Source organism: Pleurodeles waltl, chromosome 3_2, assembly GCF_031143425.1.
Source record: "Pleurodeles waltl isolate 20211129_DDA chromosome 3_2, aPleWal1.hap1.20221129, whole genome shotgun sequence".
Taxonomy (NCBI): domain Eukaryota; kingdom Metazoa; phylum Chordata; class Amphibia; order Caudata; family Salamandridae; genus Pleurodeles; species Pleurodeles waltl.
Genome location: NC_090441.1, coordinates 12,814,600 through 12,886,688, shown reverse-complemented (window position 1 = coordinate 12,886,688; position 72,089 = coordinate 12,814,600).

Genomic DNA, 72,089 nt, shown 5'->3' with positions numbered 1-72,089 from the left:
GCCTATTTATAGGCTGCAGCACCACTGGCAGCCTGCCATTTTCGCTTGGCAGTCCTGCCTGTGCAACACGTAATAGGGCAGTTTGAAAGGTCGCCAAAGTGGTGGTCGTTTCAGGATTGCCAGCATGGGGGTCTGAGGGTCCGACCACCAAACTCGTAATGAGGCCCAAGGTACTTAAATCCAAAGGTACATATACAGCAAAGAGAGTTATCCTTCCACCTCAAAATCCAAGTGATAAGTAACCAGGAGATGGACTAAGCACTGGGAGGAGCCTGCTGGACAGGAACAGGAAGTTAGAGGGGCACGTCCTTCCTGTTGGGAAAAAAAAGTGAAAAAAAAAAGATTTCTCGCATTAAAAAAACAACTTGTCCGTTGGAGAAGAAAATCCACTCGAAAATGTATTTTTGAGTAGATTTAGCTGCTTCTCAAGTAGAAAATCTACTCGAGGTGTGCTCGCAAGCAGCAATATAATGGTGCAATTGCGGTCGGAAGCCATGTGAGGGGGTTTGAAATCCCATGCTCTCTCGCTAGCGGTCTGAGAATACTGTGGCACGAGCAAATGGCAAAAACAAATCTCACACATGCAAATTGAAAGAATGAATTACATATCACTTTTTGAGAAGGACAGTTCTTACTACTGGCCAAATGTGCAGTCAACAAACCTGCATTTTAATCCTGAAATCCTTCTTGACTTATTTATTACTTTTACTGGGAATGACCAAATTTGCTGAAGGTTTTTTGCCATGTTCCTGTTTTCACTGAGACATCTCATTGTGTGCTAAACTTTCTATTTTATTATCAACACCTCATTAAGCAATAATTCATCCTTCATTAATAACTCTTCATCGATATTATCCTGCTAACAATTGGTTGTGTGATACAACCTCCCGACCCCCTCGTCCCACCCCTAAACCCTAACATGCCCAAAAATCTACCCCACTCTAGCCTAAAAACGACCCAAACCCCTGCCCTAAACCCTACCTTACCCTGTCCTAAAAACTATCCCAACCCCCACCCCAACCCTAAACCGTAAAAGCTTCCCATGCCCTGTCTTTAAACCTACCCCACTTGTCCTAAAAACTACCCCAACCCCTCGCCCTAAACCCTAAAACACACCCTTTCCTAAAAACTACCCCACCCTGTCCTAAAAACTATCCGTCCCTACACCCCCACCCTAAACTGTAAATCCTACTCTGCTCTGTCCCAAAAACGACCCTGCCCTAAACCCTAAAAGCTACCCTGCCCTGTCCTAAAAACTACCCTGACCCCCACCCTAAACCCTAAAACCTACCTTGTCCTAAATACTACTCCACCCTGTCCTAAAAACGACCTGACCCCCCTTCTCTGAACCCTAAAATCGACCTCACGCTGTCCTAAAAACTAACCGGACCACCACCCCGCCCTAAACGCTAAAACCTACCCTGTCCTAAAAACTCCCCCACTCTGTCCTAAAAACTACCCCCCGCCCCACCCCCGCCGTGAACCCTAAAACCACCCTGGCCTCCACTCCACCCTAAACCCTAAAACCTACTCCACCCTGTCTTAAAAACTACCCCACCATGTCCTAAAAACTACCCCACTTCCCCACCCTGAACCCTAAAAGCTACCATGCTCTGTCCTAAAACCTACCCCACCCTCTCCTTAAAACTACCCCGACTCCCCACCCCTGCAATAAAACCTACATCGCCCTGTCCTTAAAAATACCCCCACCCACCCCAGCCCACTTACCCGGCCGAATTCCTCTTCAGGTTGTTACTACTAGGTGTGCCTGAACCACGCAAATGCATGGACCCATATATATACTTTTTTAGCGCCGCTTTTGCGTCAAAAAATTACGCAAATGCAGCGCTAAAAAAGTATAAATATGGGCAATGGGTGGTCATTACAACATTGGCGGTAAAAGCCGCTTACCGCCGTGCAGAAGACCAGCCAACACACCGCCGCAGCCACGGAATTCTGCCACAGCTATTATGACCCACATCTTGGAATCCGCCAAAATTCAGACACCCACACAAGTCCGCCACACCAAAGGTCAGTGATAAACTGGCGAAAACAAAACCTCCACCGTCACGCCAACAGAAATACGCCCACACTATCACGACACACTAATCCACGCGGGGGTCTTTCAACCACGGTATTCCATTGGCGGTACACACCGCCGCGCTCAAAATACACACAGATCTACAAAACTCAGCCACATTGGACAATTCGAAATACACACACCTGATACACATACACACACCACTCCCACACACCCATGACAATATAAAACACACACCCACAAACCCCTACGACAACAATTACAGAGAGAGGGCCAGAGAGAGACACCACCATCAACAAACTAGCATCCACAGGCACACAACACCATTACCCACATAACTTCCACGCACCTCACACTACACACCACTACATATCACCACACTTATCACCACACACACCACCCCACACATCACCTACACCACCCGGTGGCACGGCAAAGACACCCCAGGTTCTCGGAGGAGGAGCTCAGTGTCATGGTGGAGGAAATCGTCCGGGTAGAGCCACAGCTATTTGGATCACAGGTGCAGCACACCTCCATTGCAAGGAAGATGGAGCTATGGCGAAGAATAGTCGACAGGGTCAATGCAGTGGGAGAACACCCAAGAAATCGGGAGGACATCAGGAAGAGGTGGAACGACTTATGGGGGAAGGTGCGTTCTGTGGTCTCAAGACACCACCTGGTGGTTCAGCGGACTGGCGGCGGACCACCACCTCCTCCCCCACAACTAACAACATGGGAGGAGCAGGTCGTCGCGATTCTGCCTCCTGAGGGCCTCACAGGAGTCGGTGGAGGAATGGACTCTGGTAAGTCAAATCTTAACTATTACATCCCCCACCCTACCTGCATGCTATCACATACCCCCACCCTCGCCCCCACCCCTATCACTCCAACTCCTCACAAATGTACCAATATCACAAACCACACATCCCAACACCAAGCCCTGCATGCAACAACAACACATGGACACCCATCACTAAAGCATGCCCACTGCACATACCCATACACCCCCCTAAACCATCATCACACAAGCTCCCACACAGGAATGCCAGCACTGGGGTACACGGTCACCCACCCATTGCACACCATGACACACACAGATGCAATAATCATGCCTTTCCACCCCTGCAGGACCACTACCCAACGTCACCAGACAGGAGGGTCCAGACATGTCCACTCCACCCACAGAAGAGGCCCACAGTGATGACAGCACCTCTGTCCAACTGGATCTAGATGACCAGCCCGGACCATTGTGGGCCTCAGGACAGTCGGTTCCCCTCACACAGGCACAGGCCACCACAGACCTTCCCTCCTCTGGAAACACCAGCACAGCACCCACCCAGCGGGCCCAAACCTCCGTCCCCAGGACACGTCAATCAGCTGTGTGTCCACCACTACAGGGAACCCAGGATAACCCACCACCCCAACAACAACAGGGACCTGGGGGCAGTGGCAGTGGACACATGGTCCAGGGGACAGAGGCCCAGGAACACAGGGGAACTGGGAGGGCTGTTGTGCGACAGGGGGCGGACAGGCCAAGGGAACCCACTCTCCACGAGGCCCTCTCCTCCAACATGGGAGCATACCACCACTCCCAGGAGACGATGGCAACGGTACTGGCCAAGTTTCAGGAGACCCAGCGCATGCAGAAGGAACAGTATTTGGGCTTCAGGGAGGAACTCTGAACCATCAGCTCCGCCCTGGGCACCATCGTAGGAGTGCTGAAGGAAGTACTCAACACCAGGAGGGACACTGTGGCACTCCAAGGGGCCCCTGACACTAGCATGGATGATGAACTGCCCACCACCTCTGCCGGCGCTAGAGGACAGGACGCCCCGCCACAGGACCACCACACCAGCACCCCACCCCCTGCAGACGGAGAACCACCCCGCAAACGGTCCCTGAGATCCAGGAACAAGACAGAGCACGATGCCAAGAAATGAGACCACCCTGATTGTCATCCTACTGTCCCACTTTGTCACCCTGTCCATATTGAAACTGCCCCAGCTCCACTTCCTATGCCCATACGGGCAATGCACCTGTGAGACTAATAGACTGGACTCTGCCATGGACACTCCTCCGCCATCACCCTTCACCATTTAACTTCCCCCTCCAATATTTTATATATAAATAAACACACCTAAAGCACCAAAAGATCTGGAGTCTGTCTGTGATTTCGAAATAGTGTATTTGCAATTACAGTGACAAAATGTTCATGAAATAGTAATGTCAATATACCTATGTCACACAGCTCTAGTCCATGAGGAATCTAAGCAGATGACACACGTTGGGACCCACACCTGTGAAACCGTAAGGGAAAGTGACAACTCAGTGACCATACACTGGGTGAAATCGACTGACAGGAGAGAGGTAGAAGTGCAAAAGTACATGTAGTAGGCAGGAATGTATTCTCACCTGTGTTTCACTGGAAATATTGCTGGATGACTGAGTCCCTGTTCTGCATGTATTCTTCCTCTGCTTCCACCTCATCACTGTCCACAGGCTCCACAGCTGCACAACACCGCCATCTGGACCATCCTCCTGCAGAAAAGGCACCTGTCGTCGCAAAGCCACGTTGTGAAGCATATAGCAGGCCACGATGATCTGGCACACCTTCTTTGGTGAGTAGAATAGGGATCCACCGGTCATATGCAGACACCTGAACCTGGCCTTCAGGAGGCCGAAGGTCCGCTCGATCACCCTCCTAGTTCGCCCATGGGCCTCATTGTAGCATTCCTCTGCCCTTGTCCTGGGATTCCTCACTGGGGTCAGTAGCCATGACAGGTTGGGGTAACCAGAGTCACCTAATAGCCACACACAGTGCCTCTGGAGTTGACCCATCACATAAGGGATGCTGCTATACCGCAGGATGTAGGCGTCATGCACCGAGCCAGGGAACATGGCATTCACATGGGAGATGTACTGGTATGCCAAACATACCATCTGTACATTCATCGAATGATAACTCTTCCGGTTCCTGTACACCTGTTCACTCCTGTGGGGGGGGGACCAAAGCCACATGGGTCCCATCAATGGCACCTATGATGTTGGGGATATGTCCAAGGGCACAGAAGTCACCTTTCACTGTAGGCAAATCCTCCACCTGAGGGAAAACGATGTAGCTCCGCATGTGTTTCAGCAGGGCAGACAACACTCTGGACAACACGTTGGAAAACATAGGCTGGGACATCTGGGACATCCCTGATGCCATGGCCACAGTTGTTTGAAAAGACCCACTAGCAAGGAAATGGAGCACTGATAGCACCTGCACTTGAGGGGGGATTCCTGTGGGATGGCAGATTGCTGATATCAGGTCTGGCTCCAACTGGGTACACAGTTCCTGGATTGTGGCACGGTCAAACCTGTAGGTGATAATCACATTTCTTTCCTCCATTGTCGACAGGTCCACCAGCGGTCGGTACACCTGAGGATTCCACCATCTCCTCACATGTTCCAGCGGACGGTGCCTATGAAGGACAACAGCGAGCACAGAGTCAAACAACTCAGAGGTATGTACCCACAATCTACACAGAACACCATTCATGCACAAAATGTGGCCTGTATGTGTGTTGAGACTAGGCCTAGGTAGGTGTGACGCAGTTGGTAATTAGGCCATGTGGGCTCCTGAAATGGCAGCTGCCTGACCTGTAGAGTGGGACAATGGGATGTGAGGTAACTGCGCTGGCGCTGTACACCGTCGCGGTAGGCGGTCGAAGACCGCGGCGCAATGCTGCATTGGTTAACATTGGATGGGTCCCAGGAGCCAATGACGATGTATGCAGGCCATGATGGTACGCACCGCCGCGGACGTGACCGCCATTTTCTATCACTTCAATCACTCGATACCTGATCTTCGACAAGAGAGGACCTACACTGCAAGTGCTGCTGTGACCTCGGTCTGGAAGAGACAATAGCTCGTGCGTCAGGGGAAAGGGCCCCTGCCTTCACATCGGAGGAGTTGGAGAAGCTCGTTGATGGGGTCCTCCCCCAGTACACGCTACTCTACGGTCCTCCAGACCAACAGGTAAGTTCACAGGGAGCATGTTGTATGGGCTATGCCTGTGTGGAGAGGGCTGGTTGTAAGAAGGAAGGGGGCAGAGTTATGCGTGCATGAAAGACGGTGGGTGCATGTGCCACATGGCAAGGGTAGGGATGGGGGCCACTCACTTTGACGGCGCAGTTGGTAATGACTTCTCTTCGTACCCTCTACATTTCATGTAGGTCAGCACCCACCAGAAGAAGGATATTTGGCGTGCCATCGCCAAGGACGTCCGGACCCTGGGGGTCCACCACAGACAGAGCACCCACTGCCGGAAGAGATGGGAGGACATTCGCCGCTGGAGCAAGAAGCCGGCTCAGCTAGGGATGGCCTCCCAACGTGGGAGGGGTGCCCGTCGAACCATGACCCCCCTGATGTTCAGGATCCTGGCGGTGGCCTACCCGGAGTTGGATGGGCGCTTGAGGGCATCACAGCAGACACAAGGGGGTGAGTACACTCTCATTCAGCTGACTTTGCGTGCAGTGGAGGTGTCTGGGTGGGGGAGGGAGGGCTGTGGGTTTCCCTAGGCCAGGGCGAGTTCCGTAGGCTAGGCCCCTCCGTAAGGCATAGCCCTGTGGCCCCCCACCCCACCTCTGTAGAGTGCCAAGTACAGCTATTCATGCACCTGTGTCATCTATGTGTGCAGATGTCGTCCATATCCTTGTAGGCCATTTCCCAGAAATTGCACTGTAGAGCCCAATAGCGCGACGTAGTGCAGGGGGCTTCTGTGTCTGTCTTGTCCACCAACGATAGCGGTAATCCATGCACTCAACATGTCTTTCTTCTGTCCCCCCCCACTTTTTTGTGGTCTCCCTGTTCTTGTGTGCATTAGCATCATCAGGCGGAGGAGCAGTGGCACCGGAGCACGAGGGAGCTGCATCCCACATGGCCATGGAGGGCCACACTACGGACTCAGAATACACCAGTGGGACGGAGGGCGAGGGGAGCACCACGGCGGGGAAAGGAGCTGAAACCAGAGACACGGACTCGTCCTCCGATGGGAGCTCCCTTGTGGTGGCGGCAACATCTGTGCTCCCCACTTCTACAGGTACAGCCGCCACCCCCCCCTACCAGCACCGCCCTCCCAGCAGCCCCTCAGCCTTCGCCCCGTGCCCACTCACCCAGGAGGGTGGGCATCACCTTCGCCCCAGGCACCTCAGGCCCTGCCCCAGTCACCCCTGCTGCCCTCAGTGAGGAGGCCATTGACCTCCTCAGGTCACTCACTGTTGGGCAGTCTACCATTCTGAATGCCGTCCAGGGTGTAGAAAGGCAGTTGCAACAAACTAATGCATTCCTGAAGGGCATTCATTCTGGTCAGGCGGCCCTTCACCGATCCTTTCAAACTCTTGCCTGAGCACTGATGGCAGCCATTGTCCCTGTGTCTAGCCCCCCCCTCCAAATTCCTCCACCCAGACCCAATCCCCTGTACCTCTGCCTATCCCAAGCACACCATCAGACCAGCCTGCACACACCTCACCACACAAGAGAAGCTCAGGCAAACATAAGCACCACACATCCCACAGGCACTCATGCAAGCATCACACATATACAGACACACCAACATCCACTGCCTTCACTGTGTCCCCCTCCTCGTCGTCTCTCTCCTCCCTCCCAGTCTCGTCTACACTCACACCTGCATGCACTACCTCTACAGCCACTACGTCCCTTTCCAGCCCACCCACCATCACACCCCGCTCACGTGCAGCCACCACCCCCACTACCATTCACACGTCCCCTGTGTCCTCTCCCAGTGTGTCTGTGACGCCCCCTCCGAAGATACACAAACGCAGGCACACACCCACCCAACATACATCCACCTCACCACAGCCTCCAGCACATGCACCTGCACCCAAAGCCACAAAACCTACACCTCCTACAACCACCACCTCTTCCTCCACTCCCAAACCCCCTCCAGCTACCCGTCCCAGTGTGTCCAAACAACTTTTCCTGTCCACCCTTAACCTATTCCTCCGCCCCCCGTCCAACTCATAGGTCCCGAACCAGCACCTCAGCCACAAGATCTCCGGGACCAGTGGTGCCTGTTGTCACAGGTATGTGGAGTGCACCGGCCACCAGGACAGCCAGTGTGTCACGGAGCCACAGCACAGCCAGTCCCCCCCCTGTGAAGCACCAGAAGTTGGCCAGTGCCCGGCGGGGGAGGGGGACTCCAGCCACCCAAGGCGCTCCCAGGGGTTCCGGAGGGAGTGTGGACTCCTCCCAAGGTGGGGAAGGGCCACAAGAAACCCGGCAAGTCTGAGAGGAGCAGCACGGCAGAGAAGCCCGCCATCATCCCCGCTGCCCAGGAGGGCCCCGCCAGCCCCATCGTCGCTGCCCAGGAGGCCACTGCCAGCCCCATCGTCGCTGCCCAGGAGGGCCCCGCCAGCCACAGCCCAGCTGCCCAGGAGGGCCCCGCCAGCAGCCCAGATGCCCAGGAGGGCCCTGCCAGCCACAGCACACCTGCCCAGGAGAGCCCCGCCAGCCACAGCCCAGCTGACCAATGAAGGACCGCCAGCCCCAACCAAGCTGGGCAATGAAGGACCGCCAACTCAAGCACCACTGCACAGGGCAAGCACCGCTGAACAGGGCAAGGACCGCCAACTCAAGCACCGCTGCACAGGGCAAGCACCGCTGAACAGGGCAAGGACCGCTGAATAGGGCAAGGACCGCCAACTCAAGCACCGCTGCACAGGGCAAGCACTGCTGAACAAGGGAAGGACCGCTGAACAGGGCAAGGACCGCAACTCAAGCACCGCTGAACAGGGCAAGCACCGCTGAACAGGGCAAGGACTGCCAACTCAAGCACAGCTGAACAGGGCAAGGACGGCCAACTCAAGCACCGCTAGCCCATGAGCGGCAGGGGCACTGACGCAACAGGGACCGTCACGGGGTGAGTGATGCACTCTGGGCACCAGTCTTCCTCCAGAACCAGTGGAGAAAGACATCCACTGCCTCAGTCCTTGGCAGGATGAAGCACTCTGGGCACCAGTCCCCCTCCAGAACCAGTGGAGAGATACATCCACTACCTCAGTCCTTGGCAGGATGAAGCACTCTGGGCACCAGTCCCCCTCCAGAACCACTGGAGAAAGACATCCACTACCTCAGTCCTTGGCAGGATGAAGCACTCTGGGCACCAGTCTCCCTCCAGAACCAGTGGAAAAAGACATCCTCTACCTCAGTCCTTGGCAGGATGAAGCACTCTGGGCACCAGTCCCCCTCCAGAACCAGTGGAGAAAGACATCCACTACCTCAGTCCTTGGCAGGATGAAGCACTCTGGGCACAAAGCCCCCTCCAGAACCAGTGGAGAGATACATCCACTACCTCAGTCCTTGGCAGGATGAAGCACTCTGGGCACAAAGCCCCCTCCAGAACCAGTGGAGAGATACATCCACTACCTCAGTCCTTGGCAGGATGAGGCACTCTGGGCACCAGTCCCCCTCCAGAACCAGTGGAGAAAGACATCCACTACCTCAGTCCTTGTCAGGATGAAGCACTCTGGGCAAAAAGCCCCCTCCAGAAACCAGTGGAGAATGTTATCCACTTGAGAGACTGTATCTTTGCACTCCCCAGGATTGATCAGTGGGCAAACCACCCACTCTAGAGACTTGAGAGACTGTGGCTTTGCACTCCCCAGGATTGATCAGTTGGCAAACCACCCACTGTAGAGACTTGAGAGACTGTGGCTTTGCACTCTCCAGGATTGATCAGTGGGCAAACCACCCACTGTAGAGACTTGAGAGACTGTGGCTTTGCACTCCCCAGGATTGATCAGTGGGCAAACCACCCACTGTAGAGACTTGAGAGACTGTGGCTTTGCACTCCCCAGGATGGAACAGTGGGCAAACCACCCACTGGAGAGACTTGAGAGACTGTGGCTTTACACTCCCCAGGATTGATCAGTGGGCAAACCACCCACTGTAGAGACTTGAGAGACTGTGGCTTTGCACTCCCCAGGATACATCAGTAGGCATGGAGGCCCCTCGTGGATCTGGCGTCGTGCACTCATCCGGCTGAGGTGCCCTCCCTTCCTTTCCCCCTGAGGTGCCTGTTGTATTTCTATCTGATGTCCCTGCAGTGTTCTCTCTGTTTTGATCTGGTATCGTGTGTGGGCCTCGCTCATGCATTTTGGGCCCAGTGGTCCACGGACTATGAATGGTGCAATACCTGGACTAATAATCTTGGTGTATATTTTGTTAATAGTGTACATATGTATATTTTTGCTTACTGAATTTTGATATATTACAATGGTTACACTCATTTCCTTTTGTCTTTGCATTCTTCCGGGGGGGTTGGGGGTGTAACTATAATGTATAAATATGTATTAGTGTGTGTGTTGTAGTGGGTGAGGGTGGGGGTGGGGGTGTTGCGTGTGTGTGTCACTGTTTTTTGCTTCCCCCCTCCCCTGTGTTGTAGGTGCAGTACTCACCGTGGTCTTCGCCGCCGGCGTTGGTGCTCCTGGTACAGGAGCAGGAAGACTATCGCAGGGATAATTTGGAGTTCCGGGTCCATGGTGTCCTCCTTCCTCGTGGAGTGTGTAGAGGCGAGCGTTTTCCCTTCGAAATTCCTGTTTCCGCCATGTTTTTATCCGCGGTGTATCCGCCCCGGAAAAGGTGGCGGATTGGCCTGTCATAATAGTGTGGACGGTACATTGTCCTCCGCCTGCCTGTTGGCGGTGACCTCCGAGCTGTTTGTTTGTACCGCTGTGGCGGTCGGAGTGTTAAAGTGGCTGTCTTAGTTGGCGGTTTCCGCCACGGTTGTAATTCCCAAAAAAATTCCGCCGGCCTTTTGGCGGTGTTACCGCCGCTTTAACACCGTCCACCAGGGTTGTAATGACCCCCATGGTGCCTTAACGACGCATTTGTGTGGCTCAGGCACATACGTGGTTCAGGGCAAGCGTGGTAACACCTGCGTGCTTACGGCCTGTGTGGCTCTGGCCGCGTTGTAAAGGCCGTTTCCCAGCCAACCTCTGTGTTGTAAGCTTCCATACACAGAAGCCAGACGACCATAAATATCAAGTTTATTTCAGACTTCATCCATTAAGAGCCAGACTCTCTCCAACTGCCAGTTAAGTTAAATTACAACCAAATTAAATATTTTAAGAATTCTCATCATCAAATAACTGCATGGTAACACTGCAGCTTTCATTCTTCAACACGTAAATGTAAAACACTCCACGACGTTTCCCCTTAAAGATAAATAACAGAATTAGCATAAAGGGAACTACAAAATTATATAAAATTCAAGAACAACCATCAATATCACAGGCAGCAGAAGAATGAAAGGCAACCAAACCCCGAGTTCCACACACATACCACCAGAAGAAGTTAACAGAACCTAATCTGCAAGCGCGTTAGGCGAGAACTCTTGGGAAGAAACCACTTTTCTCCTCTTGGTCGACCATCTCCATGTCCAAAAAGCATATCTCCTCATTCCTGGGTTACTAACAGACAATGACTGTCCTACCACTTCACAACCAACTTTAACAACTCTCTCAGTATTCCACCAATTGCGCCCTTTCATCCTGCCTGCTTTACCACACACTTTGTCAACCACAACTGAGTCACCATATTTCCCTTTTTTTATATGACCAGTTTTTAGTACAAATATATTGCCCACATTAAAGGTAATTTTTCATACACGTTTACTCTTACCAAATGAAACTGTTTGTTTGGTTTGTGTAACATTATTTCTCACATACTCCTCATTTCATCCTTGGACACACCTTGTCTGACCCACTTAGCCTTCCATGCTGGACACAACTTGGTGGGAGGTTTATGGCCTCTAAACAATTTAAATGGAGACACTATAGTTTTCGATAGGTAAGCGATGCTTTAAAACCATCCCATAGAGTGCTACAATAATGACAACTGCATGTTTGAAGAGTCTGCCCAATGAACACATTTCACACATTGCACCCTGTCCTAAAAACTACCCCACCCTGTCCTAAACACTACCCCACCCTGTCCTAAAAACTACCCCAACCAACCGCCCCTGCCCTGAACCCTAAAACGTACCCTGTCCTCTCCTAAAAACTACCCTGATCCCCCGCCCTGCCCTAAACCCTAAAAGCTAACCCGCTCTGTCCTAAAACCTACCCCACCCTGTCATACAAACTACTCACTTCGCCCTAAACCCTAAAAGCTACTGTGTCCTAAAAACTACCCAACTCCCCCACCCTAAAACCTGCCCTGCCCTGTCCTAAAAACTATCCTGCCTCTGCTCCAAACCCTAAAAGCTGCCCTGTCCTCAAACCTACACTGCCCTGTCCTAAAAACTACCCTGGCACCCTGCCCCCACCCACAAACCCTAAAACCTACCCTGTCCTAAAACTACCCCACCCTGTCCTAAAAACGACGCCAATCCCCAGCCCTGGGGAAACGGTATTTACAATGTGGCTGGAGCCATGCAGGCCATAAGCATGCAAGCCTTACCGGTTTTGACCTGAACCACGCATGTGCCTGAACCATGCAAATGCGTGGTTAAGGTGACATGCATTTGCGTGGTTCAGGCACACAGGAGGAGCAGCCGGAAGAGGAAAGCAGAGGATGGATAAGTGGGGCTGAGGTGGGAGGGGGAATCTTTAAGGACAGGGTGGGGTAGGTTTTAGAGTTCAGGGGGGTTTGGGGTTGGTGTAGATTTTAGGACAGGGTGAGGCAGGTTTTAGAGTTCAGGGGTGGGGGGTCAGGTTAGTTTTAAGGACAGGATGGGGTCGGTTTTAGGGTTTAGGGGGCGGGGGTCAGGGTCGTTTTTAGGACTGGCAGGGTAAGTTTTAGGATTTAGGGCGGGGACAGGGAATCGGGGTTGCTTTTAGGACAGGGTGGGGATTGTTTTGGCCAGGGTAGGTTTTAGGGTGTAGGGCGTGGTGGGGGTCGGGTAGTTTTTAAGACAGGATGGGGTAAGTGTTGGGACAGGGTAGCTTTTAGGGTTTAGGGAGGGGTGGAGTAATTTGTAGGACAAGGCAGGGTTGGATTTGGGGTGTAGGGTGGGGGTTGTGGGTCAGGTAGTTTTAAGGACAGGGCGGGGTATGTTTTAGGGTTCGGGGCGGGGGTGGAGGGTCCAGTAGTTTTTAGGACAGGGTGGGGCAGTTATTAGGACAGGATATGTTTTAGCATTTAAGGCGGGGTGGAGGTAGGGGTAGTTTTTAAGACTGGGCGGGGATAGATTTTAGGGTTCAGAGAAGGGGAGTCAGGGTGGTTTTTAGGGTTGGGTGGGATAATTTTTAGGACAGGGTAGGTTTTAGCGTTTAGGGTGGGGGGTCAGGGTAGTTTTTAGGACAGGGCGGGGTAGGTCTTAGGACAGGGCAGGGTAGGTTTTAAGGTTTAGGGTGGGGACGTTTTCAGGACAGGGCAAGGCAGGATTTAAGGTTTAGGGTGGGGGTGTGGGGACGAGTAGTTTTTAGGACAGGGTGGGGTAGTTTTTAGGAAAGGGTAAGTTTTAGGGTTTAGGGCAGAGGGTTGGGGTAGTTTTTAGGACAGGGGGGGTAGGTTTTAGGACAGGGCATGGTAGCCTTTACTATTTAGGGTGGTTGCAGGGGATGGGGTAGTTTTTAGTACAGGGTAAGTTAGGATTTAGGGCAGAGGTTCAGGGTAGATTTCGGTACAGAGTGGGGTAGATTTTTTAACACAGTAGGTTTTAGGATTTTGGGGCGGGGCGAGGGAGTCGGGGGGGTTGTATCACACAACCATACATGACGTTACCAAATATACCTATACTAAGCATGCTTTTACAATTAAATTTGTTGTAAAGGCTTGCATGGTTAAGACACGGTCGTTCTTCCAACTGCGTTAGTAAGCCATGCGTGGTTCTGTCATACAACCCTGCCCTGACCCCTAAAATCTAACCTGCCCTGTCCTAAAAACTACACCTACCCCAACCTAAACCCTAAAACCTACCCTGTCCTAGAAACTTCCCCACCCTGTCCTAAAAATTACCCGACCCCCCGCCCCTTTCCTAAACCGTAGAACCAACCCTACCCTGTCCTAAAAACTACCCCTACTCCTACCCCCACCCCTGCCCTAAACCTTAAAACCTACTGTGTCATAAAAACGAACCCACCCTGTCCGAAAAACTACCTTGATCCTGCCCCACCCTAAAACCTACCCTGTCATAAAAACTACCCTGAACCCCTGCCCCGCCCTAAACCCTAAAACCTACCCTGCCCTATCCTAAAAAACGACCCTGACCCCCAACACCACCCTAAACCCTACCCCATCCTGTCCTAAAAACTATCCCGCCCTGTCCTAAAAACTGTCCCGAACTCCCTACCCCACCCTAAACCCTAAAACCTAAGCCAGCCTGTCCTAAACATTATCCTTACCCCCTGTTGTAAGCTTCCATACACAGGAGTCAGGAGACCATAAATATCAAGTTTATTTCAGTTTTCATCCATTAGGAGCCAGACTCTCTCCAACTGCCAGTTAAGTTAAATTAAAACCAAATGAAAAATGTAAAGAATTCTCATCATCAAATAACTGCATGATAAAACTGCAGCTTTCATTCTCCAACACGTAAATGTAAAACACTCCATGACGTTTCCCCTTAACGATAAATAACAGAATTAGCATAAAGGAAACGAAAAAAATACAAAATTCAAGAACAACCAACAATATCACATGCAGCAGAAAATGAAAGGCAACCAAACCCCAAATTCCACACACATACCACCAGAAGAAGTTAACAGAACCTAATCTGCAAGCACGTTAGGCGAGAACTCTTGGGAAGAAACCACTTTTCTCCTCTTGGTGGACCATCTCCATGTCCAAAAAGCATATCTCCTCATTCCTGGGTTACTAACAGACAATGACTGTCCTACCACTTCACAACCAACTTTAACAACTCTCTCAGTATCCCACCAATTGTGCCCTTTCATCCTGCCTGCTTTACCACACACTTTGTCAACCACAACTGAGTCACCATATTTGCCTTTTTTTATATGACCAGTTTTTAGTACAAATATATTGCCCACATTAAAGGTCGTTTTTCATACACATTTTCTCTTACCAAATGAAATTGTTTGTTTGGTTTGTGTATCCAGAACATTATTTCTCACATACTCCTCAATTCATCCTCTGACACCCCTTGTTTGACCCACTTAGCCTTCCATGCTGGACACTATTTGGATGGAGGTTTATTTCTAAACAATTTAAATGGAGACACTATAGTTTTCGAGAGGTAAGTGATGCATTAAAACAATACCGTAGAATGCTACAATAATGACAAATGCATGTTTGAAGAGTCTGCCCAATGAACACATTGCACCAAAAAGCCATTGAGGTTTGTGGGTGCCATAATGAGCTCTTTAGATGTTTGACACCCCTTACGTCAAGAACTAATGACATCCCCAAAGATGAACTGAACACTGCAGAAACCAAACGTGCCGGAAAAACTTCTAGCAAGAAAATGTCTTTCAAAAACTCTATTACCACTTTCAAGTTGGTCTCCAACACAACTCTCTCCTCAGGCTTTTTAGTTTGAAAATCAATTAAAATCAAAACAAACTGAGAGTGCAGAGGCACAGTCCAATCTAGGCCACCAAAATATATCACGGAGTCTGCGGCATGTCAAGGTGCAACCTCAATGCCCCTCATGATCTCCATTGATCAACCTGATTCTCATGCCCTCCGGAGATACCAGCCTTGCACTGTGCACCATCCTCTCCAGACAGTTTTAGTGGCACTTGCACAAACGGCTGACACCCACCTGTAACACTTTTTTCATGGGCCATCTATTCTCACAAAAGACATTACATAGGTCACTGCAGAATCTGCTACAATCTCCTTCCTTGACCATGATTTGGAAATCACACTCACTGGCTCTAGGTCTACTGGAATGATTAGACAACCTTCCTTATCTTAGTCTTCCACCACTTTGATCAATTTTCTGACAGAAACCGAGAAAGTTAGTCTGCCCTAACATACTTGCAACAATATTAAAATTGTACTGCAACAATTTGGTTGACAATCCTGCAATTCTCGGGGTATGATCCTACACCTTTTCTCTACTAGAAATGTTCTATTCCTAATGTAGGAATGTGACTTCTGTGTAACTCACCAGTAAGCCAGCAAATATTTTTCTATTTCTGAAAAATTCACTTCAGTGTCTTTCAGGACCTGGAAAGTACACCCAGATATTTTCAACTTTCCCCTTAGTCTGACTCTGTACTGTGCTCAAACCTAGATTGCTGACATCTACCATGTTGCAACACTGCATTATGGGATCGTAGGATTTGAGAATCCTGCAACTGACAAGCTGGCTCCTGATCCATTAAAAAACTTCCTGACACATCTCATCCCAAACAAACGGGACATTCTTCTTTAGTAAGACAGTCAAAGGCTTTCGGTGAGATGCATAATCATGGATAAAACATGCTTAGAACTTGCATACCTCAAAGAATGATTTCAATATGTTCTTGTCTGAAGGAGGAGTAACATCAATAATGGCACCAACAAATCCATCTCCAGGTATGTGGCATCACCAGACACCACATTCCCCAAATACTCCATTCTGGTTTTCAAATATCAACATTTCTCAACTTTCAGGACTACTCCATGCTTCTGCATCGTTGTCAGAACTTTGTCTAAAATGTTATCATGCTTTTCTCACATAGCAGCATAAATCAGTATATAATCTTAAAAAAACATGACCCCTCCTATTCCTCTAAACATCTGAAACATTATTTTCTGAAAACTGAAGCTGCCGAAGCCAAGCCAAATAACATTCTACTGTACTGAATAGTGCCAGTGGGAGAGATGGATGCCGTTCAATGCCTTGGGTTTGGGCTCTAGTGCCATTTGAATGTAAGCTGAAGCCAAATTTCATGAGCCACTTTGAGCCATCTACCAAGGCCAATAACTCATTGATCCTGGCATAGTATGTGAATCAAGCCAGATCACCTTGTTGAGACTCCAAAGATCGATACATGCCGTCAGTTCCCCACTGGTTTATACACCACATCTAAAGGAGACAGCCACAAGGATAACTTAATAGGATTATTCTTTTCTCACAAAGCTCCAAAAGCTCTTTTTCAAGATCATCCCTTATACAAAATGGCACACTACGTAACTTGTATTTCCTTGACTATTTTTTATGTTGGAATGCTAGTAGTTCCTAACACCTTGGAAAAATGGCTAAAAATGTATTAATGACATTTTCAGCCAGGTTGTCGCTCTTGACAACAGAGACTAGATCTTCTGGTCTCAGAACCACACAGAATGTTCCTGGATGGAACCATCCAAAGATTAAAAAAAACTTTTACTGCTACATAAACCTTGAAACAATGTTGCTCTCTCTGAATTCTGGGATATCTTAAAAAATCCAGAAAGTTTGATTTAGGACCCTCATAAGACACTGCCAATTAGGAGGTTCTATGCGTCTGTCAGACTATATTTCCTGGAACAACTCCTGTGTTATCATTCTTGCTTCAGAATCCACAAGTAACTTTGGACTTTCATCACCAGCACCAATATTCACAAAGCGATCCACACACTGTAAGGGATTTCCTTTCCCTATTTCCCTCACACTAACAAGTAAAACAATGTATTTTAAGTCTTCCTAGATTTTAGGCAGCATACCCACATCCAAACTCTCTTAAACATAACTCTGAAACATTTGTCACACTATTTCCAACCCGTCTGGTACTCTGACATAAGTTGGCAAAGTGTACCACCTTACTGCATGATCTGCAAGATACATTTTTGGAAGGACTAGAACCACTTCTACTACTTTTCACATGGACAACAGTATCAACAGGGATGGCTCCTCCACAATGGCGGAGGAGTGTCTCTGCACGGGCTAAGAGCTATCAGCTGAAAAATAAAACAATTTTTCCATTATTGTTATATTTTTCAGATTCTGGCTCAGCCAGCATGTGCAGGGAGGGCTAGGTCATGGGATGGGGAGGAGGAGTGTAGTGCACTAAGTGTGTATGTCAGTTTGGCCGGCCATCTTAGGCCAGCCAAACTGACATGTCACTTAGTGCACTCCAACCCAGCTGTTTGCACAGCCGGGTAGGAAAAACTGCCTAGACCGCAGTGCACTGTCTGAGCCTCAGACCAAGCCATTCAAACGAATCCTGATGCTGTTCTCATGCTAGGCATAGCATGAGAGCAGCACCAGGATTGCTTGGCGAGAGCCTGTGCTGGTGTCCCAGGGACTGTTGGGACACTAGGAGAGTAGAGGAGCGAGGCAGCAGGGGGTGGTGGTGTCAGAATGGTAAGTTTTTTTATTATTCGTGTTTCTCCCGTCCCCGTGGTTGTACCCCCACCCTCCCTGACATGTATGGCAGCTGCCGCTGAGTATCACATCTGAAACATGCATTGGTTTGTCTGAAAAATCCTGTCACATCACCCTCAGCATCTTTATGACTCTTGTCCTGACAGTTTATACTAGACAAGGATTCCACACTGAAAGGAGCTTTTGCTGAATGCCTTTATCTGTGCACTGGCAAATCAACTGATACTGCACCAATCGATCTGTGAAACCTTCAAACTGGCAATCAACAATCAGTCCCCTTACGGCAGACAATTAAGAATCAACATCTCCTTCTTTTTGCCCCCTTTTAAAACAATGTGTCAGAGCCAGCCTGGGTTGTATGTCAAACCTGATCTTGATTTTTTTTTTACAACTTCAACATAGTCATCCATGACCTCCCATGCATTCCACACCGCATTTGGGAGATGCTTATACACTGCATTTACCCCAAAATGTAAAGTAATAACAGAAATTAATTCCTTTCAGGACAAATTTCAGATGCTCAAATTGCACCCAAACATGCTTCACTTCAAAATCGTCAAGCCAACTCCTCCACAGAACTGAGGGTCACCAGGTGTTTCAAAAAAACCAATGAGGGGGTGGGTTAGCTGACTGCAGGATAATCATCACTATGAGGTAAGCTGGAGACTTCGAAGATAGTGAATGCTCATACACACATTATAGAAGTAAACTAACTTCTACGGCTTCTGCAGAACATGCTCAGAATAAAAAAAATAACAATAGTATAATGCAAAGAGAATTTCCCAAAAACGATACAGAAAAAATGTCACTATGACAAGGCAATAATAGATGAAGTAATTGATGAATATGTCACTGTGAAAAAAAAATTGTGAGTGTACATATTACTGTGGCACAGTGAGCGTGGTTAAACAATGAACAAATAAGGACTTACAAAACATAAGATGCGCTAACTTCACCCACATTTTGAATGGAACCTTTAGTCAAATGGTACCTGCATACTGAGTCATGGTTCAACAAGTGTTGTGCACATCACAGTGACACTCTGAGTATAGCCAGATAACGCTCAGGTCAGGACTTGGATCCTTCCGCTGGCTGCACTGGCAAATAAACTGATCCTGCCCCAACTGGCAAACTAGTCAGCCTCCTGACAGCAGAAAATTGAGAAACAACACCTCTTCCTACCTTTTGCCCCATTTTAATAGTCAAATAGTCATATCGAATTGTGAGTCAACACCGGTTGTGCATATCATAGTGACACTGAGTATAGTCTGACTCTCCAGGCGCCAAGATCAGGACTTAAAAAATATGATGTGCGCACCACTGCAATGTGCTCATTAAAGTTAAAACTTGAACAGCCTTAGTGGTCAAAAATTACCTAGGTGCAATGCTCACCCAAAACGAGGTTTGGAGGCAAGGGTATGTGCTCCACTGGAAGAGCGCCTTGAGACAAGGCCAAACCTGAACCAAAAGTGCCATGTCAACACAGAAATTGTATGTAATTTATACACGACCTGAGTAGATATGTGGCTGCATCGCCTGTAATCATCCACCAATGGATTTGCATACATAGGATAGTTCCCAGAAGATGTTTCAAGCTTCCTACACAGCTACCAATAGACTATAAACATCAAGTTTATTTACCTTTGTTTTTTCATAGCGTGTTCTGCATAGAATAGCTTTTGTATCTCGAACTTCTGTTGATAATTAACCGTCACTGCACACGCTCTTTGACTGTGACAGTAGGGACTCGCTGAGGGCCCTGTTCCCTACCTACTGTGGGCAGCCAACCCCTGCAGTGCATAGGCTTTAGCCAAAGGGTTTGGTTACATGGCACGACCTATGGGCAGACTTTGTCCAACCCTAAATGGGATCACTAGCTGATCACCTAGCACATGCCAGTTTGCAAACCAACAATTCATCCAATCTGGATTGACTATAAGCACTAAATAGGATCTCTTTACACTAGCACTATGGGAGTTGTGCAATGTGTAATTTCATAGAGAATAGTAAGGAATTTACACATGAGCCAACCAGCAAAGTCTTAAATACTTTTCCAGCTGTAACTCAATTATTTGATCTATGTAATTTGTTGTCCGTGGAATTGAATTCACATTAGCCAAAATACACAAACAAGCATTTGCAATGCAATGGATCTCGTGCTTGCTCTAGTTACTGAGCTATTAGCATTGTAAATTCCTAACTGGACTTTTCATGAAACATAAATTGAAAATGAAAAGTAAAACAGTTAACATAAGCAAGCCAATTCAAAGCGCCACGGCTGCCATGAGCGTGAGTGCGAAGGAGAGACACAAAAGGAAAAAGAAGTTTGTTCGCAGTCAAACGTATCGGAAAATGTGCAATTATCCATGTAACAGGGTTGATGGCCAAGGCAGTAACAAACTGCCCCAAGAAGGGACAAACGTAAAGCATTTACCAATGATAACAAAGGAGTTTTGAAAGACAAGCCCATGAACGAGTGATAGTGATGGGTGTGCAGTGGGCGTGGTTAAAAGCCCACAGATAGATTACAACACCTAAGAGCACGTGCGCGTTCGACCTGAAAAAACGAGTCAAAACCAGGCTCTGCCAACATCGAAGCAGAATCAAATGCAAGGTCTTGTCAGCTCTATTAGTGTCACATTTTATTAATCATAATTATTCAATAAATTATATCTGTTGGCAGGTTGTCCAACTGGTGATCAATATAATTCAGGGTGATGAATTACAATTGTTGCTGAACAAAGTTGAATCTCGCTGTATTCTCAATATGGCGGTCACAAATGGACTCAACTCTCTAAAATTAGAGTGTAACTCCATCATAGCAACCTCATTGCTTGATAATGTTTTGTTGAATTTATTACTATTATGGTCTATAGTGAAGTTTGTAATATTTATGATTCTGCGGGTCATGAAGGACCACTGTGCATATTTATGTGGCTACTACCAACTTATTAAGTATTGAAACTCATGTTGCTACTACTAATACGTGTTGTATTAAAATTCAGTTTTTAAATATTATTTGTTATAGCAACATGCAGCAGCATTACAAATTAATTTGTATGCTTATCCCTATAATTTACACATCATATGTTTAACCTATGTTTATCCTATTATCTGATCCTATCCTACCACCATAAACAAGTTTTATTGTCTGATATTCATTGATTAACTTGATCACTTACCATTTTCACGATTATTGTTTAAAGTATAGGTCATCATACTCTGTATCATTCAGCATATTGGCATTAATTGCTAAATGTCAGTTTGCATGCAGTTGCTGTTGTTGCTGCATTGCAAATTAATTTGTGCAATTATTATTTCTCTACCATGTATGGTTTATGTGACATGCACTGAACCCATGTTTATCCCATCGTTAAGACGCTTCATTGAACTCTTCCCCACCGGTTGAGAAGTCTTTCTTTTATTTTTAAATTAACCTCATCTGTTGAAAGTCTTCATTCTGTTTGATCTATAATTCTTATCAACTAATATTGTTTTATTAATCCTTGACTTTTCAGTTTAATCTCACTTAACTCGTATCCCACTGAGCTTTGGACTGCAAGGTGACAGCACAGCTGCCATCTTGATAAGTACACACCTCTTCCCTGAGTGTGTCTTCCTTAGATTAAATTGGTGTGCCGCACATTGACCCACAGCGGTAGGTTCCCCTTACCACCACATCTACATGCGTGCTTTTTTCCAATTTGTACTATATTTTACAATTGTGGGTGTAATTCTTGTATGCCCCTTGTTTTAGCCCTTTAGCTCATTGTTGTAGACGTTTTTAGAGTGTCAGAAATGCAGATGTGGCTCGCGGGAGGGTAATGGGGCGGGGTCGGGCGGTGCATGGCGGGGAGACCAAAAAAAAATAAAGAATAATAAAACTTACCTTTTTGCCGCGCCGCCACACTGCACTGCTCCATCTGTTCCTCCATCACAGGCTGCAGGCACAGGCTCCCAGCCTGCGCTGCGGCCAATCCTGACACTGCTCAGAGCAGTGTTAGGATTGGCTGGGAGCGCCCAGCCAGGGCACTCCCAGGTAGACTGGGAGCCTGTGCCTGCTCTCTCCAGAGAGCCCAGTGCGCATGTGTTTGGCCAGCTCGAGACGGCCGGCCAAACACACATGCGCTCTGAGGAGTGATGCTGTTCACTCCCCCTCCGTCCCTGTCATGTCTGTGGCCCCGCCCCTTTTATAGTAGAAACATGATAAACAGAGTTGATTATGTTTCTACTATAAAGGTTTTGCAGCTGCTGCTGCTGGCGGGGGTGGGAGGGCGACGCTCCTCCACCATAGTGGAGGAGCCGCCCCTGCAGAAATTTCAAAAATTATCTCCAGTGCTAGGGCCAGCATTTTCCTATGGGAACCCCTTTTGCCGAAGCATTACATATAATATTTCAGTGCCAGAATTATGCTAATACTGCTGCCCATGTACTATGGGGTCCCTTACGTAAAAGTTCTGTCTAGTATGTTGACGACCATATTTTGTCATGGAATGGCCCCCTGGCATATGCCAAGTTGTCCTCCCATATGCCAAGAATTTCCTCCAGTATGCCAGCGTCAGCAATTTGCCACAGGTGTCAACTATGCCAAGAATTATTTCCAGTATGCCAGCGCTGACATTTTTCTGTGGGTGGCCCAAGCCAAAATTGACCTATAGTGCGCCTAGCATTACCATTATGCCATGGGTATCCCATATGCAAGTATTAACTCCTGTATACCAGTGATAGCATTTTAACAATGGTGTTTCTATAAACTAGGAAGCATGCCAGGTCTAACGTCAGACTTGAAAGCATAACACATTCTCACTTATGCTTACATTCACTTACACTCATTCACTTACTCTCAGTCTTGCTCAGCACTCACTTGCACTCCGTCATTTTCACTCTGTCACCTAAACCCCCCCCTGATCTAACGATCCCACAACTTCTCACCCAATAATTCTGCAATGAGCATTCTCAATTCAAGTAAATACATCTCATTCCCCAAGAAAGACAAATGCACCCTGTCCTGTCTAAATAAAGCCAATTCCGTAGCCACCAAATTATCATGCCGCAATATCGAAATTCCCTTTTCTTGAAAAAAATTCCTCATCTCTCTGTTCACCTTCCTCCTCTGCCTCTCAATACCTGCTACCGAATATGCCCCTCTCCAATACCTGCGAGGTACCAAACAAGTCCACACAATATGAGTGCCAGCCCAACGTTCTTTGATCCTTAACAAATCCATTTTCATTGCTTTTAACAAACCAATACCTGATAAAGAAACTAAGTCATTTTCCCCCAAATGAATCGTTAAAAGATCCGGACAAACCCCTCTCGCCATCCTACGAGATAGAACTGACAAGAGCTCTCCCCACCTCATGCCGCTCTTACCCACCCAACTGACCTTAATCCTCGACCCATCTAAACCCAACTGCTTCCCAAAATGCCTAGTCGCCGCCTGCTTCTCTGCCCAACGCACAAAGGAGTGCCCAACGATCCAAATGATACAGCATCCCTCAGGACCACCAACACAACCTATGAAAGAACAGCGGAAAAGAGAGATAAAACACCGAACCAAAATACACATAACATTAACAGTAAAAGAATAAACCATATCAAAAACCCCAACTGAAAAAACTATCCCTTGAAAAGACCCCAAGCCCACGCTCATCTGAATTGGCGGACATAACGCTTAAAACATTGTGGTTTCCAACGCCCTAAATTCATTATTGCCACATCTGATTTACCTACCGTTCTTGCTTCCGTAGCCGCTCCAATTCGGAAGGAATGTGTCCCATAGTACCGATAATCCATCCCCAGCCAACCCAAAGCCCGCCTCAGGACTGCCAGTAGTTGGTAAGCCGTCAATAACGAACCATCCTCATGCATGAATACAAACCTCGATGACTCCGATAATCTTCGTGTAAATGACATCCAAAGCCCAACCGGGCAAGTAGCCAGACCTGTACCCTTCAAATATACCTCTTGCCCCCTCCCCAACCGATCATTTTTTGATGCCCGCAACCAAACCACCACCGCCCCGCTCCTTACCTGCACATCCGACCGCAAAATTCCATCACGACCCTTGACTCCCAAGAGCTCCGAAACCCTAAACGCTCCATGAAAAAGCCAAGACATGCAAAGAGATAACAAATGACATTCCCAAGGTGAAAAACAAACCTCATCTAAAACTCCCAACAACTCTTGAAGCAAACCTGACGTAATAGGTCTCCTCCTATCCCTCCTCGCCCTTCCCTCCCTAGCCCACCCCACAATCAAACGTCTGCAAAGCTCCCCTTCCACCGGATCATACCCCCAAAAATACTTACCAAAAAATGATATCCCCGACAACTTACCTGAAATAGTTACTGCCGATAATCCCAACTCTATTTGCTGCATAATATAATGAACAGCATCTTCCCTCCTTTGGGTAAACACTTCACCACCCCCGACCCGTCTCACTGCGCCTGACCTTAAAAACTCCAACCAAGCCTGCTCGTAACTCTTCCGGGTAGATGGAGCTACCGATTGCTGGACCAGCTGCAACATTCTCACTCTCCTAACTCCCACAACTCCCCGGGAACCGCCGTCTTCTGTACATCTGCTCCCGGCGCAAGCCCACGGAACCTCTGCCACTGAAAACGAGACAGGGCATCAGCAATATCGTTATTCACACCAGGCACATACTTCGCCTTAAACATCACATTCCATTGCAAGCATTTTAACAAGAATACTCTCAACAGCCTCAAAACCTTCTCATCTTTTGCCCTCTGCGAATTCACCAGATGTACCACTGACTGATTATCCACGTTGAAAACAACATTTCGATTCAACAGATGTGAACCCCAAACCGACAAAGCCACCACCAATGGGAAAAATTCCAAGAAAGCGATGCTATGTTTAGCTTTTTTCCAATTCGAGGTCCAACTCTCAGCCGCCCAATGTCCATCCCAAAAAAGGCCAAAACCATGCGCTCCTGCTGCATCAGAAAATATCTGTATCTGCCAATGCCAATCCAATTCATCAACCAACATGCTGACCCCATTAAACTGTTCCAAAAACCTAATCCAAATCCTCAAGTCCTCCTTGACACTTGCCCGAAGCCGAATATGCTGGTGCGGCAAAACTGCCCCCTTCATTGCAAAACCTAAACGCCTGCAAAAAGCTCTGCCAACTCGAACTACTTTGCATGCAAAATTCAAATGGCCTAAAATACTCTGTGCTTGCCGTAACTAAATTTTTGGCCTTTTTACCGCCTCTCCCAATAAGGAAATCAATTGTTGAACCGTTTCCCGGGGCAAACTAACTTCCAGTTTAACCGAATCAAACTCAAGTCCGATAAAGCTCAAGCAGGTGGATGGCCCCTCAGTTTTGTCATTAGCCAACGGGACCCCCAACTCCGCCATAAGACACTCAAAAGTCTCCAACGCCTGACCACATTCACGGGACTGAGGTCTCCCAATGAACAGAAAATCGTCCAGGTAGTGGGTAACAAACTTCACTCCACCCCTATGCTGTAAAACCCATTGCAAAAAAGTGCTAAACATTTCAAAAAGAGAACAAGATACAGAACATCCCATAGGCAGCATCCTATCCACAAAAATTGCGTCCTCAAATTGCAAACCCAATAAAGAAAAATCCTCCGGGTGCAATGGCAAAAGCCGAAAAGCCGACTGAATATCTGACTTGGCCATTTCAGCACCACGGCCACACTTCCTCACCAAAGAAATCGCATAATCAACCGATTCGTAATGCACCACCGAGTCCTCTGCAGCGATGAAATCATTCACCGACGCACCCGCCGGCCAAGACAAGTGATGGATAAGACGAAACTCACCCTTCTGATTTTTTGGCACCACCCCTAGAGGGGAAATCATCAAATTCGGCAATGGCCAACTGAAAAAGGGGCCTACAATTCTACCCAGCTCCACTTCCTTTATAAGTTTAGCCCTAACAACATCGGGGTATTGCCTTGCGGACTTCAAATTGTTGGCCCATCTCCTCACCCTCGGACCTTGGTAGCATAGCTTAAATCCTTCCCTGAAACCACGAACCAAAACTTTTGCATCCTCCGAACGCGGATACAATTGCAACCAATACGTAACAACACCTATATTAATAGGAGTAGGGCCCTTTACCTGCCAACTGCTAGAATTGCCCTCTTCCCCTGTCCACTCCTCTACCCTGTACCCCTTGCCCAGCCCAATTGAGTCCTCCAAAACATTGGTAAACCGGATGCCTGCCCCCACAGTTGGAACAATCATGCCTAAATTTACATTGTTGCCTTGTGCACATGCCGCTGTTGAATGACCAGCAGGCCCCATTATGTCAAATTGTCCCCTTTGTCCAAATCCCACCCCAAAATGGGTGGGACGGCCCTGAAAGGGCCGATACTGAACCGGTAAACCACTCACCGTATGCGTTGCTGGGGCATTCCGAGCAGTTCTCAACCACTGCATCCACAATTCATTATCAATTTCGCCCCAAGCCTTTTCTGGATAAACCGCTTTCCGTGCCCTAAATTCCTCGTCATAACGGAACCAGCCAAATCCACCATAATCCATCTGTGCCCTTCTCACCACATCCATATATTTCAAAAGCGCCACCGAGCAATCCGGGAAACCCTCGCACAGAACACTGGCATAAATCAAAAAAGCCGACGTCCAATTCTCAATTGTCGTGGGAACTTTAGGTCTACGAGCTAATTCCCACTCCTCCTCCTTAGATCCCTCTTTAGCCTGGACTTCTCAAAGGCATCGACACTCCCATTTATGGCAATCTCTTTCCTTTTCCCAAACCTTGACTAATGCCACTATTCTGTCCCGTACTCACCTGATCTACCCCAACCTTACCTGCTTCCTCCTGCACCGCATTCATGGGATCCCCACCTTGCTCTCTTTTCCTTCTCCACCCGCCTGAATTGTTACATCCACATTTTTTGAAACTCGAAACCCAGACCTGGTACCTCCCAATGCCCATCCCCCATTACCTGTGTGGCATCCCTCACCTCTAGATAAATTCGCAGCCACCTCTCGTCGAGACAGCCGCTCGCCCCGGAACGCCTGCCCACTCGTTGACGCTTGAGGAGCTTCAACTTGTTCACCATCATCGCCATAGTCCAACTCCTCTTCTTCCTCGCCACCCAAAATAGCGCTCCGGCTATAAGACCTCGACTCCATAGGTGTGACCTCCCTCGCTGTCAGGCGAACCGCTCCGGATTGCGCCCTCTCTTCTATTCGGCGTCCCGGAGGTGCCCTGACCCCCACCGTAATAGGACCTCCAGCCGACTGCCCAGACAGCTGGTGCTCTACTAACACCCCATGTCCGCTCGAAACATGAGGGGCCACACACCCAGAAAGGTACGCCCTCTGTTCCTGACCCAAAACCTTCTGACCCAACTGCGCTGACTCTGCACCCCCATATTCCGATGTTAAGCCACAAATAGTACCCTTTGAAATGCTACCTTGTTCATTCTGGAAAAACACCTGCCCTCCTGCCCTAAAAATTTAATGATCCTCCACCTCCCACTCTTGCACGCCCTGCCCCACCTGAGAAACTATCTTGGAAGTCTGCCCACTCCCCTTTCCACTAGGTACTAATAAACCCCCCTCTAATTGCCCACCAATACCACCACCTTCCTCAACCTGCAGCTCTAAAACCTCACCTTCCTCCTCAGAATCGATGATAATTACAGCCTTATTCTCCTGTTCTGCCAAAAACATATGGCTACTTTCACCCGACGAGAAATTCTCTTCCTCGACGCTTAATTCCATTAATTCGGAGGGCGCGGCCATCTTGTCTGCCCCTCCTAACTTCCTTTCCTCAAAAGGCTGGTCATCGTGCTCCCCATCGCTTTCTATGGCGAGTGGGGCTTGAGGTAGAAGAGCCTGGTGCGCACGCGCGCCTTTTGAAAAACTCGCACGTGCCGCACCCACCCCCTTTTGGCCGCAGGTGCGCATCGCACCCTGCGGCCGTCCGGCTCCAGCCCCATAACGTGTGCGAGAGCCACGCCCAACCGATTTCCCCGCAACACAGCCATCTGCGACCACACTGGCACCTCTACCCGTGGCTGACAAAGAACCATAACAGCGTGCAGTACGCGCTGCACCCCTCCTCACCGCCACTAAACCAGGTAAGCCGCCCTCATAACTAACCCTTGCTTCCTCACCCTCGTGGTCTGGCGAAAACAAAACTTTTCGCCCGGCCACGGTCTTAACTTTAAATTTCCTGCCCTTCTTGTGGCTTGTAACAGGGGATTTACAGGCCAAAACGGCAGCCGAAACCCTGTCAGAGGAAGACCGCTTCGGTCTCCTCAAACCCACCCACGCTTGTTCTAAAACCCCTTCCTTTATCAAATCTTCCCTCCCAGCCTCCTGCAAAACTTTCAATGCCTGAACCACAGTATTAATCTCCATGACAACCCAAATAACACTTTCTCCAAGCTACAAAAAACTCCGGCCTAAAAACGCCCAAAAAACTGCCCGAGTACCGCCTCCTGGGTGTGACTACGGCCAAAGAGGCCGCCCAAACCCAACCCACACCTTTTATAATGACCCCCAGGCTACCACCCCTTCCTGTCCCTTACCCAATCGGATAGCCCGGTCCCCCTGTGGCCAGCTCCACCAGCCCGATAAGCCCGGGGGGAGACCAGGCATGCCTGACTCCCCACAAACCCCCATTAGTGCAATGAAAATAAAAAAAACGAGATTGGAGCCAGACGCTGGAAATGCGAGCTACTCCTGTGCTCTTGGCACTGATCTTGCCACCTCTGAGACTAGGGGTCGCAAAGGCAGTGCCAGGGGTCGCAAGGGGCACCCCTACATGACGTCCATGCTTACCACTCCCTTTCTCACTCATCAAAAATAGGATCAGATCAGCAAGCTTGAATGACCTCAGACTACCGTCCAATAAGATGAGGAAGAGTGTGGACCAGAAAGGACCAGAAGGTTCAAATAGGTCTCCGATGGCCTAATCCTGCCAGGCTCCGCCTTCTTGGGAAGGAGAATAAGACTGGATCAAGCAGTTTCTGCGATGTTTTGTTGAGAACAAATGCTGCAGTATGGGCAATGAGACTCCCGCTGAAGTTCGCGGCATATTAATCAGGGTCAGCGTGGCATCCACACTTGCGCCATCTGTAGCTTGTAGTTTGCGCTGGAAAAACAGAAGAATGTTGGGCACCAGTAACTGCTTTTTCTTTAGGGATAGGTGAAATGTTTTGCGGCAGTTCTCTGCTGCAATGGCCGGTTTCAGCCACGTTCACCTCACGGAATTGTTTGTGCTTTATGTGGTGTGTATTCACTGCTCTGTCCCAGCATATTTGCGCCACTCTAACTCGCACAACCGATAAATGGTGCATTTCACTTCATCATGATAATGAGCTTGCAGTGAAGGAATTAACTCATGCTAGCAATGCTGACATGTTTCGAAAGGTTATTTGCCTGCGTTCTCTGCCCTTGTTATCCCCTCATCATATAATGCAGAATCGGATGCAATAAAAACAGATTTCAAGTTAGCGTTTCCGAAACACGTTATATTTCTAAAAAGTGTCCTCAGCACGGCTAAGATACCAGAGGTAATACTGAAGTAACTTTTTCTCGGGTCCGAGGCTTTTTCAGTAGCAGAGCAAAGGTGGCATGGGCCCTAGTGGTTGAGTAATAAAAGTCAGCGTTAACTGGGTCACACTGGGTCCTGGTGCAATAGCACCAGCTGTACCACTGGTAGCTAAGCCTTTGGGCCTTTAGTGCCATTTACATTTTTATTTGCTGCACATTATCTTGAGGTTAAAACTGTTCAGGCTCGAGTTCTGACCCAAAATAAGTCAAAGACACCATCAAATGAAAACTTGACAGTTTCAGTGTACATACCCATTGATATAGCAGAGACAGTTTTATAGGTTATACAATCCCCATACAGAGGGGTGTGGCCAAGATGGCGGGCAAGTAGGACGCGCCTCTGGTCCTCTCCCTCACCACTGGCAGGCCTGGACACATTTCCCTCCAAGTAATGAACTCTGAAAGCACTCGACGCGGTCTCATGGCTCCCGTGACACTTCCCCGAGCAGAGCGGGGACACCACATGCCAGCCGGTGGGAGCCAGACGAAGACTGGGATGGCGTTCCCAAGATGGCGGACAGCACTGAACCGCATTGGGCCCTGCGGGTGCCTCCTCTACATCAGCCCCATGTTCTGAACTGGCCCCCTAAGGCTTGGCTGGAGCACCACTTTAGAGCCATAGTGGGCCGTGGATATGCCCAAAGAAGCCTGCTGCTGGAGAGCAGCAGGCACAGGGGAGCCAGAGGCGCCAGCAGCTTCTGGGCCTAATCGAAGGCCCCACTCATGAAGCGAAGGTGAGCCTAGCACAATGGATCCCCAAAGACCAGCAAGCTAAACCCACGCGGCCCAACAGACCCATCACTTGCGAAGGGGTTCCAGCAACTGCTCCTCATACAGTAACTTCGGGGACCGGCTCACATGACCAACAGACTGCCCCCACCCCCAGTGGAGTACCTGCCTGCCGCCCTGTACAGGGACACCTAAAGACATCGGGAGGCCCCGGGGACATCAAGATCTGGTGAAGTGGTAGACAGCATCAGCCCCTAGGGGGCACCTACAATCCACATGGGGAGAATCCTGCGAGAGTAGCGAAGCAGCCTGTGTCCGGCCCCGATTCACAAGACAAGGCCTCCATCAGTCCACCACCCAGTAGCATATCCGGGTGCAGGCATGATACATCGAGCCACCAGTACTCGTGGACCCTCCTCTGTTTTGCTTGTCTCTGCAAACCCCCCCAGCGCTTCTCTGGGTGACTTTTAAGCCACAACCACCTGGGCCGCTTCCCCAATTACCATTGTATTTGTGTATTCTCCAGAGGGGCCCACCTCCGAACAACTCTTGGACTCCTGTGAATCATACAGTGGGCTAATCCGTTCTGACCTAGTATGCAGGCCGACCCACCTGGGAGCCAGCTATTGGGGGAAATCCTCAGAACAGCCAAGCAAGGGGACGATACTTGCTAACATCATGGCGGCAATGCATGGAACGACCCTGAGTACAATCTTTCATCACGACACGTGCCTTCACCTGTGATGGCGGCGGATGGACAATGGGCCCACTTCCATTGAACCTACACGGACCTACGGCACCACAACTCCTGGACAGAGCTCTTTCTTGTCCGTGGATCCCGATCGTCGCATGCAGCTTCGCTCTGAATCAGAACACCGGCAACATACAGAAGGACCCTGATGGGCGCATGAACCAAAAAAACAGGACCCTTAAAGACATGCTGACAAAACTGCACCTGGAGCCTGGTGGAGATGGCCCCTCCTTCACAGGCCATGAAGTGATACAAAAAAAAACAGAGACAGAGGGCCCTGTGACCCAATCCTTCCTGTAAGCACTGTTTGCCTTCCTGAGAAACACCTTAGAACTGAAAACTGTCCACAAGGACATTGGCGACCTTGGGGATAGAGTTTCCAACATGGAGGACCAGGAGACAAGCAGAGGCAAAGAAAACGAGCAGTTACCACAAGAAATCAGGTTACAGAGAAGCTCAAAGGTCCAGACGAAAGACTTCCTGTAAGAAATGCCGTTTTATAAGACTTTGGGAACTTTTCACCTGAGGGCCTGGGCCCCAGCCCTCCTAAGGTAAAGATACTGTACTAAAAGTTAGTGAGATCCCACTTAAACAATGTCAAAATACAAGTTCTTTAAGGTGTTTATTTGTGAAATGAAAAGCTGTAGAGAAAACACACGAATCGTAGTATAGTCTTGAATTCAAAGTTCATTGAAGTATCAGCCTTTATCTGTGAAATAAAAGGCTGTAGAATAAACACACGAATCGTGATATAGTCTTTGGTTCAAAGTTCATTGAAGAATCAGCCGACACGTGTTTCGCCCTTTGTTGCATGTACGCCAGGGCTTTTTCAAGGCTGTAAAAAATATTAATTCAAAAGTATAATGAAACACTGAGTAGAACGAATGTGATCAACGGTGCTACCAAAAACCGTGAGTAGTGTAGGTACATGCTGAAAACCCCAAAAAAGGCTCACCTTTAGTGCTTCCCATATAGTGGAGAAAAAATACTAATCACTGAGAAAAACTCATAATAGAATTCAGAGACTAGAGATGCCCTCATCTTCAAATTTATTAGTCTTAGAAAAGTGGAAAAATGGAAGAAATGGAAAAATGTGCATTATAAGTGAATATATTTATAAGAAGAAAAATAGTAGACACTGTGGTTTAAATTGAAGGTGGATGAAATAAATTAAGAGTATAGATACTATGCCTTTCAAAGAAATATACATGTTGGCACACTCATAATTTATCAATAAAGAGGTAAGAGTGATATCTCGATATAACAAGAAAAGATGTAGATAAAGAGAAATAAGTAGAACTAGTTCCAAAAGAATTATTTTGCATACCAAATCATATGTGGTAGAAAAATCCTCTGTTACAAATACCACATGTATTGAGGATAATCTGGGTACAAAGGTGTATATAACATTTTAGAGAGAATGCTGCCCCACATAGCATTTAAATAAATATACAGTCATACAAATACGAAGGACAATAATGATACACATAATGGAAAGCCAAAGGCTAATCAGTATAGCTAAGGTTAGTACAGCGTCAATAAACTATTCGTTTATAAGAGAATACTTGAAAACAAGAGAGAACCACAGTGAAATTAACAGGCGGGGGGAGAAAGAAAGGACGATAAAAAGCTCGGAGCGCTCTGCTCCTTGAAGTATGAGTTAATGTAACACAGCGAATATCCATTGTAAATAACTGGCTAACTTGGTTAAGGGATACACTTGCAGAAAATACTCCGTAAAGACGGACATTATTTCAATTCTAAAAGAAAAGTGAACAAGTGCGGCGCAATACTCTTACCGAACTATGAGCTGGAAGATTCCTGACAGCGCGTCCCGAGGTAAATCGCTGGGGCGCAAAGGCGAGTTCCTTATTAAATAGCTGATGTCCTTCCTCTGGAAACCGTTATGGAAACAGAGGGGGGACTAAAGAATCGTAAATATCATCTGGAAAAGTGCCGCCATATTTGAAGGTAGGAAATGGCATACAGCACAAGCCTTGAAAAAGGAAACCAAGATAAAACAAGAGATTGGGCAAGTAAAAGAAACGCGAAGAAGGAGAAAAAGGATGAAAAGAAAACGAAAGGAAACATTTTTTTAAACCACGGTGTCTACTATTTTTCTTCTTATAAATATATTCACTTATAATGCACATTTTTCCATTTCTTCCATTTTTCCACTTTTCTCAGACTAATAAATTTGAAGACGAGGGCATCTCTAGTCTCTGAATTCTATTATGAGTTTTTCTCAGTGATTAGTATTTTTTCTCCACTATATGGGAAGCACTAAAGGTGAGCCTTTTTTGGGGTTTTCAGCATGTACCTACACTACTCACGGTTTTTGGTAGCACCGTTGATCACATTCGTTCTACTCAGTGTTTCATTATACTTTTGAATTAATATTTTTTACAGCCTTGAAAAAGCCCTGGCGTACATGCAACAAAGGGCGAAACACGTGTCGGCTGATTCTTCAATGAACTTTGAACCAAAGACTATATCACGATTCGTGTGTTTATTCTACAGCCTTTTATTTCACAGATTAAGGCTGATACTTCAATGAACTTTGAATTCAAGACTATACTACGATTCGTGTGTTTTCTCTACAGCTTTTCATTTCACAAATAAACAACTTGATGAACTTGTATTTTGACATTGTTTAAGTGGGATCTCACTAACTTTTACCACAAGAAATCCTCTGCCTCAGAGACCAACAAATAGGCCTCCAAGCGCATATGTGGACACCTACCTCCAAGCTCTGTTTGCTAACATCCTGGAAGCTCCGTCCGGCTCCACCATTCAACTGGATCGCACACACAGGGTCAGTCCCCGTGGGACTGCTCCTCCAGCCGACATATTTACATCTGTGCATGAATTCCCAGTGAAAGAACAGATCCTTTGTAAAGTCCGGGAACAACATCCCCTCCGGTTCAGAGGCCATTCTGTGACACTCTACCAAGACCATTCTGCTTTAACAATACAAAAACGCAAAGAGTTCTGCCCCATAACCTCATACCTGCGGGTACACAATATCTCAAATTCATGGGGGCATCCCTTCCGTCTTATCTTCTGGTGGGACCGGAGGCCTCACCAGCTTTGCTGTCTCGCAATGGCGAGAGAGCTCCTGGGGATCGCTGATGGGGCCTCTCTGCATTGTGCTGGAGCGACAAGACATGGAGACTATCGTGCAGGAGTGGAAAGTCATCCTTGAGTCACTCTCCCAGGGCCCTGACAAATGATACCCTAGACAAGCCCTTTGCGCTGATATTAGCTGGGGGGAAGAGGACCACTCCATTTTGGGAAGAAATGATGATGTCCAAACGATGCCAGACCTACAACCCTGTTCTTAGAGACACCACTGGCCTTCCGGTAGCTCCATCTTGGGCTCCATGGAACACCAGAGACATTATGTTTGTTGAGGTTGTGTTATTTCATTATTGGGGAAGGGTACTCATGCCCACACTTAGGTTTCGCACATAAAACACCAGGTATGGCTGTTGGTAACAAAGCGTATAGGCCCTTTTTCAACCTCTTGGGGGGTGGGGTGCTTACGAGAGTTAGGCGTCACCTTACAATCAATCAATCAATCAATCATTAAATTTATAAAGCGCACTATGTACCCTTTAGGGTTTCAAGGCGCTGGAGGGGGGGGGGGCAGCTGCTATCGGTCGAAGAGCCATGTCTTGAGGAGTCTCCTGAAGGTGAGGAGGTCCTGGGTCTGGCGCAGGGAGGTCGGGAGTGAGTTCCAGGTCTTGGCGGCGAGGTAGGAGAAGGATATGCCGCCGGCGGTCTTGCGTTGAATTCGGGGAACGATGGCAAGGGAGAGGTTGGCAGAGCGGAGTTGGCGGGAGGGGGCGTAGAAGTTGAGTCTGTTGTTCAGGTAGGCGGGTCCGGCGTTGTGTAGTGCTTTGTGCGCGTGGGTGAGAAGTTTAAAGGTGATCCTCTTGTCCACGGGGAGCCAGTGGAGGTCCTTCAGGTGGTGGGAGATGTGGCATCGGCGGGGTATGTCGAGGATCAGACGGGTGGATGCGTTCTTGATGCGTTGGAGTCGTTGGATGTCTTTTGCTGGGATGCCTGTGTAGAGTGCGTTGCCGTAGTCTAGTCTGCTACTGACGAGGGCCTTGGTCACCGTTTTTCTGGTTTCCGTCGGGATCCACTTGTAGATTCTACAGAGCATGCGGAGGGTGTTGAAGCAGGAGGAGGAGACTGCGTTGACCTGTTTGGACATGGTGAGGGCGGAGTCGAGGATGAAGCCGAGGTTGCGTGCGTGGTTGGCTGGAGTAGGTGGGGGTCCCAGTGCGGTGGGCCACCAGGAGTTGCCCCAGGCCGAGGGGGAGCTTCCGAGGATGAGGACTTCCGTCTTATCTGAGTTTAGCTTCAGGCGGCTGTTTCTCATCCATTCGGCGATGGATTTTAGTCCCTCGTGGAGGTTGGCTTTGGCGGTGTATGGATCTTTAGTAAGGGAGAGGATGAGTTGGGTGTCGTCGGCGTAGGAGAGGATACTGAGGTTGTGCTGCCGGCCAGTTGAGCGAGGGGTGCCATGTAGACGTTGAATAGCGTTGGGCTTAGCGAGGAGCCTTGGGGGACTCCGCAGATGAGGTTGGTGGCTTCGGAGCGGAAGGATGAGAGTCGGACTCTCTTGGTTCTGCCGGAGAGAAAAGAGGAGATCCAGTTGAGGGCTTTGTCTTGTATTCCGGCTTCGTGGAGACGAGTTAGTAGGGTGCGTGGTGGCAGACCGTATCGAAGGCGGTGGATAGGTCTAGGAGGATGAAGGCTGAAGTTTCGCCGTTGTCCATTTGCTGTCTGATGTCGTCTGTGGCGGCGAGGAGTGCAGTCTCGGTGCTGTGGTTGCGTCTGAATCCGGATTGCGAGGGGTCTAGGATGGAGTTGTCTTCGAGGTAGTTGGTGAGCTGGGCGTTGACGATCTTCTCGATGACCTTCGCTGGGAAGGGGAGGAGGGAGATCGGGCAGAAGTTTTTGAGGTCGTTGAGGTCAGCCTTTGGTTTCTTGAGGAGGGCTTGGATGTCGGCGTGCTTCCAGCTGTCCGGGACGGTGGCGGTGTCGAAGGAAAGGTTGATGATTTTACGAAGTTGGGGGGCGATGGTGGAGTCGGCTTTGTTGTAGACGTGGTGTGGGCAGGGGTCTGATGGGGATCCTGAGTGGATGGAGTTCATGGTCTTTCGGGTTTCGGCGTCATCTACGTGGGTCCAGGTGGTGAGGCGGTTGGCGTAGGAGGAGTTGTCGGGGGTGGGGTCTGGCGGAGGTGTGGAGTTGAGGCTGTCGTGCATGGCGGCGATTTTCTGGTAGAAAAAAGTAGAGAGTGCATCGCAGAGTTTCTGGGATGATGGGATGTCGTTGACGTTGGCGCTGGGTTTGGAGAGCTCCTTCACGATGCAGAAGAGTTCCTTGCTGTCGTGCGCATTGTTGTTAAGGCGTTCTGTGAAGTGGGAGCGTTTGGCGAGTCGGATAAGTTGGTGGTGCTTGCGGGTGGCTTCCTTGTGGGCTGCTAGGCTGTCGGGTGTGCGTTCGAGCAGCCATTTTTTCTTGAGTTTCTGGCAGGAGTGTTTGGAGGTGATGAGTTCGTCTGTGAACCATGCTGCTTTTTTCTTTTCTTGGTTGACGGTGGGCCTCTTGAGTGGTGCGAGGGTGTTGGCGCAGTTGAGGAGCCACTGTTGGAGGTTGATGGCGGCGGAGTCCGGGTTGGTGGGGTCGGTCGGCGGGTTCTTGGCGAGGGTGCTGGTTAGTTGGTCTGCGGTGACTTTTCCCCAGCGGCGGTGTGGTGGTAGTGGGGTGCGGTGATGTTCGGTGTTTTTCTTGAATGTGAAATGGACGCAGTGGTGGTCGGTCCAGTGGAGTTCGGTGGTGCGGTTGAAACACACAAGATAAACTACGAATAGTTTCTATCAACGTCAAGGGGCTGAACAACCTTGTCAAGAGGAGGGCTTTCATATCATACCTGGAGCAGACAGGAGCCGACATATGCCTAATCCAAGAAACCCACCTGGTTTCGTCTGATTGGCACTGCCTTAAATCCTGCTCGTTCCCACACCAACTATTTTCATCTGGTCCCTCCAAGAAAGCAGGGGTATGGATATTGATCTCCAGTAAGTTCTAAGGGGCCATAGGCACTAAGGTAGCTGAAATCAGTGGGAGACTCCTTGCCTATCAACTTCAGGTGGGTGACCAGACTTTCTTAGTGGGAACCTGTTATGCCCCCAATGAAGGCCAGGAATATTTTCTTCGCAGAGCGGTAGCGGAAACACTGCATTCCAACTGCAGACAGGTCTTATTAGGGGATGACTTTAATATAGTCTTCAACAACGAGTTGGACCATTCCCCTGGTGGCAGGGGTGGCACCGGGGCATTTTCTGAGGAGATGATACACTTGCTGACGGACCTAGGCATCTGGGACATCTGGAGGATACATAATCCCACAACCGAGGCCTACAAATTTTACTCACATGCACACAAGACCTATGCTTGACTGGATCACTTCCTCAGGACACAAGAGGTGCAGGATATGGTTAGTTAAGTGGATATAGAGCCCACAGCTCCCCCGGTGTCTGCACACCCCTCTTTTACTCAAACCCAAGGTAATCTGTCGGATCCAGAAAGCTCTTACAACATACCTGAAAATTAATGGCATGGTGGGCACACACATCTCGACACTGTGGGCCTTGTTGAAGGCAGTTATACAGGGGGAATTTGTAACCATATCCTCTGCGGATAACAAGTCCAGCAGGGTGAAAAAGGGGTCACTACAAGACCGGGTGAGGGAGCTGGACCGAATCCACCAACGCACAGGTGCTCTGTAGATATGGTGGCAGCTGGAAGCCACCAGGAAACGGCTGGCAGGGTTAGACATGAACAGAGCCGAGTGTGTGCTCCTACGCCTCAAACACACCTTCTATACTGGCAGTAATAACTGTGGCAGACTTTTAGCAAATAGACTCCGAGCCCATGACCTGGCAACAAGGGAAGCGGCCCTAGAGGGGGAGAGTGGAGAGATGCTCATGAATGACACAGACATCGCGGCTCGCTTCCAATGGTTCTATGCTAAATTATGCCCCAATACTAAACAGGCTCTTTAACTCCTTTACGGGACCTTTGTCAATTCAAACAGAGATGACTGAGGCCTTGATAATAGTCCTCCCGAAGCCCGGAAAGGATAAAAGTCAGAGTGGGTCGTATAGACCCATTTCCCTCCTCAATGTTGATTTCAAGATTTTTACAGGCATACTGGCAGCAGGCTTGAATCCACTTATGCTAGGCCGTTGATGTGGACCAAGTCCGATTTGTATTGCATAGACAATGTTCTGATAATACCAAGTGACTCCTCCATTTAATGGATAAGGCACAACGGTTCACCTGACATACCATGCTCCTATCTATAGATGCTGAAAAGGCGTTTGACTGGGTTCAGTGGCCTTATCTGATGATGACCCTGGCTCGCTTTGCTTTGGGGAAGGCTTCCGCGCCTGGATACTCAGATGCTATAGCTGCCCCAGGGCCACAGCAAATGGCCCTTCCTCGCCACCTTCCCTGTCCAACGGGACACGTGACACGTGACACAGTTGCCTCATGTTCCCTCGCGCGTTATACATGGAACAATTTGTTCAACAGATACGTAGCAACCCGGACATTACGGGGGTCTGTTTCAGAGGAGAAAAAATATAAAATCAGTCTCAATGCATATGGCGTTCTGGTGGCCCCGACAACCCCATCACTTTCTTGCCTGCATTTTTCCGGGAAATGGATAGATTCAGTGAAGCAGCCAGCTTTTGCATCCACATCCATAAATCACAGGCCATTAATCTTACAGTTCCCCATGCTTAGAAGGAGCAGCTCTCCCATTACTTCACCATACAATGGTCCGACAACTCAATCGCCTATCTCAGCATCCAACTGTCAAAATCACTTGACAGCACTGCGTCACCTAATTACGGGCGGCTTCCCCAACAGGTGATCAAGGGCTTAGTGCAATGGCACTCCTGCTGCCTCTCCTGGCTGGTTAGAATTGCTGCCATCAAAAAGAGGATTCTCCCACGAATACTGTTTTTGTTCCAGACTCCTCCATTGGCTCCTCCCCCAGGTACCCTTTGGTTCTTGCAGCAGGCACTTCAAGATTTTGTGTAGGCTGATGGATGTCCCAGAATGAATAGAGACCTGAGTCACCACCCACAGGCGGAAGGGGGTCTGGGCATACCCAAATTACGGCTTTATTACCAGGCAGGTCAACTCCCCTATATGTTGGAATGGTCCCGGCCAGAATCAGAAAAGCATTGGCTGTTCATGGACCAAACTGTCGCTGCTCTGCACCTCTGGAAGGCCCAGAAGCTTGTATGTTTCCCCCATAACAGGCACACTACTGTCCGTGTGGGACACAATAGCCATGCACAGGGGTCTGACCACCTTTCCCTCACCTCTTACGCCTGTAATAGGTAACACAGAATTTACCCAAGGCATGAACCAGGCCACATTTCACCTGTGGAAGGATGGTGGTTGCCGTTCAATGGGTCACCTTTTTGACGAAGAGGGCCCTATTCCCTTTGAAGGCCTCAGAGGCTCCAATGAACTACCAGAGATGAAACGTCTACACTGCATGCAGATACAACACTGGCTCACCAACCCCATTAACTGAGCCACAGCAGGTCAATCCCTTATTGAAATTCGAGCAGTGGCTTGTGGTGAAATCCAATGACAAGCGCCTAGAACTCCATAGGCATGCTGCTACACTCTACTCCAGCCCCCAAAATCCCTAACCAAATCCGATGAGAACAAGAAATTGGCAGGCAGTTCTCACACAAGGAGTGGAGTGAGGTCTATCACTGAGTGCAGCACACAGTAATATGGCAAGCGTTGAAATAGCCACTAAAATCACCTCCTACTGGTACCTCACACCTGTCTGACTGCACGGACTAGTACCTCACAACTTTGCGATTGCACAGGGGCAACCCAGCACGCAATACCCTATGTTGGTGTCATTGTGGCCAACCGGGCACCTTACTGCACATACTTTGGAAATGCCCTAAACTAGCCCACTTTTGGGACTCGGTACTAAATGACATAGATGAATGCCTCAATACCACGCTACAGCCCTTCCCAGTCTATAGGGTCTCAGGCCTACCAAATGACCTCACGTTCCCACTCAAATCCCACAGAGGGAGGCAAATCAGCATAGCCTTGGGAGCGGCTCTACAGACAATCTTGGCTCACTGGAATGGATAGAATTCCAACGCACTCATTATGGCTCCAACGCCCTTGCCACGTTCTGGGTGTGGAAAAGCTGTCCTTAGTGTTGGCTTCCCAAGGGGATTCATACCGGACCTGTGGAAACCATACATAACACTTTTATCAAGACTTCAGTGAACTGACTTGCCCCAAATACCTGCGACTTCTCCACCTCTTAGAGGAGTCACTCAGCCCCTCGCTGGTGCAGCGGTTTAGTTGCCATCACTTGTACTACACCACATTTTAGGTTGATGTTCGTACAGAGCAGGAGTACCCTGGATGGGAAGGGAGGAGAGAAGGTTGGGGTGGGGTCCTACGGTGTGTTAAATTTTTTCTGTTACTCCACCTACACTGTGCTCTTATTGTAGCATCTTATCTGCTCCCCACTGGCACCCGGTTGTAGGTGGGTGTATGTGTATGCGTATTTTCTAATATACCTAATGAAAGAGTTAAACTATAAAATCCCCATACATCCTGTATGATATGGCATGGTTATGTACCTCACACAAAGTACATGTACAAGCGCCATTTACATTACCATACATTCTATTTTGATGGAGTAGCTGCATGATTCAATATGCATTACTGAATTATGTTGACTGCAGATCGTAACAGTGATGCAAGTCAGTGCAATAGTAATATATAGCAAGGCCTCCTTTTAATTAAACAGACATGGATCATACTGGTTTAGATCCTTTGTGTCTGTATGCGCCAAAGAGATTCATAGAATCAGTCTTTTATTGTAACATCACCTGCACTGTTGTCTTTGGGGCAGACTCACGAGGCGCTTGCTGTTTTTCACTTGTGTTACTCGTGGCTGACTCCGGAATTGGATTCAGGAGTATGCCAGGACTAAGTCATGCCTTCTAAAAGCAAATCCTTTGTGAATCAGACCCACTGTTTTCTGTCTCTGAGAGCTGCAATTGACTATTAGGGGAAATTACAGTTTATTCCTTCTTTTAAAAGGACTACATTTTCAGCTGCCTATTGGCCAATGATGATTACTTGAGACCATCTATTTAACTCCGCCTTCCTCCTTCTTCTCCTCCTCCTCCTCCTTCCATGCTCTCTTGCACAATGCAGTTAATGCCCCACCGCATCCATAATCTCCAGCTGCCACTGCCAAACTCACAGAATGTGAAATGTTACGTGGATTTGTCAAATGATACCATAGTTATGGACAAATGGAGACTTTTTTGACCCACCACCCCCGTTTTAATTGTGCCTCGTCCTTGATGAACATCCACAAATATAAAAGCACCAAGAGCAAAAGCACTAAGCATATGCCAACTTTCATGCAAATTAATGAGCACTAAGGGGGTCATTACAACCCTGGCGGACGGTGTTAAAGGTGCGGTAATACCGCAAACAGGCCGGCGGACAAAAAAAGGGAATCATGACCCTGGCGGAAACCGCCAACAAAGACAGCCACTTTAACACACCGCCCGCCACGGCGGTACAGACAAGCATTGCAGCAGTCGCCGCCAACAGACAGGCGGAAGACAATGTGCCGCCCATAGTATCACAACCCGCCAATCCGCCACCTTTTCCGGGGCGGATTCACCGTGGATAAAAACACGGCGGAAACAGTTTCTGCAATGGGAAAACGCTCACCTGAACACATCCCACAAGGGAGGAAGGACTCCATGGAGGCGGAATTACAAATCCTACCGGCCCTTATATTCCTACTCATCTACGAAGAGCAACGCCGGCGAAGACAACGATGAGTACTGCACCTACGACATAGGGGAAGCAAAAGTTAGGGGGACACACACGCAACACCCCCACCCCCACCCCCACCCTCGCATATTACAACACACACACCAATGCATTTACAAAAATCACAGTAACAACCCACAACCCCCCCGGAAGAATGCAAAGACAAAACGAAATCAGTTCAAACATTGTAATGTTTCAATATACATGTCTCAAAAATATACAGATATATTATAAAATCATTCAAAAGTATATATATTACGAGAAGTAGTGCAGATATGCACATCTCAATGTCCGTGCACCACTAGTCCAAAAATGCATGGGCGAGGCCCACAAAAGATACCTGTCCACAAACGGAGAGAACACTGCCGGGGCATCAGATCGAAATACAACAGGCACCTCAGGGGGAAGGGAAGGGGGGGCACCTCAGCCGGATGACTGCAAAGCCAGATCCACGACGGGGCTCCATGCCCATTGATGTATCCTGGGGAGTGCAAAGCCACAGTCTCTCAAGTCTCTACAGTGGGTGGGCTGCCCACTGTACCATCCTGGGGAGTGCAAAGCCACAGTCTCTCAAGTCTCTACAGTGGGTGGGTTGCCCACTGTACCATCCTGGGGAGTGCAAAGCCACAGTCTCTCAAGTCTCTACAGTGGGTGGGTTGCCCACTGTACCATCCTGGGGAGTGCAATGCCACGGTCTATCAAGTCTCTACAGTGGGTGGGTTGCCCACTGTACCATCCTGGGGATTGCAAAGCCACAGTTTCTCAAGTAGATAACAGCCTCCACTGGTTCTGGAGGGGGACTGGTGCCCAGACTGGATAAGTCTCCCAGTGACAGTTCCTGTCCCGTCACTGTCCCAGCTGCACATGGGATAACGATGCTTGATGTGGCGGTCTTTTCCTTCTTCACCGGTGCATGCCCTGTTCAGCGGTGCTTTGCCATGGTGGTTCTGGACTGTTCAGCGGTGCTTTGCCATGGCGGTCTCTGGACTGTTCAGTGGTGCTTTGCCATGGCGGTCTCTGGACTGTTCAGCGGTGCTTTGCCATGGCGGTCTCTGGACTGTTCAGCGGTGCTTTGCCATGGCTGTCTCTGGACTGTTCAGCAGGTGTTTTGCCATGGCGGTCTCTGGACTGTTCAGCGGTGCTTTGCCATGGCGGTCTCTGGACTGTTCAGCGGTGCTTTGCCATGGCGGTTCTGGACTGGGCATTGGTGTGTGGCATGACGTTCTCTGGACTGGGCATTGGTGTGTGGCATGACGTTATCTCATTGCCCAACGGGGCTGTGGCAGCCGGGGCCCTCCTGGGCACTGACTCCGGCGGTGGCGGTGGTCTCCTGACCAGTGACAATACTTGGGCCCTCCTGGGCAATGACTCCGGCGGTGGCGGTGGTCTCCTGACCAGTGAAGATACTTGGGCCCTCCTGGGCAATGACTCCGGCGGTGGCGGTGGTCTCCAGACCAGTGATGATACTTGGGCCCTCCTGGGCAATGACTCCGGCGGTGGTCTCCTGACCAGTGACGATACTTGGGCCCTCCTGGGCACTGACTCCGGTGGTGCCGGTGGTCTCCTGACCAGTGACGATACTTGGGCCCTCCTGGGCAATGACTCCGGCGGTGGCGGTGGTCTCCTGACCAGTGACGATACTTGGGCCCTCCTGGGCAATGACTCCGGCGGTGGCGGTGGTCTCCTGACCAGTGATGATACTTGGGCCCTCCTGGGCAATGACTCCGGCGGTGGTCTCCTGACCAGTGACGATACTTGGGCCCTCCTGGGCACTGACTCCGGCGGTGCCGGTGGTCTCCTGACCAGTGACGATACTTGGGCCCTCCTGGGCAATGACTCTGGCGGTGGTTTCCGGACCAGTGACGACGGTGCTGGCGGTGGCGTCCCGACCGCCGGGAAGGATGCCGCCCTTCTCCGCCGTGATGCTCACACCAGGCTGTGCAGACTTCCTCTGGCCCTTCCCCACCTTTGGAGGAGTCACAGCTGACTCTGCAATCCCCCTGGGACCCCTGTGAGTTGTTTTGCCTCCAGGAGTCTTCACACGGTCCTGTCGGCCACTTTCCAACTTCAGAGCCTTTACAGGGGGTGGACTGCCAGTGCCTTGGCTCCGGGTCACACTGCCTGCCCTGGTGGCCGGTGCACTCCACACACCTTGAACTCGCACCACTGGTACTGGAGGCTTTTTGGCTGAGGTGCTACAATGGGACTGATGAATTGGAGGGGGGGGGGGAGAAAAAGGTCAACTTTGCAGAGGGACAGTTTCTGACGAACACTGGGATGGGTAGTTGGAGGGGGTCTGGGAGTGGAGGAAGAGGAGGTGGTTGTAGGAGGTGTCACTTTAGGTGTTTTGGGTGCAGGTGCAGGTACTGGAGGCTGTCGTGAGGTGGATGGATGTTGGGTGTGTGGGTGCCCGCGTTTGTGTACTTTGGGAGGGGGCGTCACAGACACACTGGGAGAGGACACAGGGGATGTGTAAATGGGAGTGGAGATGGTGGGTGCAGGTGAGCGGGGTGTGGTGCTGGGTGTTCTGGTGCGAGTCCTGGTGCCTGTAGATGTAGTGCATGCAGGTGAGAGTGTAGACGACACTGGGAGGGAGGAGGGAGACGACGAGGAGGGGGACACAGTGGAGGCAGTGGATGTTGCTGTGTCTGCATGTGGGTGATGCTTGTGTGTGTGCCTGTGGGTTGTGTGGTGCCTATGTTTGCCAGAGCTTCCCTTGTGTGTTGACGTGCGTGCATGCTGGTCTGTAGGTGTGCTTGGGATGGGCTGGGGTACAGGGGATTGGGTCTGGGTGGAGGAGGTTGGAGGGGGGAGGCTAGACACAGGGACAATGGCTGCCATCATTGCTGAGGCCAGAGATTGCAGGGTTCGCTGAAGGACAGCCTGACCAGAATGAATGCCCTCCAGGAATGCATTACAGTGTTGCAACTCCCTTTCTACACCCTGGATGGCATTCACAATGGTAGACTGCCCAACAGTGAGTGACCTGAGGAAGTCAATGGCCTCCTCACTGAGGGCAGCAGGGGTGACTGGGGCAGGGCCTGAGGTGCCTGGGGCGAAGGTGATGCCCACCCTCCTGGGTGAGCGGGCACGGGGCGAACGCTGAGGGGCTGCTGGGAGGGCGGTGCTGGTAGGGGAGGTGGCAGCTGTACCTGTAGAAGTGGGGCGCACAGATGGTGCCGCCACCATAAGGGAGCTCCCATCGGCGGACAAGTTCGTGTCGCTGGTTGGTGATCCGGTGGCCGACGTGAAGCTCCCCTCGCCCTCCGTTCCACTGGTGCATTCTGAGTCCGTGGTGTGGCCCTCCATGGCCATGTGGGATGCAGCTCCCTCATGCTCCGGTGCCACTGTACCTCCGCCTGATGATGCTGATGCACAAAAGAACAGGGAGAGCACAAAAAGGGGGGGGAGACAGAAGAAAGACAGGTTGAGTGCATGGCATACCGCTACCGTTGGCGGACAATACAGACACAGCAGCCCCCTGCACTATGCCGTGCTCCTGGCCTCTGCAGATGCAATTTCTGGGATCTGGCCTACATGGCTATGGTGGACATCTGCACACATGGATGCCACAGGGGCATCTATACCTGTACTTGGCACTCTACTGCGGTGGGGTAGAGTGACACATGGCCTGCATTACGGAGGGGCCTAGCCTACGTATTTCTGCCTGGCCTAGGTACACCCACAGGCCTACTCCCCCACCCAGACCCCTCCACTGCGCGCAAAGTCCGCTGAATGATGTTGTACTCACCCCCTTGTGTCTGCTGTGATGCCCTCAAGCGCCCATCCAACTCAGGGTAGGCCACCGCCAGGATCCGGAACATCAGGGGGGTCATGGTGCGACGGGCACCCCTCCCACGTTGGGAGGCCATCCCCAGCTGAGCCTCCGCCGTCTTCTTGCTCCAGCGGCGAATGTCCTCCCATCTTTTCCGGCAGTGGGTGCCCCGTCTCTGGTGGACCCCCAGGGTCCGGACGTCCTTGGCGATGGCACGACAAATGTCCTTCTCCTGGTGGGCGCTGACCTACATGACATGCACAAGGGAAGAAGCGAAGTCATTACTAACTGCACCGTCGATGTGAGTGGCCCCCCTCCCTACCCTAGCCATGTGGCACATTCATTCACATGCATTCATGTTCCCTGAACTCTGCCCCCTTCCCTCTTACAACCAGCCCTCTCCACCCAGGCCTAGCCCATACAACGTGCTACCTGTGTACTAACCTGTTGGTCTGGAGGACCGTAGAGTAGCGTGTACTGGGGGAGGACCCCGTCTACCAGTTTCTCCAACTCCTGAGCAGTGAAGGCAGGGGCCCTTTCCCCAGACGCAGCAGCCATTGTCTCCTCCAGACCGAGGTCACAGCAGCACTTGCAGTGTAGGTCCTCTCCTGTCGAAGATCAGGTATCTAGTGATTGAACAGATAGAAAATGGCGGTGACGTCTGCGGCGGTGACGTCCGCGGCTGTGCGTATCATCACCGCCGACGCACTTGTTCATTGGCTCCTGGGACCCATAGGGTCCAATGTTAACCAATGCAGCATTGCGCCGCGGTCTACGACCGCCTACCGCGACGGTGTGCAACGGCAACGCAGTTACCCCACAATCCCATTGTCCCAGTTTAGAGGTCAGGCAGCCGCCATTTCAGGGGCCCACATGGCTTCATTTACTTCTGCATCACACATAGCCAGGCCTACACTCAACACACATACAGGAAGGGTTTTGTGTTTGGTGTCGTCTTCTGTGTAACTGTGGGTACATACCTGGAAAGAAATTGACTCGGTGGTCGCTGTTGTCCTTCCTAGGCGCCGTCAGCTGGGACATTTGAGAAGATGGCGGAATCCTCCGGTATACCGACCGCTGGTGGACCTGTTGACAATGGAGGAGCGACATTTAATCGTCACCTACAGGTTTGACCGTGCCACTATCCAGGAACTATGTACCCAGTTGGAGCCAGACCTGATGTCACCAATCCGCCATCCCACTGGAATCCCCCCTGACGTGCAGGTGCTGTCAGTGCTCCATTTCCTTGCAAGTGGCTCTTTTCAGACAACAGTGGCCATGGCATCAGGGATGTCCCAGCCTATGTTTTCCAACGTGCTGTCCAGAGTGTTCTCTGACCTGCTGAAACACGTAAGGAGATACATAATTTTCCCTGAGGTGGAAGATTTGGCTACAGTGAAAGGTGACATCTATGCCCTTGGACATATCCCCAACATCATAGGTGCTATTGATGGGACCCATGTAGCTCTGGTCCCCCCCCACAGGAGTGAACAGGTGTACAGGAACAGGAAGAGTTATCATTCAATGAATGTACAGATGGTATGTTTGGCAGACCAGTACATCTCCCAGGTTAATGCTATGTTCCCTGGCTCAGTGCATGACGCCTACATCCTGCGGAATAGCAGCATCCCTGATATGATGGGTCAACTCCAGAGGCACCGTGTGTGGCTATTAGGAGACTCTGGTTACCCCAACCTGTCCTGGCTATTGACCCCAGTGAGGAATCCCAGGACCAGGGCAGAGGAACGTACAATGAGGCCCATGGGCGGACTAGGAGGGTGATCGAACGCACCTTCGGCCTCCTTAAGGCCAGGTTCAGGTGCCTCCATATGACAGGTGGTTCCCTATTCTACTCACCGAAGAAGGTGTGCCAGATCATCATCGCCTGCTCAATGCTTCACAATCTTGCTTTGCGACGCCAGGTGCCTTTTCTGCAGGAGGAAGGTCCAGATGACGGTGTTGTGGCAGCTGTGGAGCCTGTGGACAGTGATGAGGAGGAAGCTGAGGAAGAAGACAACGACAACAGAGAGTCAGTCATACAGCAATATTTCCAGTGACACACAGGTGAGAACATTTACATTTTTACCATTACATTCACTGTCACACGTCTTCCTCTATCCTGTGTGTTATGTCATGGGATTATTTGGTAACTGAGTTGTTCCTTTCCATTACGGTTTCACAGGTGTGGTTACCAACGTGTGTCATCTGCATGCATCCTTCAAGGACTTGTGATGTGTGACATAGGTATGTTGCCTTTACAACTAGAAACGCATTTTCACACTGTCATTGATAATACATTTTACCAAATCATAGACTGACTCCAGATTGTTTTGTGGTTCAAGGGTGTTTATTTAAGTGCTGAAAAATGGAGGGGGGTTGTAAAATGGTGAGAGGTGATGGTGGAGGAATGTCCATGGCAGAGTCCAGTCTATTAGTCTCACAGGTGCACTGCCCATATGGGCATAGGAAGTGGAGCTGGGGCAGTTTCTGAATGGACAGAGTAACAAAGTGGGACAGTGGGATGACAATCAGGGTGGTCTCATTTCCTGGCGGGGGTCTTGCCATCTTGCTCCTGTCCCTGGATCTCAGGGACCGCTTGCGTGGTGGTTGTCCGTCTGCAGGGGGTGGGGTGCCGGCGGAGGTGGTGGGCAGTTCATCGTCCATGCTAGTGTCAGGGGCTCCTTGGAGTGCCACGGTGTCCCTCATGGTCTGCTGTATGTCCTTCAGCACCCCTACGATGGTGCCCAAGGCGGAGCTGATAGTCCTGAGCTCCTCCCTGAACCCCAAATACTGGTCCTCCTGCAGGCACTGGGTCTCCTGAAACTTGACCAGGACCGTCGCCATCGTCTCCTGGGAGTGGTGGTATGCTCCCATGATGGAGGAGAGGGCCTCTTGGAGAGTGGGTTCCCTTGGCCTGTCCGCCCCCTGTCGCACAGCAGCCCTCCCAGTTCCCCTGTGTTCCTGTGCCTCCGTCCCCTGGACCGTGTGCCCACTACCACTGCCCACAGGTCCCTGTTGTTGTTGGAGTGGTGGGTTATCCTGGGTTCCCTGTAGTGGTGGACACACAGCTGATTGACCTGTCCTGGGTACGGAGGTTTGGGCCCGCTGGGTGGGTGCTGTGCTGGTGTTACCAGAGGGTGGAAGGTTAGTGTTGGGCTGTGCCTGTGCAAGGGGAGCCGGCTGTCCCAAGGCCCACGATGGTCCGGGCTGGTCATCAGGCTTCAGTAGGGCAGAGCTGCTATCGTCACTGTGGGCCTCTTCTGTGGGGGGAGTGGAGTTGTCTGGACCCTCAGGTGTGGTGACGGTCCTTCGTGATCCTGCAGGGGCATAAGAGCATGATTATTGCATGTGTGAGTGTCATGGTGTGCAATGGGTGGGTGTGCGTGTACCCCCGTGCAAGCATTCCTGTGTGGGGGCTTATGTGATGATGGTTAGGGGGTTGTTATGGGTATGTGCAGTGGCCATGCTTTCGTGATGGGTGTCCATGCTTAGTTGTGTCATGCAGGGCTTGTTGTTGGGATGTGTGGTTTGTGTTATTAGTACATTAGTGAGGAGTTGGAGTGATAGGGGAGGGGGTGAGGGTGGGGGTGTGTGATAGCATGCAGGTAGGGTGGGGGATCTGATAGTTGAGATTTGACTTACCAGTGTCCATTCCTCCACCGACTCCTCCGAGGCCCTCAGGATGCAGGATGGTCAAGACTTGCTCCTCCCATGTTGTTAGTTGTGGGAGAGGAGGTGGGGGTCCGCTGCCAGTCCGCTGAACCGCGATGTTGTGCCTGGAGACCGTTGAACGCACCTTCCCCCGTAGGTCGTTCCACCTCTTCCTGATGTCCTCCCGATTTCTTGGATGCTGTCCCACAGCGTTGACCCTGTCGACTATTCTGCGCCATAGCTCCATCTTCCTGGCTATGGATGTGTGCTGCACCTGTGAGCCAAATAGCTGTGGCTCTACCCGTACGATTTCCTCCACCATGACCCTGAGCTCCTCCTCGGAAAAGCGGGGGTGTCTTTGGCGTGACATGGGGTGGTGTGTGTGATGTGTGGGGCGGTGTGAGTGTTGATGTGTGTGGTGATGTGTAGTGGTGTGTGGTGTTTTGTGCGTGGATGTTGTGTGGGTGATGGTGTTGGTGTTGTGTGCCTCTGTGTGGTGGGATTGTCTATTCTGTGCTGCCTCTCTGGCCTTCGTGACTAATTTTTGGTCGTAGGGGTTTGTGGGTGTTGTGGGTGTGTGTTTTATATTGTGTTGGGTGTGTGGGAGTGTTGTTTGTATGTGTATCAGGTGTGTGTATTTGGAATTGTCCAATGTGGTGGTGTTTTGGAGATGTGTGTGTATTTTGAGCGCGGCGGTGTGTACCGCCAATGGAATACCGCGGATGAAAGATTCGTGTGTCGTAATAGCATGGGCGTGTTTCTGTTGGCGTGGAGGTGGAGGATTTGTTTTCGCCAGTTTAACACTGACCTTTGGTGTGGCGGACTTGTGTGGGTGTCTGAATTTCGGCGGATTCCGAGATGTGGGTCATAATAGCTGTGGCGGAATTCCGCGGTCGCGGCGGTGTATTGGCGGTCTTCTGCACGGCGGTAAGCGGCTTTTACCGCCAATGTTGTAATGACCCCCTAAAGCTACAGGCAAATCAAAAATACACCTTTCTGTCAAGAAAATGTAAACTCTTCATGCTCAGAATCAAACGCTTTAAAACTCTAATTACTCAGACCATTTAGTGGCTTTCTACCAAACCATGCCAAGGCACTAACTTGGAAAAGGTTCTAATTATGTGCCAAGTTTGTTGCAATGCGTTCAGCCATTAGTTCTGTATCAAGGAGCAAAGAATCCTATGGGAGGTAAAGTGACAATTATCACATCATCACATATGTGATTTTGTGGAGCCTTTTGAAGGTTCTGCCCAAAACCTGCTATGAGGAATTAGGCTTAGATGTACTTTTTCGGAAAGGTTTGTGCAGATTCGTCAGAGGCACTGAAGTTATTCGAGAAATAATAAATGCATTTTCAATGGAATCTCTGACTTAACCATCACTACAGAGACGCTATTGCTGCCTGTGTAATATACAAATATAACTTAAAATTAAATGAAAAGGGGGTTTAATAGAATGGAATAAAAATAACAATGAAAGTAAATTATAATTAAAGTATAATTCTAAAACAAATTTATTATGTAGAAGTATGTATGCTGATGTTAACTGCAAATCAATATATATATATATATATATATATGGCTACAAAAAATACTCGAAATATGATCTCAATCAGCCCAAAGGGGTGGTGCGAGAACCGGCACGAGCAAGCCGGTAATTAATTAAACAAAAGGAAAATGAATATAATACTCGCACGTGACCAAGGCTGCTGTGTCAGTCGAAACGCGTTGTGTGTAGATTAAACTGATCTTTTTTGTTCCTGAAATCCGAGTGTGCGAGTATTATATTCATTTTCCTTTTGTTTATATATATATATTTATATATATATATATATATATATATATATATATCAAAACAAATCCCTTTCAGGGTTAGAGTGACGCATAAATTATGCAAAAAAGAAGATTTTGAGGTGAGCAAATCTAGAGTGTCGCTGGTGTTGCAGGGTGCTCCTTACTAGAGCTGCTCTCCACCTAAACTTGGGAACTACCCAGAGTTCTCTATTATTTTTTGCATAATTTATGCATCACTCTAACCCTGAAAGGGATTTGTTTTGACTTATACTGGGTGCTCCCTTGTGTCTGGACAAAGCTAAACCTCTCTAATGAGCTCTAATGAGAGCGAAACACGTGTAAGAGGTTGCTTTTACTCATTCCAGGTTGGCTTGGACGGTACTTTACCAGTCCAAAGCTGTAATACTGTGCCTGGAGAGGTAAATGGCTTTTGTCATTTTACAGCTCGGCAAGGTTGACACTGTGTCAAACCTATGCTTAAAGACTTTGCTGTATAAATGGCAAAAGACTTTGTCACTATCTAGCTCGGCATGGATTGCACTGTGCTGATCCAATGCTTAAAGACATTGCTAGATAGACATTTGAGGTGAGCAAATCTAGAGTGTTGCAGGGTGCTCCTTACTAGAGCTGCTCTCCACCTAAACTTGGGAACTACCCAGAGTTCTCTATTCTTTTTTGCATATATATATATATATATATATATATATATATATATATATATATATATATATATATATATTTATTTATTAAATATATATGTTCATATATAAATGTTATGTTTCCATAAATATGTCATTTACTGGCATTTACATATATCTGCATACATCATAAATAGCTAAAGATTGACTCCTTATACAAATTGTTGAGTTTTTTCTCCCAGTCTTGTCCATGAAGTCAAATCCATTGCTTGCTTTCCAGCTTATCGCCAAACTTTTTATGAAAGGGCACATCAAGTGCACTGTGAAACTGACCAAGGCAATTCTCTTCTCCTTAAAAAGAGGTAAAACTATACTAAACCAACGAAATTTAAGTGATATGATATCCAAAACTGCCCATGGAAATTTATGGAAACTGCAGTATGCAGCTTGAGTTAGTGGTTTTGGGTGGAAGGTCTGAGCTTGCACGGATGCTAGGTCTAAATATGTGCACAGAATGGGTGACTGGAATGCGTTTGGTTGTTGAGTGTCAGTTGGGAGTTTGAGTCACCTTGGTAAGACGGTTTCCCTGCAGCTCTTGCAGTACTTGTTTTAAAACTCTGGAGTCTCCCAGTGACTGAGTGTCTTATAAGCCAAGCTGCTGCAGTAACCCCAACCCACCTCCAAAGACACCCTCAACCTCCTCGCTTCCAGGGATGCAAACTTCACTGCTATCTCTGACCTCCAGCTCACCACCTGGGAGCAGCTCACCACACAAAACACCACAGCCATCATGAACTCCGTCCACTCAGGAGCAGCCACAGACCCCTGTCCCCACAACATTTTCAACCTCAGGAGCAAAATGATCAGCAGCGAGCTCAAAGCTATCTTCAACTTATCCATAACTACGGCCATCTTACCCTGAAGTATGGAAACACACAGACATCAAACCCCTTCTCAAGAAACCTCCTGCTGACCCCAACAAACTTAAGAACTTCCATCCCATCTCTCTGCACCCCTTTCCAATCAAAGTCTTCAAAAAGGCCATCACTTGCCAACTCACAGAAAACCTGGAGATCAACAATCTTCAGGACCCTTCCCAATCCGGATTCTGCCCCAACCACAGCACCGCAACTGCCCTGATCACTGCCACTGAAGTCATTAGTACCTTCCTTGACCAGGGAGAAATGGTGACGCTGATCCTGCTCGACCTCTCAGCTGCATTCGACACAGTGTTGTACCACAACCTTCTCAAGAGGGTTCATCACATCAGAATCCAAGGAGACACCTGAAATGGATTGCACCCTTCCTCACCGGAAAAGCCCAGAGAATCCGCCTACTACCTTTCACGGCAGAAACCAAGAACATCATCTGCGGCGTCTCTCAAAGTTCATCCCTCAGCCCTACACTGTTCAACATCTACATGACCCCTTAGGCCAACATCAGCAGAAATCAGAGAATGAGCATCAGATTCTATGCATATGACACCCAGCACATCCTTTTACTATCAGAAGACCCATCCGCCACGAAGGGACACTTCCACAGGTGCATGATGAGCTTTGCTGACTGGATGAATAACAACTGCCTAAAATTCAACAAAGACAAAACAGAAGTGCTGACCTTTAGGTATAACACCTCCCCGTGGAACGACTCTGGGAGGCCTACCAAACTAGGACCAGCACCCACTCTGACAAACCATACTTGCAACCTTGGTATCATCCTGGACAGCAAGCTCATCATGAAAAACCAGATCAACACAGTCTCTCTCCCTGCTTCCTCACCCTTCGCATGCTCTGTAAGATCTTCAAATGGCTTTCTGTCAATTCCAGACGAGCCCCAGTTAGCAGCCGGCTGGACTATGGCAACTCACTAGAGACAACAGACCATACAGAATTCAGAGACCAGTCTCATCTTCGACATCTCCAATAAAAAGGTGCCGGTGCTCAAAGCCCTCTTAAACATGCGACTGCTGCAATTAAATGTGTGAACATGGAATACTGAGGCAGCGTAATCGTGAAGCCATCTCTGCCTCTTCAATCTCCCTGCCCCTTCTGCTCACTCTTGCAACTTTCTTTCTCCCTTTGTGACACTTTTTCGTTTTTCCCTTCATCCATCTTTCCCATTTGTGTCTTTTGCTCACAGTTAAAGCTTGAGGCAGAAGAGTAAGCCCCGGCCTTGAAAAATAAGTGCCGGTGCTCAGCACCGGACACAACAAGCACAAATTAAGCACTGCTCCAAATGGACCCACGCCATCCCCTACCTCAAGAAGCTCCACAGGCTCCCCATTCAGAAGAGATGTCAATTTAAGATGCTGATCCCCACCTAAGAGGCCCTTCAGGGAAATCCTGGAACGACCTCTCCCTTCTCTTACAGACCTCATCCTCTCTTCAGCAATTCAGGAAAGGACTCAAGACCTGGCTGTTCAACTGAACCCTTTAGTACCTATCCTCTCAGTACCTAGATACCCTCGTGGGCGATTATCCGCGCTGTATAAATCCTGTTTGATTGACTGATTGAATGAAGTTGATAGGTATGCAAAGACCTCTGATGCAAAGACATTCTTTGACTGGAACCAAAAACAAATCTTATTTTGGCGTTTGCCACTAATGGTAGAATTCTCTCGCCAAGGCTATGAGTTGCAACGAAAATGGTGTCTCATCCCATAAAAAAAAAAGAAAAAACTCTATTATTCAGTTCCCATCTTATCTTTTAATTCTCAACCCCCTTCCTTTAACTTCCCCCTTAGCGTCTGCCCAACTCTACAATAGATGGTCATCTTACCATTTATCTTAGATCCTCGAACATTCTTTACTCTGCTTCTGGTGTGTCTTGTGTTTTTCTTACCATACAACATGAACTCAAGGTGCATGCTCCTGTTTTGTCATACATATTTCGGAGACCCCGATTTCTTTGTTTGTTAGATGTGATGCAACTCATACCCTGTGGGTAAGGTTCACAGCTGTCCAAAGTCATAAATAAAATTTAGAAATAAGAAATAATTATCTCACAAGAAAGGGTGTGGAGTGGGATGATTGATGGGATGAGCCTCAGACTCTGATTTCAAACAAAACGTGTGTTTATGGTTGAAATGAAAGCTCAAAAAGGGACAATTGGGGGTTTGTATTTGTTCAGACTTAGTGGATGTGTGCTGCATAAAGAGTTGCATTCATCCGTATTAAAGTTGTTAGCTGTCTTGGTGTTAAGTGCTGTGGGATGTCTGTGAGGCTCTGCAGCTTGTGTGAGACTAAAGCCGACTCCCCACCAGTTTGATTCCATGTCGTGCTGCAGCACTTCATTTCTTCATTAGCTCCTGACTTATTTTGCTTAAAATAGACGATTACTTCTACAAAGCCTGCTTTGGCTTCAGCGTCCCTCAATGTGGTACACAGCCTCCAGGCACGTCCTCCTCACTGTGATGGAGAACGGTTTAAATCCTGGGCATCATCATGTCTGTGGGTGTTTCTGTCGCACCCACCCTTGGCATTGTTCAATGCTGTTTTCAGTGAAGGACTGATGACACACAACACTAACCTCTACCCCTTTCAAAGTCATTGCTAACTTAGGCGGTCATTCTGACCCTGGCGGTCAAAGACCGCCAGGGCGGAGGACCGCGGGAGCACCGCCGACAGGCCGGCGGTGCTCCAATGGGGATTCCGACCGCGGCGGTAAAGCCGCGGTCGGACCGGCAACACTGGCGGTCTCCCGCCAGTGTACCGCCGCCCCATTGAATCCTCCAAGGCGGCGCAGCTTGCTGCGCCGCCGAGGGGATTCCGACCCCCCCTACCGCCATCCAGATCCCGGCGGTCCGACCGCCGGGAACCGGATGGCGGTAGGGGGGGTCGCGGGGCCCCTGGGGGCCCCTGCAGTGCCCATGCCACTGGCATGGGCATTGCAGGGGCCCCCGTAAGAGGGCCCCTAAATGTATTTCACTGTCTGCTGCGCAGACAGTGAAATACGCGACGGGTGCAACTGCACCCGTCGCACAGCTTCCACTCCGCTGGCTCGATTCCGAGCCGGCTTCATCGTGGAAGCCTCTTTCCCGCTGGGCTGGCGGGCGGCCTGAAGGGAAAGTCAGAATTACCGCCGCGGTCTTTCGACCGCGGAACGGTAACCTGACGGCGGGACTTTGGCGGGCGGCCTCCGCCGCCCGCCAAGGTCAGAATGAGGGCCTTAGTCTTAAAACAGGCATTTCCCATTACACGGAAGAGGGATAGCATGCATCTCTTTTCAATGCAGAGCAGTGCTTGAAATGGAAAAATAGAAATGCAGGTACTCTGTACCAGAGTACCTGCATGCTTCTGAGAAGTGTTGGTACTCTCCAATTAAAAGTATGACTTTTATCTTGAGATGTACAGGTACTCTCCTTCTCAAAATTAAAAGGTACCGGTACTCAGTATCGGACAGTACCGGGCCATTTAAAGCACTGATGCAATTCTTGTATAATGGAAACCATTGCAGTAACTGTACAGTAACATTAAAATGCAATTTGGAATTTGGAAATCATACCTTTCCTCCTACGAAGTACAGCCTGGCAGTCCGCTCTGAAGGAGAGCCAGCTAGGCAGGAGGTCTCGTGAGCAGCGCGGAGGCCAGTGACCGGAAGTACAGCCATGGAAGACAGCAGAGCCTGAACCACACTGGCTTCGAGAGCTCTCACCGTCTGAACGTAGGGGATATTTGCCTAGGAGCCTGCTCACAGAAGAAACTATAGGAACCATTGTGCAGCGACACCTGGGGGCCAGGGAGGGTATGCTGGTGTTGTCAATTGTCAGTAATGGAAGCCAGGGACAAGTGAATGCAGAAAAACATGTGCCTTACCAAGGAAATGACAATGCAGAGAAATGGCAAGTATCACAAGCAACTTCTAGCCTCCAGGTGTACTTTAAAATCTTTCTCATTGCATACACAGTCGTGTAATAAAGGCATTTAGGGGGTTATTCCAACTTTGGAGGAGGTGTTAATCTGTCCCAAAAGTGACGGAAAAGTGACGGATTTACCACCAGCCCTATTACGAGTCCATTATATCCTATGGAACTCATAATACGGCTGGTGGTATATCAGTCACTTTACCGTCACTTTTGGGACGGATTAACACTCCTCCAAAGTTGGAATAACCCCCTTAGTTTGTGACTCTTAAGTATCCAAGCAACAGAATCGATCAATTAAATCACAGGTCCTAAAGAAAATAACGTGGAGACTAATTAGCATATGCAATTCACAATTATGTCAAATACAGTCACGTCACAGAAAGTGAGGTCACAGTCCGAAAATATACCACACTTAAAAGGGAACAAGTCTATTTTGCAGGCAAAGGTGTGATTGATGCAGTCTTTGATATCTAAATTATCAGAATGTAAATGTATAGAATGCACCCTATTTATAAACGTATTTTTGACCACAAACATGTTTACTGTCAAAAATACCTTTTGTACGCCTGCCAAGATTGTACAAATTCATAAGTTTATGGCCAAAAGTACCTTTTGCACTACTGTGGATTTAACCATGACGCGTGTGGAGAAACCCACTGAAATGAATCCCAATCAACGGTAGGGGTGGGCTTCGAGGGGATGGTATGCTTTCTTTCCGAGGCGTGATTTTCCTAAACTCCTTTGTGATGCCTTTCCACCAGGGAAATGGATGGAGATTTAGGACTCCCCTTCTATGATGAGAAGAGGGTAAGATCGCCTCAGATTTCCTGGGGACATAGGGGAAAAACTTTCTCAGTGGGGGGAAATGTTTTCCCTAATAAGGAAAAAAAGTTCATTTGCACAGGAGGCTGAATTCCACCAGTACATTCAGGCAGAGGTCTACATCTCCCTGCCTGTACTTTTACATTTATCTTGGTGAACAGTACCCAATGTTTGTATTTATATCTGAACCAAACATTTAAACCTACTTGTCTGTGAAGCAAAACAGTGAAGTTTATCAACATAAAGCGAATCTACATGCAAAGCACAATCAGTGCATTTATAAACATTTACTAGCTTACTTTGCATGAATTAATAGAGAAATGTGTATGAGTAATGAGAAAATATGTAGAAATTGATGAATATAGGCATTGATTAAGAAGATATGTATGCTTAAAGTTGTTGTTTACCATTTTCAACCTTTTAACTATTTAACCCATTGAGTGCATCAATCAGCCACTGGCTGACACACGCACTACATCCACAGTGCAGCCATTGGCTGACTGCTGACACTGGGGAGGACTGCAAAGCAACAACCTCTGGAGGCTTCCTGTTTTTTCTGGCACAAGTGTGGGGCTGGAGTGGAAACCCTTCTGCTTCAGCCCCCACTGCTCCCCATGCCCACCTGCTCCATCAGAGCGGCACGAGGCGCACTGAAGTCACAAATCTTCACCAGAGTGGTGAAGAACCAGGTGAGTACTCTCTTGTGTGTCTGGTGAGGGCTGTAGGCCAGGGGTGGCCTCCCTACATCTGAGCAGGGCATCATTGGCAAGTGGAGCATCTCCCTTTTCCAGGGATGTCTTTCTGAAACATATTCATACGTGTGGCTCGTGGTAGCAGAGCGACCCACAAGCAGGAATATACGGGTCCACCTGGTGTTTTTTGGGGGGTCAGCCCTTTGGTATATGACCCGACCCATCATGGGCCATATTATTTTTATGAAATATTTGTATTACCCTTGGGAAAAAAATGACACAAATATTTACAGGGAGTTGGCCCTGGTAGCATCTGAACCAGCACCTCCGCGTTCAATTTTATTTTGACTGATTGTTTGTTTTCCCCAGGGGAGGGTATGGGGCGGGGGGACGGGAGGGGGATGCGAACATGGCGCAAGAGGGGCACGATCATGGGAACAAATGGTGCTTATATGTACGGGGGAGGGGGGAGTCAACCCTTCCAGTATAAGGGCTGATCCCTTGGAAAAATTTTTTTTTTATTGAATGGCTGTTTTGCCCTGGGTGGGTGCGATCACGCCACAAGCAGGGTGCGAGTCTGTGTTATGTTTTTACATTTGATTTCCTTGATATTACCACAGACATTACCTTCAGCAAGCACAAATGCACGCAGTCTTCCATACTGTCAAAAATACCTATACAGCGTTTCTTTCCAAGTTCAAAACTTTCCTATTGTTGAAATGTGAGCTACCTTTTAGGTATGCTGTTAGGCATGACCTTTTGATTTGACTAAAATATAAGTTTTACTGATACGGTTTTGCAGCTAGCACCCATCAGTCACTGGTCTGTAGTCATTCACATTTTCCTTCTACCCACTACAGCATGGGGCAGTGTTTCGGCCGCCTTTGGCCATTGGCTAACTCACTGTGAATGATGGCGTTCTGCATTTTCATAAGGAGTACATCTGCACATAAAGTAGGACTCTTCCGCTTCAGGGGCTACTATGTTAATAGGTGAGATCAAAGCCAGATTTTTGCTTCCAGGCAATTTATTTTTATACTGACAATGGCCTGGCAGAAATTGTTCAAAAGCCACACAAAAAACAAAGCAACCATTGACAAAGCCAAAAGGCTGGCAGTGAACGCAGACTTATTGGCTTTGCAAATGGTTGTTTAGCTATCTGGTTAGTTAATGGGGGACACTTTAATTGTGGTGCCCTGGCCTATTTCCGACCCTCTCTATGATATTGCTTCGTTTTAGCTGTCTCCCACCAAAAATTCTCATGCTGCCTGTGTCTGCAATAATAAATGAACAGTGGCTGGAGTGGGCTCCCATGAAGTATGCTGTGGTAGTGCATATGTGGCAAGTCAACGTAATACTTTGTTCTTTTTTGTCTCTTTTAGCGTCTTTGGAGAAGGTTTTTTGGAGGAGTTCTTCAGACTGCGGCGTTCAGAAGTTACAAGCATTTTTTCTTTTGCAATTTGGATCACACATTCAAGAAAGACCTTAATCATATAATTCATTAAACAAGCAACGTCACAGTCGCTCCATTAAAAAAATTGAATAACTCAAGAAAAACACTAAAAGTGTCTGCTCTTAGTTGAAATATTGGTTTACAACTGAGCAACAAGTGTTTATGTCATTCAATATCAATGTTACATGAGTGGCAAATTCTTTTATAATAAGGCTACCTCCTCCAAGCCGATCAACTCTAGCATGAAGACAGTTGGTTAAACCTTATTTTTATTAACTGGTGGCTTCTTGTTGACTCTTTCCTAGCTCATACTTATTAAATGGGGCATCCCTGTATAACAATGGGCATACTTATGGTACACACATGAGTTGTATGTATTTTTGGGCGTATTTTTTTTAAAGAGTTTACCTTTTGCTGTTGTTTGCCCATTATACTACTTCAAGGTGGCCCCTGGCTGCTGGTTTGCCACAGGTGAGTTGTGAGGATGCAAGTGGGGTTATTTTTACCCCAGGTAAGGGTCGGAAAGAGTTCTTTGGTACCAGGGCAAGTTGCTTCCATGGCTAGCCATGTCCTCTGCTGGGTACACCATCTACAAACATGGGTTGGAAGGAGATGGGTGTATGCCAGGAGTGCAGGGCACCAGGTTCTGGCCCGATTACAAAAATATGTCTCACTGTACAGGTATGGGGGGGCATATGAGGCACCATATAGCGATTAAAAGGTCCTGGTAACTCAGGACCTCACTCAACTGTGTGAGATAGCTCAAAATTGACACATAGTACACATACATTAGGGAGTGGCAGCTAAAATGTGCCCACTAACCTGCTGGTATGCACTGTGTAATGGGGATGGAGGGAGGTTATGAATCAAAAGTCCACAAAAGATCTAACATGTATTTTTGGTGTAGGGGCAGATATACATCATTCATTAGCAATTAAGAGAATGATGCCAGTGAAATCGAGGGCTAATAACTATCTGTTGACAGATTACAAGCATATACCATTTGGAAAGAAGAAAAGCAGCATTGCCGTAGGAAAACTGTACTCTCTGCTTTTATTTCAGTGGGGTTCTCCCTTATGATGTCCCAACGTTCCATTTTGGGCCTTTGGTGTATGAGGGTTTCATGGGTGGCAAATGCTGCCTGATTGGGACCTGAGCAAGATGTGTCTGGAGTTGTTCAAGGAAGTTCTTACATGAACCTGCTTCCATGCGGTAGTCTCCAAGGGAAATTAATTTGAGATCAAGTTGCTATGCAAGCAAGTGATCCAGGGCTAAAAGAACAGCTACAAGGGAAAGGAGACTCAACTTTGTTGTCTAGAAACCTACAAAAGTGATGGATAACTGTTCATGGTGTTACAGATTTGTAACCAGGACCATTTTGCGCTGGACAAACGTTGCCCAGCAGCAAGGCAACCTTTCCATTTTGTGGGATACTGGGTCATTTTGCAAGAGTTTGCTGAAGGAGCTGTTCACATTCTAGTGTGAAATGTCTTGTTGAGACATCTACTTTAGAATCTTTTGGTACAGAGGAAACCAATGAGGTTTATTGCATATCAGGCATTTTAAGCGGTATGTTGGGTTTTAATGTGAATTCCAGGAATAAGCCTGTAGGAGAGATGGAAATTGATGTCATGCCAAATAAGATTGTGGTGGTTTGGTTTTCCTTTCATGACTGTTGTTAAGAATAGGTGGGCAAACAAGTTTGGGGATGTGATTGTTAATGTGTTGTTGTCCCACAATGTACACCCAGAAAGCTTCACATGGGAGCCTATCCCTATACTGGGATATGGGTGTGAAAAATGTACTTTATGCATGTGCTCCTTCGTGTGCTCTGTTATGCTGTTGTATATTATTATATGAATCCTACACGCAAGTCATTATTATTTAATATAAGCGCCCTCGCGCTGTGTGAACTGACAGCGTGGATTCCCTGATAGAGGTCAGTTACCAGTGGGTTCCTTGCTGACAGGACGTGCTGCGTTGTGGGCCATGTGCGCTTTGGAGATTAATAAATATACTTGAGTCAAGCACTGTGTTTAGTTCTCAAACTCCTTCTTGCTACAACTGGATAGTGTTCTTTTGGGAAATTTTACGTTGTGGGGGAAGATCCATCTCTTCTGGGCTGGTTAAACCAGAGGCCTTGGGCATCCCCTTGGATCCAAATGCTGTTACTGTATGACCAGGACAATTTTGGATAGATCATTTGTAATTAATTTCCCAATTATTTTTCTGGGAAGTTGGGGAATTACAATGATTTTCCCACAGGATCATTCTGAAGAAAGATTATACCCCAGTGATCCATAAGGTCAGGAACAAACCTATGAGCATCAGGGATAAGGTTGCAGAATTAGATACATTAGAAAACACTGGAATAATTGAGGCTGTGGATTGGTTGGCCGCTTTAGTGGGGTCTCGTAAAGACAATGGACATGTGAGATTATGCAACGATCCGATAGATTTAAAGAGGTATATACTTGTGGAACAATTTCCTTGGCCAAGGATCGTGCTGCTTGCAAGAACCAAAGGAACTAAATGGTTCTCCATAATCGATCTAGCCACTTTATACCACTAGCTACTTCTCTATAGCAAGAAACTAACTGCATTTATTATACCCTTCGGTTGATATTGGTTCATCTGGATGGCCTTTGTTTTGTCATTGGCTGCTATCGCTGTTTCAGTGGCTGGTGCACCAACTTTTCAAGAACCATAATGCTGTCATTTTTCAACACATATTATTCATGGGCAAGGATAGACAGGAATTAGACCATCGGTTGAGAGACGTCCTAGCTGTTTTGGATGCCTAAGGTTTAACTGTTGTGTTTGCAAAATGCAAGTTTACTGTAAGATCTGTAACTGAGTTGGTGAATGAGGTCTGTGAAGGAACATATTCCCAAAACAAGAGATGATTGAAACAATAAGGAATGCACAATCTTCTGCTTTCAAGGAGAAAACAAAATCTTCTTAGAACTCTCTGAATTCTATCGAAAGTTTGTATGAGATTTTGCATGCAAAACATATAGTATAAGGCATTTACTTAAGGATGCCCAAAAGTTTAAGTGGGATTATAATTTACAGAAGTGTTTTGTGATGATTAAGGGTGATATCTGCAGGGCTGTTCCTTTACAGGCCTTCAATCCTACTGCACAAAGTATTATAATCACATATGCCAGTGGCAAGGGACAAGGTGTAGTCCTGTCTAAAGTTGCTGAGAATGCATAAGTGTGTATGATCTTGTTTGCATCGCGCTCTCCCTCTCCCACACAAAAGAACTACTCTGTAAAAGAGAAAGAGATGTTGCCATGTGTTTGGGCCCTAGAAAACCTGAGCCAATATCTGTAGGGTTCACACTTTACCCTGCAAACTGACCATAAGCTATTCATTAAAGTGTTAACATCTAGTGGGGTATGCAAGGCCACCCTGAGTATTGCTAAAATGTCTCTTAGACTACTAGATTACAAATACAGAGTGCAGTATTCACCAGGAACTAATAACAAGGTTATAGATTACTCAAGCAGATTGTCCCTGGTTTAATAAAGAACATGTTCCTATTGTGTGGGACAAGTAATATGTTGCCTTGGTTGAGATGGAAAGTGATGGCGGTATTTCCAAAAACGACTGGATTGCAGACTATGCAGTGTTCGCCAGTATGTTTAGGATTCCTGTCCATGCAGGAACATTTGGTATGAGAAATTTAAGTTATCATAGGATGACAAAGGTTTCTTCTTAAGAAGCAGTAGACTTGTGCTACTTAAGGGCATACTAAGTATTATATAGGAGAGACATTTAGGCTTTGTCAAGTCCAAGAAAAGAGTTAAGGCACATTATTGCGAGCCAAGAATTGATTCTGGTGGTGTAAGGTTTGTTCGGGGTTACACTGAATATACCAATGCTGACAAATCCCAGGTCACTTTTACACACTGTTGCAACCCGTGCCCGGAGAATACCTGGGAAGACTTAGTGACTGAAATTTTGGGTCCCTCTGTGGACTCATATGTACCAAGCATGTAACTGTTATTAGATTTTTTTTTCTAAATGGCCTTAGGAGGAAGTAGAGGGTACAGCCAATTTAGACACCATTATGTCTAATGTCGGGGAGACATGTCGCATTTAGCCACAGAGCCTTTCATCTGTGCCTCTCGCTCTCAATGCCTCGGAAGGCCGAGTCCCTCTGATCTGGCATGGTGCGATGGTCCTGTGGCTGCAGTTCAGAAATGGATTTATTTTTCGTCATATCCATTCGTTCCGTGGTTTCCATGGCAACTGAACAGTGTCATTTTTTTCAAAGTTGGTTATCACATCTCTTCTGCATGATTGCTATTCGTGGGAGGTAGACAGCCAGGTAGACTCGTTTGAGCGTAAAGTACCAAAAGCTGCGTGCCTCCTGGCGCTAGCTGAAGGACTGCGCGCCAAACTTGCTCTCGGTCCCCTCATACTTAATTACCTACCCGCTGACGCACTTCTTTTGCAAATCATGTAAGATAGATTTGGGGATCACATCCTCTTTCAGGGATTTGAACAGTGGCAAACGTTCATCCTTCTGCGGTCGACTAAGAAGACCTCTTATTCACCCGCCCGCCATATTGTGGTCCAGACGTCACAGTAGTGCTGCCTAAGGAGCTTGCAGAAGTACACTTCCGGACCCTAACTGACTAAGCAATGTGACATTTTTCCAATTCACAAAAAGCTGTTTGACCTTTCAAACACACTGCCGATTTTGATCGTCTAACAAAACACCCCAATGAGAATTGATTACACACTCAAAACATAGCATAAAATAGGATATGAGATTGCGTGTACTCTTGGGCGACTATATCCAAGAGCTCTCAGCTGCAGGGTTTTGGGCAAGGGAGCCGTGTATTAGGGCTAGTTTCCAGGGAGTAGGCTTCACAAAGTCCCACTAGAAGAGCAAATCACGTGCCTACTAGGGATTTTCACACTTGTCATCACCTCTTAGGAGGTCCAGGTAAGAGGAAAGAAATTAAGGGTGTTGCTTGTTTGGACCCATTAGGGCCTGGAGAGAGCCTGGGACAGATACTCTACTCCGACAATGCAAGTAATGTATTCTCACACACCATCTGACTATATTCCTACCCCATCATGTATATCCTTTGCACAGATGACCTAATAAATCAAGTTTCTTTGTCACTGCCACCCCCACTGCTTAAATTATATCACCTGCCTCTATCATTACCTCTCATTCCACTTTGCAAACATTCATTTATCAAAACTTATCAATTCTGACCTTTTATCCCAGCTTACTGAACAACTCCTTTCTCCTCCCTGTCTACTACTCATTCACTAGCCAATAAGTATTCCCTATGTTTCATCCCTCATCCGTTCCAATCTATTGCCTTGCAATCCCCAGAGCCATCTCCCTAGGCTCAGCTTTTGGGAACAAGAGTCCCCACTCAACCAGTCAGTGTCTCACTTTGACTCCCAACTACATACCCGCCTTCTGTTATTGCCACAAACCCACATATTAGAATATTTCTCTGTCCCATGCTCAGTCGATCCTATGCCAACCGTGACTTACCCATGAAATCAAAAAAATATCTAACCATTTGGGATCTCGCAAACCTGTGCCACATTTCCACATAAACCACTCAACACCACTCATTTCTAGATATACAACACAACAACCACCAATAATCACAACCCAACCCAACACATACATCAAACACAAACCACCCAAAACAATCAACACCCGCACCACCTAGCAACCCCCCAGAGAACAGAAAAACATACTTTTCCTTCAAATTAAGACTGCTGACCTCTTAAACATGACCTCAACCCTGCAACTCCCTCACAGCTTCCACAGCTCAAAGAATAAAAAGCATTGGTGGTTTTTCCAATCCTTGACAGAATCTTTCTGCCTGACTCCTTTCACTATAACAACCCACAAGGGTAAAAAAGTTGGATCACAAAAACAGCCACTTGTACCCAGGGCCGGCTGTAGCGCTGGTGGTGCCCTGTGTGTCACTTTTTTTTGGCGCCCCTCAGCCCATGATCACCTCCTCAGATTCACTCACTATTACCAAGCAAATGTGCCCTTCATCTCTCCATAGCCCCTCTTTCCATAAATTCATTTGTTTTAAAGCGCTGGTAAATGCTGGCTTTACTAATCCACTCAGCTGTCCACATAAAATACAGATCTGTTTTTCGCAGCAGGCACATTAACACTCTACACTACTTTATGGCGAGTCAAAGCTGCTGCTAGACAACACTCCTATCTCTCTCCCTAGCAGGAAGATTAATCACAAGAGGTATCTTGACATTTCAATTGTTTTCTGAAGGCTGGATGCACAAGGAACTTTTCTGCAGGTGATTTTAAATCACAAGTTTCATAAGTTATTGCTAAACACAGCGCCCCCCCAATCCAGGTCAGCACCTGGTGAGGCCGCACCGCTCGCACAGCCCTAAAGCCGGCCCAGCTTGTACCTTATCATACACACTACTGTACTATTGCTTCCCCCCTGACCCTCCATATAAACATGTCAATTTCCAGCTGGCCTCCTGAAGCTAGATAATGAACACAAGAATAACACTAATAACAACACTAAAAGCAATAAGGCATTAGCCAGATAATATCCTCAGGAAAACTGAAGTTACCATACCCTCAAGCACATCACACCCAACTAACACAAACAGACATATTTCTCAACCATCAATCACCACCCAAGCCTAGTTACACAGCCGCCCCACCCTTAAAGTCAACCCCACCTTGTGGCCTCTAACATCAATCTCTAAAATGTATGTAACTTAATGCAAGATACAAGTGCAAGAACAGGCTCAATATCAACTGCCTGGCAGTTAATCATAATCTGGATTTATTCTAGATTACTGAAACATGATTATAAAACATGGCACAAATACCCCATAAAACAATAGCAAGTGTATACCAATGTGATACACAAAATCCCCAAGGCAAAATTGGAGGAGGGCTGGTTGTAATCTTTAAGGATTTGATAGAAAATGACAAAACTAAAGACTTAAATCTTGCACATCGTGATTCACTGTCAATCAGAAGCAACCCTATTCCAACCTTCTCCCTTGTATTTCTATTACTGTACAAACGATCCGGAAAAAAACGAAGTTTAATAGATTCCTCTTTGATACCTTTGATACTGTTTCTAACATTGTCATGAATTATCTTCCCCTTTGTATTCTTGAAGATATGTGGTTTGACAAAACAACAATGTCAACACACCAAAAAACCATGAACTAAATAGCATCAAAGAAGATCTGGAAACCCATGACTCCCAACTATTAATTGTAGGAGCCACCCATGCCTCGTGGCACACACAAAATGTCACCTTCGCCAGCCCAGATTCAGTCAATGTTAAAACTTTCATCCTTGACACTGGAGCAATCACCACCTCATCCACTTCATCTAGGACAAACTATGACAACAACCAACAGCTGTACCTCACACATCACAAACCTGCAGGCGGTGGAGCAAACTGTATGTGGGGGAACTCTAATATCACCGAGCAGCAAGCTTAAAATCTGATCTGATAGCCACAGTTGAGAACTCATGACAGGATGACCAAAACAATAAACGAGACATTCCCCTTGAGAGCTTCTACACTGCCAAAATCGAAACAAAAGACATGTTGGATAAATAATGAATGAAACAAGCTGAAAAAAGAACAGAGTAAACTTCAGCCCCGATGGAACCAATGGCAAGGCTTCAACACTCGACCTAGCTCTTGCATGGTTGGCTTTAAAGTCTTCTATCGCCCCACCCGTCTTCCCAAGCCGAAAGGCGGTGGGTTGGCGAGCACTTTTCAAGGAGGTCTTAAAGCCACCCCTCCTGAATGGAATCCTTTCCCTGCAGCCTCAGACTTAAGCTTCTCGGTTTCTGCCTCTCCTACTACCTCCCTCTCAGAAATCCTATGTTATCACCCTCCTATTCCTGGCCGCAAGCTGGGAGCATGTTAGCTGATTTTATGTTATGACACTGAGGCTAAACATTATGCAAATCTCCTTTATTGCCCGCTCACCGCAGCAACAACTGAAGGAATTCAGAACTTTAATAACATTCTAGTAACAATCAAAGTCTATCCACACGCTGCCATCTTCCTTCTTTGTTGCTGCTGCTCACAAGTACCACTCTCCCTTTCTGCTGATAATTATTTTGCCACCATTTGTGAATGTGCGCTTATGGTGCAACTTGTGATTTAGTACTGCTATTGCTGTGTGCCTGACGTTTTATACTATGCGCTTGGTGTTTTTTCTACACCTTCCCTTTTGTCACTGGAAAACACCTGCACAAATTAAGCACTGCTCTTTTGGACTGTCCATTTCATTGACCCTTTTCTACGGGCTCTACCTGATACTGTTGCTAGAAACGTTGCAACCTTATTCCTGATAATTTCTGTACTTCCCTCAGTGGCATAAAGAAGCTTGAGCCCCCTCCCTGCAAAAGTATATGAGGGCCCCTCTCTCCTGCCCACCACTGATCGCTTTTGCTGAGGGGGCCCCTGGAGATCGCCTCTCCCCCTCACTGTTTTTAGAAACGGTGCTAACTTATTCCTGATCATTTCTGTACTTCCCTCAGTGGCATAAAAATACTTGAGGGGGCCCCTGCAAAAGTATGAGGGCCCCCCTCTCCTGCCTACCACTGATCACTTTTGCTGAGGGGGCACCCTGGAGCTCTCCTCTCCCCTGAACTGCAGGGGCTGCGGGGGCTTATGTTACACAACGGACTTGCCTCTCTTCCTCGTTCCAGCGCTTAACTTATCTCTTGATAAAGACCTTGTTGTCTTCAATTACTGGATTTGGATGCCCTAAACAATACAATTTCCCCATCCACTTTGAGAGGCCATTATCTCTGTCCCTCCGCACCTTGGTGCATCCAACAGCTCAAAGACACTACACATCGCTGTATACACCTTGACTGTATCTGGCACAGGGAACACTCTCCTAAATAAACCACTCATCTGTCAACTTTCAAAACTAATGAAGATGCACCTCTCACACCACATGCTCCAGTCTCAAAATTCCAGCAAATAACTTTTTACAACTGCCCATTCTCTATCACATCCTGATAGCTGCTCTTCCTCCGTCTAACCAGCACAAGCTCTCTAAAACAATCTCTATGTTTAAGTATTTTTGCTGCAAAAATAGATTTTATCTGAAAAGGTTTCCCCCATGCCTTCTTCTGGAATGGGATACACTCATCTTGGTACCAACCTCCTGACTGCTCCAGTCCCTGCCTCTTCAGTGAATTCTCTCCTGTATTCCAGGACCTCACTCCACCACCCCGCTGGCTCAGTTTCCCTCTCGATTTCTTGCTGGTAAATTAGTCTTCACCTCAGTTCCCCAGATTATTTCAATATATCTATTTCCATATGTCATGTTCCCACCCTCTGGAAATAGGCCCTTGTGATTCCTTTGCTGAAGAAATCTTCAATGCATCCTTCTGTTTAGAGTGCCGTTTGGCCTCTCTCCAACATTTCCCCATCAAAGTACTTGAAAAGACAATAGCTAAACAGCTTTTGATGTTTTTGGAGTCAAATCTTATTCTTTATATTGCTGTATCGCATTTCTACCTGCCCATAGCGTTGCCTCTGCATTGATTTCAATACTTTACGATCTTTGCATGCTAGCGGTCTAATGCAGTTGCACTGCCCTGGTCCGCTTCAATCTTTCCACAGTCATTGATACAGTCTCATGACTATCTCATTAATTGTCTTGCTGCTTCCAGGATCTATGGCAAGGGCTTGCCCTGGATCTCTTCTTTCTTCTTGACCGCGTCCAAGCAGGCTTCCCTTTCCAATTGGATTTTGAGCATGGTCTTGCAGGGTTTGTTCCTCAGTCCCACTCTTTTTAGGCTTTAAGTTATTCCATTTGCTCAACTCATTCAGCTCACTGGCTTTCATCTCATATGCTGCACTGATGATACTGAAATTCTTGTTAATCTTTAAAACAAATATCCTGTGGCCAGGGAAATATTCCAAAAGTGTATACCTGACATTTTTTCCTAGATAACAAATAATTCCAGCAAATCTAACAATGACAAAACAGAGATCTTCATCATGAAAGGCCAAACTAACACTCACTCATGGCCTTCCAACTTCTTGCCCAATCAACATGGTGATTGTGGGCACCACTGTACATAACCTTGGGTCATCAGGATCTCTCTCACACTACTCAGGTTAACAGGATGGTCTCCACTTCTTTTTTCATATGAAGCTTCCCAGAAAAATTCTGCCTTTTCTTCCTTTCTCTTCTTACTATTTGGTAGTGAAATAATTTATTGTAAGTCATTTGCACTACTGTGACTGTCTCTACCTTAGCTCTCCCTCTCATTTAATTCATTGCTTTCAACAAATTCAAAATGCAGTTGCGAGATTAAAATTCCAACTTCCCTCCTGCTCTCGTTTCACACCCTATGTTCATTCTCTTCACTGACTTCCAATCACTAAATGAAACATCATTAACTCTCTATGTTTGGCTCACAAGGCCCTTCATCTAATTCACCCCCTTTAGGTTCAAAACAAATGTTCACCCTTTGCCCCTTCTCATCTCTTGCGATCATCTTCTTCCAAATGGCTTGTGGTCCCAGGCCACTCTGATGTCCTTACCAGTGGATTGGTCTTCTCTGTCTCTGCTGCTAATCACTGCAACAATTTCCTTCTGCACCTCTGTACCAAAGATCAAATTCAGATTTTTCTCAAAGCTGTAAAAATCTGTCTTCTCTTTATTTAAGCTGCTGGCCTCACCTGCCTAGTCTAGTCTGCTTGCCTAGTCTAGCCCACCCTTGTTCTCTTTTAGCACCAGGACACCTTTATAGGTATTTGCGTGCTCTACAAATCTCCAAAATAATTATTAAACTACTGCTAGACCTATCTACTGCTTTTGGCATGGTACACCATGAAACCCTTCCCCACAACTTAAACAAAATAGGCATTACATGCAAGACCCTGCACTGGCCTCTTCCTACCTCAAACTAAGATCTAGCAATATCGCAATAGCCCCTTTCTCCTCTAACCCATTTAGCATGAGGACAAGAGATCTCCAAGGCTCCTTCATCTCACCGCTACATTGCAACAGATCTATCAGACTACTCTCAGAATTCCTCGTATCCTTCTGTATCAAATGCTATAACTCTGTTGACACTACTTTGATGATCCTTAAACTGGAGAAACCTAATGACATGGAAGCCTCAAACAAATGCGATTGTCTAAACTACCTAAACCGTGACGCCTCAAAAACGGAGTTCCTAAATTATGCTGACTAGAAAAATGATATAAGACATTATCCATGGCCTGAAGAAGTACGATAACAGACAACAATATCTAAACAAGTGAAGAATCTGGGAGTGAGAAATAATAGACTCAGGGTTCTCTCTGAAACTTCAAGTGAACTTGGCAAGAAAATCCACTTACCATAGCCATACTATGAGAAAAAGAAGATTTGTTTTTTTTTGGTCCTCATATACCTTCCACTTTTCCGCCCAGGAGGGGGAGGGGGTGCCTTTCAGTGCAGATTGAACTGATTTTTACTCGTGGCCCAACTCCGCAAGACCGCTCCTGTCTGGAATACATCTGAGCTCTACTTCAACCACTTTTCCAACATACTGTTGAAGCATAACGGTATACCTAAAAGTATATGTAATCATAGGACCACACCCAGTTTACCGGATAACCGTATTCTCTCATATGTCCAGCCATCTTTTCAGTGGGTTCCAGAATCTATTTCTCTTATTGTCCTCCCTCTTATCTAACTTCAAATTGTACATTAAAGAATTCTTCCAGTCCAAAGAAGCAGGGGGGAAGGCACTAATCAATTTTTTACAAATCTCCCTCCTAATCACCAGCATCATATAGAAAAGCAATTTGGAGCCATCCATGTTGATTTTCGATGGTTCATGCAAACATCCAAAAATAACTAATAATAGGATGCTTACGTTAGAGTTTATGGGGAGTATTTCGCTAATTGCTTCACCAACCTTTTCCCAAAATGTACTGAGCTGTGGACAATCCACAAACATATGTAGATCATCTGCAGAAGTCGACCCACAATATTTACATCTGACCAGGTTATCCTGGTCCAGTCTGGAGAGCTTTGCT